At 43.7% G+C, this 72,089-nt stretch overlaps 2 protein-coding genes across 2 annotated transcripts in view; one reads left to right on the top strand and one right to left on the bottom strand.

Moving 5' to 3' along the window:
* Positions 1–19,822: 19,822 nt before the first annotated feature.
* On the top strand, positions 19,823–56,918 carry cpxm2 (carboxypeptidase X (M14 family), member 2; the record flags this gene model as incomplete). Its single annotated transcript, XM_080021262.1, has 14 exons — positions 19,823–20,099; positions 22,713–22,814; positions 29,701–29,810; positions 34,376–34,515; positions 40,447–40,531; positions 41,631–41,781; positions 42,262–42,350; positions 47,559–47,682; positions 48,295–48,491; positions 49,314–49,493; positions 51,188–51,485; positions 52,252–52,391; positions 53,121–53,220; positions 55,711–56,918. The coding sequence occupies 14 exons, from the start codon at positions 19,823–19,825 to the stop codon at positions 55,962–55,964; spliced, it is 2,247 nt and encodes a 748-aa protein (XP_079877388.1). The 3' UTR covers positions 55,965–56,918.
* Positions 56,919–68,205: 11,287 nt separating this feature from the next.
* Positions 68,206–72,089, bottom strand: part of LOC307245615 (G-protein coupled receptor 26-like) — a gene marked incomplete at both ends in the record, with an annotated part of 4,176 nt that continues 292 nt past the window's right edge. Inside the window, 3 exons of the mRNA XM_080021261.1 lie at positions 68,206–68,434; positions 70,625–70,738; positions 71,711–72,089. The exon at positions 71,711–72,089 is cut by the window's right edge and continues 292 nt beyond it. Coding sequence (XP_079877387.1) covers positions 68,206–68,434; positions 70,625–70,738; positions 71,711–72,089 — 722 coding nt within the window. The remainder of the gene's footprint in view (positions 68,435–70,624; positions 70,739–71,710) is intronic.

The following is a 72,089-nucleotide window of genomic DNA, read 5'->3' as shown; positions in this document are numbered from 1 at the left end:
GATAAAAAGATAATATTATTAGAAGATAGTAGCGTATGGGAAAGCTATTGAGAATGAATTCCTACAGTATTTATCAAGTCAATCAGATGCAGATTGCTTTATTTGTATATTTTTCTTTGAACGGGACACTTCCCTCATATTGTCATGAACAGTATACCTACAATCATCAATTCCACTATTATTCCACTCGAAATTACAATAAACTCAGGCCTCCTATCTTTTGAACATCTCAATTGCAGTTTGGTTTAATTTACAGAGGTTCAGTGATATGGAATGCTCTGCCATCTCATCTCTTAAACCTGGCACCTAAGAATGACGCTAAAGGTTTGTTTTTTTATCTCTGCACTGTTATCCTTATAATAAACTTTATTTTAATAGCACTTTTCATGCGGAGAATGCAGCTCAAAGTGCTTTTATATTTCAACACACAACAAAAATATAAATAATAAATTAACCACCCAATAATAAACAAGAATAAACCACACAATCCAAGGGGCATAAAACAGGGAAGATCATATAAGTAAAATAAAACAATTCAAAGAAAAATGATTAAAAGGAATGGGTAAAATAATTAAAAAAAAAAAAAAAATAGAGTGCCCACCTCTCGATACTTATTGGTACAGTGTTACACAATTTAGGTGCATAGTGGATGAAGGCAGCTTCCCTAATTTTATTTTGGGGGACTTGATTCAAAGACGTGCTATAGGGGAAATAAGGGCTCGTGAAGGGACATAAAACAGCGAATCAGTGATGTAAGAGGGTGTTAAACCGTTAAGAGCTTTGTATAGAAGTAGAAGGACTTTAAAATCAATTCTGAAAGATATAGTGGAGCCAGTTCCATGTAGCTAAAACAGGAGTACTATGCTCCCTTCTTTTTGATAAAAGTAGTAGCAGAGTTCTGAATTTTCTAGTTTCTCAATTTACTTTTTTGGGAGACCAGTGAAATTAATATTATAGTAGTCCAGTATACTTGAAATAAGAGCATGAGTGAGCTTCTCAGCATCCGGTTAACTTAAAAAACGGCGTACTTTGGCAATATTCCTTAGGTGGAAACTGCTGTGGTTTTAAAACTTAAATCAGAGTCTTGTATTAGACGGAGACGTGTTACTTCATTTTATCCTGATGACCCTAATTTCCTAACCGATAATGATGTAACTGCCTTATGCTCCCTGACTACCTGTCTAGTCAGGGAGCATAAGGCATTTATGTCTTTCGGCGGAACAGCAATGTATTATTGTGTGTCATCAGCATAGCTATGAAAATGAACATTGTTCTCTGATGATATTACCTTGCGGCAGCATATATAATGGGAACCGAAGAGCACCAAGGCAGCTTCCTTGTGCAACACAAAAAGATATGTCATATTTCTTTGACACCTGATTTCCAAGACTAACATAAAATTGTCTCTCTGTAATGTATGTTCGGAACCAGTTAAGAGCACATTCAGAGAGACAAACCCAATTTTCGAGACGATTGATTTTAATGCTGTGGTCAATTGTGTCCAATGTAGCCCTCAAATCTAAGAGAATAAGAACTGAGACATTGTTTGCAGCATTAACAGTCTAAGGTCATTGACTATTTTAGTTAGAGCCAAACCTGACTGTAACTTGTCTAGAATACTGTTTTCATTTAAAAAGTTGTTTTATTGGTTAAAAATGACCTTTTCAGTATTTTGCTCAAGAAGGGTAAGTTGGATATAGGCCTGTAATTACTTATCACACTATAGTCTAAATTTGGTTTCTTCAATAACATTGAAATAATAATATTTCACAACAACAATTTTAAATGTGTTGGGGAATATTCCACTCAAAGAGATATGTTAATTGTTTTTTAGAGCAGTTGTGGCGACACTATACATTTATTTATTTTTATTTAGTAGGGACAGGGTCAAGAAAGCAAGTTGAAGGTTTACTCTCTTACAATCTTACAGAGGTCTGCATCAGAGATGCAACTAAAGTTTCTCATCAGGGATGCTAATTAAAATTTATTTTCTGACCGATAGCTGACCGTCATTTAACCGTTATCAGACAAGATTAAAATGTACCATTTAGAACTGACAAATGTAAAAAATTCATATCACGATAATGGCAAAACGATCGCATGACTTAAAATAATATACACTGATCAGCCATAACATTAAAATCACTGACAGGTACCTGACATGACCTGAACTTCATATGAGCTCCATGTGGCTTGAGGAATCTCTCCTCTCTTGACTGCCTTTGTGCAGCATTCCATGGAACCATGGGGGTGCCAGTAGCACATGGCGTTACTGACCCAAAATGCAGGAACAATCTCGGTCTCCTTGTTGCGTTGCAAAAGAAGTCTACGCTAAGAAAAATTCTGTGTAAAATTTGGGGAAAGATATGTTAGCTCACTCACAAAGCACCTGCGAACGGTGAAATGCGCCTCTAACTGCGCTGCCATGCAAATAGTGTCTCAATTAGGCTGTGCTATTTGCACATATTTAAATGAGGTTAGATGCATACATTTTAGGGCTGCTCCCTGAAAGTCGCTGAGTCGAATCATCAGTTGGAAACCCGTCAGTCGACTGAGATTCTTCAAGTTGAGCTGGCCAGATAGCAACATCAGCCAAGGTAGCAATAGGACGGGGTGCCATTTTGCGCCACTTTGAACGTTACCTGACTTTGAGGCCATGTGCACGGGAACGTATTTACAGCAGGGGGGTGCTGCCCTGGATACGTGCATGCACATGACATTTTACATGCATGATTTTTTCTTCCTGCCTTCCGTCTCCTGTTTCAAACAGGAATTGGGAGGAAGGAGGAAAAAACACACAACTTTGAGGAATTTAAATCTAAATTGCTCTGGTTTAATTTCCCCTGTGCATCCAATATTGGCCATCATTAACATTTATTTTATTTTTCCCATGTCACATGAAAAATCACCTCAAGTGCCTCATCGTTTTGATTGCTCCAAAGGTTTTCAGTCATTGCGCTACTCCATTAGAGCCACTTACTGTATGAATAAAACAAGTTTAAGAGGCTGGCTGCATGACCACACAGGGGAAAGCAAATATAAAAAGAAAAAATGAAGAGGTGTGAGGGTGTGCAGAGCAAATCAAATGTGAACCTTGAAGATGGGGTTATTTAAAAATTTGGCACATTCCAGTGAAGTTCTTCAAATCCATAAGAACGTTGCCAAGTATCAATGTCAAGCAAATTATTATTTCACAGCAGTCACACCAGAACGGGCTTTCATCGACACTTAAAAAGTAATTGACGTCTCTCCACAGCCCATCTGAGGGCTGTGGAGAGACGCACCTACCACCAGAAAAGTCCTTCGCACAACAAGCATTATGAGAGAGATGCGCATCTGTCTGTTCGGTCCAGGGTGTTTCCAATATTATATTAAAAGAACGAACCCACCACAAGACAAAACCCCCCAAGCCCAAAACAAAAATATGACATTTCATCAGTCACTCATTCAGTCATTGATCACACGCACCTTCTTCCCAGCGCTATATCCTTACCCCAGAGACAAGCCTTATTATAATTTAAAAAAAAAAAAAAAAAAAAGGCGTTTTTGTTTTCCCAAAACCAACAGAAAACTGACATATGAATCAGTCTAGTCAACCAACCCATCAATTACTGTTAAATGGCAATGTAGGAAGGGAGATCCTGACTGGTTGTTGCATTGCATCGCTGGTTGGCACCACATTTCTATGAAGCCTGTCGCTTCATGGTGACGGATAAGAAGGCGGGAAGGACGGTATCGGCACATTGATATTAAACCAATTTCAGTGATCACATGCAGCACCTCTGCGGACGCAGAGAGCCAGACCAGAGAGCCAGACCGGGGTCAGAACTCAGACGCTGTCCATCATCCGGTCCAGACTCCCATCACCTCGGAGGTCCATCACGGTGTGGACGGTCTCAGTAACGCTACTCAGCATCTCGCTCTGCGTAAAGCATTGTTTCGGGTGGAAGGCGAACACACGCTCCAAACTCAACTGGTTTTAAACCCTCTGTGCACTACATCGCTGCATCTCTGCATCAATCGCAGCCTGTCGATGAACCAAGTCAGGGCGTTCGAGCTCTCTGGGACACTTCCTCACGTACTCTCACCCCCTGTTGACAGATTGCTTATAACGGCAAACTGTCTATAACCAGAGCAGGTTCCATATGGCTTTTCTTTTTTATTTTATGCACCTGCCCCTCTTAACGTCTGCACGGGCCTGAAACTGTGGAAGGAAAGTATTGTGTCCTCTAGTTGTATCTGTATTCTGATACATGGCAATACAACATGCTGGCTAACACAAAAACAATAACAGAAAATAGTCCCTTCAGCTGAGAATGCGGTCAACAACCATCGAAAAACAAAGCAATCAGTTGCACTATACAATTTGTTGACTTGGCCTCCAACTTCCCCAGATAGCAATCTGGTCGAACATCCACGGGATGTGCTGGAACAACAAGCCTGATCCATGGGGGCCCCACCCTCACAGCTTACAGGATTTAAAGGATCTGCCGCTGACGTCTTGGTGCCAGATACCACAGGACACCTTCAGAGGTCTTGTGGAGTCCATGGCTCCACGGGTCAGAGCTGATTTGGCAGCACGAGGGGAAGCTGCACAATATTAGGCAGGTGGTTTTAATGTTGTGGCTGATCGGTGTATTTGTAAATCTCCAGCTATTTGTGTGGGGTCTGTTTTGGACTGTTCTACCCTGCAAATCCACAAATGCAGGGAGCATGTCTCGTAAAAAATAAATTGTATCTGTATCTGTGCCTCTAATTTAGAAGTTGTATATCATTGTCTGTATGTCAACTTAGCATTTTTAAATGCATATGTATTTGTGAATCATTCCAGTACATAGTGGAAATGCAACATGTATGGATGCCAGGTGACCGCCATTAAACTAAACAGAAGAAGAAGAAGAAGAAGACGACGACGACGACGACGTGCCATCGCCTATGATCACAGATGATGAGATGGTCGAGAGGAGCGGACACTGGCCGTCAGTGAGGGTTGTACATGGATTATGTTGTACTTTTTCTAATAAATAGTGGCGCAGCCCATGTCTCAGACTGCAACAGTACATTTCTGCCCAGCACAGAATAAAATCAATAATTTACAAACAAAACAACGATTTTGTGTACAGATGGGTCTATATTCAATATATTAAATGTATGAAAAATCTATATCAAAAATAACTATCTGGGATTGTATTAGTAAAATATCTATATCCATAGAAAAAAGTACTTTTTAAGATGTAAATATAGGCATTGATATTTGTTCTAATAAATATTAGTCATTATAAAAAGTACATTATCAAAAAAAAGGACTGAGAGGATATATTCCTGCGATGCCTGGCCTTCATAAATGTTGCATTACCGATATCCATGGGAAAGCGTTGGGTCTTCCCTGCACTGGTGGATTTTTTGTGACAGACATGGTGCGGTAGAACAGTCTCCAAAGGAATTCCACGAATAGGTAGAGATTCACAAATACATTTCCATTTAAAAATTCTAAGTTGACACCCAAATGATGATATACGAGTTGTAAATTAGTGGCACAAATACAGTTTTCCAGATACAAATTGCTCTGCATTTATTTGTGCAATGTATTCTGCGAGTTACGTGACTTTGTGAATTCGTGAATTACGAGACATAGGCTATTATCCAATTGATTTTGAAACACGTGCCCACAAGTTTCACACATCCATGTGAGGTAGATATCATATGAATATTTTACTCTTCAGACCTCATCTCCCAGAAGTTACAATTTATGTACTATTATATAGTATTGATAGTTACGGCTCGATTTACGAATAATACATTCTGGCACCATCAGTCACGGCGGAATTGGTCCGAGCTCACTTCCCCGCATCCCAGCCGCAAACGATACTGGCGAGCACTGGCGAGCACGGCCTGGATTTGGCCCCCATCACGTCCACCGATGCCGCCTCTCAGCCGAGGGACGGAAGAGTCCTGTTTCCACTGTGTTAGCTGGGTCATTCTTACACAGCCCCTAATACGCCATCGAAACAGCGACCAACTCTCAGCGCGGCCGCTGTCCGTGAAGCTGAGCTCATTCCCGGGGACGCGGTGTGTGTGTGTGTGTGTGTGTGTGTGTGTGTGTGCGCGCGCACACAAAACATAGCTTTTTTTTGTCATGTGACTGAGAACACTCAAACGACATCTATACGTGTCTCGTACTTTATCTACATGTTGCACAGTCTTTTGATTTCAAAATTAGTTCAAATACTTTTATTTTCGAAATTTTTAAAATTTTAAAGTTCAGTAGTTTTTTTTTATTTGTATTTTTTTTGCAAGGGACTGAGAACACTCAGCGATCAGACGCTCTCCCCAACCTGCTCTGGCACTCGTCATCGATTGGTGTTCCCTCCCTTCACGTCCTCCTCCACTCTGCTAAGCAGCACCATGGGGGTGCGTTGCCGTGGGGGCACCTTGACAGTATTTATTAGAGTTGCTTTAGTTCCTACTTACTTTCGCTGGTCCCCCGAATTCAAATTGACCGTCTTGTGTGCACGAGCACGTGTACCCCAACCTCCAGATTAAGGCCACCTATCTCCTTACTACCTTCCTAGGGGTCGGAGAGGAGGAGAGGGGACGGCTCTGTTGCCTTGGTTACTGATCAGCACTCGTTCCTGGGGAGGAATCAACCATGGGATGGGGGCGGGGGAGGGGGCGGGCTGAGTCCCTGTGAAGTTGGGGGACGGGTCCACGATTAATGGAGCTGGAGTTCCAGCAGGACATTGGATGTGACCTGGTGGAGCTTGTGGAAAAGCTCTCCCCTCCCTGTTTGATTTCTCCCCTGGTGCTTTTGGGTAATGAGCTTTTCCTTCTCCCCACTCTGAATGTATATATATTTCTTTCTCTCCTTATGCTGTCTCAGAAATGAAATTCCACAGTGGGGATGGATTTCATTGTGTAAGGAACCACTTGGCATCCCATAGGCCTATAGAAGACATGTTAAGTGTAACTTGGCTCTGACGCTTAGTTCCCAACACGGGGTGCCTGATCCCCACAGGGGGTCGCCAGAGATCGTAGCTGGAGTTGCAAGGCCTGGGCGGATTTGAGGCATAATTTCTTAATAGTCAAATATTTGCTAAGTAATCCACAGGAGCGCGAGTTGAAATATAAATTGAAACAAAATCCATGACGATATGAGATCCAATCCAATGTCATGTGTGCCCGAAAAACGTAAATGTTAAAAAGACCACCACTCCAGTGGTGGTGGCGGTGGCAGTGGCGGTGGGGTTCTTTTTTTATCTTGAAAGAGAAAAAAGTCGTAAATCACTTCTCTCTGTCTCACAGTCTGCATCTGCTATTGAGAGTTTTCTTGAGATATCAAAAAAGAATGTGGATAAACACTTTTGCGCAACACACATTTGCAAGTCATCATGCTGATTGAGTCGTCTGATACACTGCCAGTGCTCAAAGGCCCTGTGTGCTTTCCCTGTGCCCACTGATGATGGATCAGGAAAAGAATGCTTCATGCACCAATAGCACCAAACATACCCTCATTACACTGCACACTCCACTGGATAACACTTTCTCTCTTTATTTAACTGGTTTAACGAAAGCTACAGTTATTTACTCGGTTGTACCACAGAATGGTGAATTTCACAGTATTGCATCTGTTCAGGCTGCATCACATTTCTGCAGCTTATAGGGGTTCTGGACAAGCCATCTGTTTGCAATATACGATGCTATGTGTTTTTGTTTTATCTCTTTTGGACAAATATTACAGAAACTCTCCCTGGCAGAAGTAAGGACTTCTGTCGAGTCTCACCCCGTCTCTTTCTTTGCCTTGTGGTGAAACGCTTATGGTGGCAGAAACACATTTCAAAGTGCAGTTGTTCGTATTCAGGGCACGGGCGAGGATCCTCATTCTCATACTGTTGTATCATTTTCATCCAGACAATCCAGAGGATTTGAGGAGGTTTGGCTGATGGTGAGCTGCACCTGGAAGGTCCCGGCAAAGAGAAACATCCTCAAATTAAACTCAACAACCTCAGGAGCCTCATGAATCAACTCATGAATTTGCATGTTACTTATTCCAGACGGGCGGTTTTGGGTTCACTGCTTGGCCGGCCCTCCGTCGATCGGATTTATCGATCCGACTATTTCCATCAGCGCCTTTCCGCGGGGAGAGGTGAACTTCTCATTCTCCTGCAGCCGTGTCCCTGTAAACGCGAGGTGCAATGCAACCGGGGTCATTGCTCTGCATTAGCTCTCACCTCAGACTCCAGCCAAGCATTTCACAAAAACAACTGTACGGAATCCTAATGCAGCTGCATCTGCAGCGGCCTGGTGAGCAACCCCTCACTCTCCGCCGCTGAACCAGATGTACTTCAGAGATCACTGTCGACCGCTGTGCATCGCCTGGTAGCGTAACATGATGTTGATAGGCCCGCATGCAGGGAGCTTGTGAGGAAACGGAGTAAAATAAAATAAAGCCTACATCCGAAATAACAACACACTGTTTTTTTGTTTGGAGGAACAGGACACGGGGACACGCAGCGGAGCGCAGATCGCGGCCGCCCCGTCGCTGGCGCGCAGATGGGATGGGCCCCTAGCGGCCACTGGGCCCGGTGCAGCTGCGCCGGTTGCACCGTCAGTACTTACGCCACTGACATCGCTGCTGTCCCAACTGGGTTTTGACAATTGTTTTCTTGTTTGATTAGTTCTAAAGAACCCAGAAGTACAAAGGGATCTTGCAAATAACTATTATTATAATAATAATAATTATTATTATGATACGGCTCAACGTAGAATACACTACTCTAATTTATCGATAGCGCCAATCAATTATTTCTGGATAATGACCGTTGTCATGGGCAACCACTTCTGCACCTGGTTCTACGTCCCTTCTATCACTCTGCCTTCATGCTAGTTCTAATACTAGCTAGTGGTGTCATCTTGTGAAGCTACATAGAAACTACAGTGGAAGACTCAAAGAGATGAATGCGGATTACGTCCAGTTTCCCATTAACAGTAAACAGGATAATCCTGTACGGCTATGGTGGTGCACAGTCTTTCTTAGCAGGAGCTCTAAAACTAAGCGTACTAGTCATAAAATCATTTCAAATCAATATTATGTCTCCATGTATTATTTTAATTAACTAGGCAGCCGAGTAATAAGCAGGATAATAGACCATTTTACATTGTATTCTAATGGTCTAATACTACAAAAAAAGAAATGTTCTATTTATATATAGTCTTGAAATTTTTATATAATGGATCGTTTCATAGAAGAAAAAGACAAAAGTAGACTTTTAAATAGAGTGTTTGGCATGTCAGCGTATATACAGTTGGGGCGTCGTCTCGCATCACATTTGATTGCGCTCGCGAGTCTGTCTGCTTCCGACTTTGGGGCTCACAGTTGGCGCTTTACAAGTACAGACGAGAAACCAAACGAGGAACGCAGGTGGCCAGGAAGGCGGCGTTTCGACGTGGATATGAGGAGGGGCCGCAGAGAATTGCTCGGGGATTAGGGGTCAGCTCCCCCGGGGAAAGGGAACCCTCTTACAAACACATCAAGAAACCCTTTTTGTCACCTCCGGCGCTCCGTAGCTTGAAAGGCCACCCTCGATATTGCACATCTAAGAGCGATACATCTTCCTTGAGTCTTTCGGGCGATGCCAGCGGTCGCGATAGATTTTTCCAGGAGACGGAGGTATAATGTAAGTGAGTGGAAATAGAAGTGTAGTGTGTTTGTCTGAAAACCATCTGTGTGATGCACCGTGACATGTTATTCTTTCGCTCACCAGTGGAAACATCTGCTTTTAAATTAACAAAGTCCTATTAGTGCCAATAATTGAGATGCTTTTACCAATAGCTATTCTGGGATGGGGGCAGTCGAGTGCTTTGGATAGCGGCCCAGTGTACAGTAGATAATTGCCTCCTTTTGTGAGATCATTATTATGCCTCTGAGTTCTCTCTAAACATCCCAATTCTTCAGTAGACACTACTTTCCCTCTTTTTACTTAATGCAGAGATGTTTTGTTATTTTAAGAGCTTATGAATTTTTTATCCTGCAAACCGTAATTCGATGTCTTCGGGATGAAAAAGAAAATAAAAGGTGGGGGAAAATTCTCCATTATCCATCATTACCAGCCGACAGAAATCTCTTATGAAAACAATGACGGCTTGGACTAGAATCTGTACCTTGGTTACAACTATGATCCGCATGCTCAGTGTAGCGACTAAACTTCATATCTGCCCGTGACATTTATCCGCGGATAAACCCGAAATTCACTTGAGCATTGCGACGGCATTAAACAAATACCAGCATCTGTTCCCTGGCACCAGTCCTCCAGCCGCCGCTCCTCCTCACGAGTGGCAAAGGCGCGGTAATGACTCTAATAAACCGGGACTAGCCCGACGGTACCACTAGATGCAGACATGATGGTGGGGCTGGTGTGGTGTTCTAGTCCTTGTCTTCCACAGCGGAGTGAGTTCCACGGCGCTGGGTCTCAGTTTGACGGCTTGGCTGACACCGCGGCTCGGGACTCTGGTGCGTTCCAAGGACGGCGGCCAAAAGCCGACTGACGCAGCTTCTGGGCAAACTGTCCAACATGTGCGCCTGCCTGTCCCATTTTTCTATTTTTCGGTATCTATGGACATGCTGCGAGTTTTTGGATTCCCCGCTTGATCACATTTGGCTCAGGGTCGTTTTTATTTTTTTTTGTTTTGTTTTTTGTTTTTTTTCATTTGCAAGTAATTTCTTTTTTTAATCCATATGGCTTTATGGTCCATGTGGCGTATATCTGTACATCCCATGCCATATGGACGGCGGGATAAATTTTGAAACAATATTCAGTTAAAACCATAAAGAGAGTGTTAAATGCAGAGCTACAGTGTTTACAAGGTTTGAGGAATAATAAAGCCAAATAATAAAATTTTAGGTAAACGACCCCCAAGTGACTCCCCGTAAAGCTATCCCTCACCTCTCCTCCTTATTTTCATGATTTGGTTAATGTTTGGTAATGTATGGCTTTTTTAAACTCCTAAAGTAGAACTTGGAGATAAAAACAGTGTTGCGTGTATCTTGAGGACTCTACATCGGTGGTTCCCAACACAGGGTGCTAGACCCCAATAGGGGGTTACAAGAGATTAAAGATACACATATTGGTTCAAAATACTTGTTCAAATATAATAATTGGTTCAATGTGTGAGTTCAAATATAAATCGTAACAAATATCAACGTAAAATTTCAAAATGTTATGTAATGCCAAAAAAAACCCTTTAAACCATTAAAATACAAAAAACAAAAATAAAGTATTTCATCTATTAGATTTAATCAGATTTGATTTAGGTTGTTTCTGAGGGCAAAACAAAAATAAACCATATTCTAGATATATTTATTATCTTAGATGATGTCATCTGGTAGATACTGTTCTCCAAAGTGACTTAGAATAAGTTGCAAGTCCGAAAACTACAAAGTAATGAGTACATTTGTTATTAATAGTCAGTATAGTGAAGCCTTCAATGTCTGTATGAGCAGCATTAGTATAGCCAGAGTATCATATTTTAAGGGTAGAAGGGCGTGACCGGCTCCTGACAGTATTGGGAGCTCGTCCCATCATTCCGTGCCAGGAATGAGAAGGGTCTCAGTCGGGAGGAAGAGCGAGTCCTCCTCTGAGTGCCTCTGGAGTTTGGACTCTGTTACCTGCGCTGCTTTTCAAACCCGTCACTGACACTAATGTCAAACATAAACGTGATATCTTTTCCCTTCTATTTCAGTGTAAAAAGCGCCTCCCTCGCAGATTCGGTTTCATCGCCGGGCAGATAGTTGAGACCAGGTCCATCCGTAATGAAATGCACATGTCGTCTGGAATCCCAAGGTGGTGATATGGAAAAGTGCCCGTTAGGAGTTCCATCAAAGTGTCAATCCGCTCTTTGTTGGAAACATAAATAACGAATTAAACAAGGTAGGGACGTCTCTTTGTCCTTTCTCCGCCCCTCATAGAGGAATTAATTTGACAGAAGGGCCGTCCATTGTCCAGGTCGTATTTGATGCATTATCATAAAAAGTCATTGTTTGTATGTGTTTGCTTTGTGTATTTATACGTACAGTACATGTGCTGAAGGCTGTGGCCTTGACACGTTTACTCAAGTTTGTCTTCTCGGGGAGTGTGGCGCGGACATTTTAACAGACGGACTAATATGTCTGCGGTCATTTCACAAACACTGACATATTTAATTTTAACTCGAAAGGAACCCGGCTGTACATAGGGCGTCATGCTGTAAGAGGGATACTGGGAGATCTCTGCAGACACTTCCTGATTTATCACACCGCACTAGACATTAAACCTTCCCACTGTGTTTTCCTTTCATGAACAGCTGAGGATGCGTGCACGGCTCGGGGGCAGAATACATATCGGGAGCATCTGGGCGGTGAGAAAAACACTTGCTTTATGCGTTTCCGGTGATTCCCTTAAGCGGCGTTCAGATTTGTCACTTTACTGGACTTGTCAACCTTTTCACATGTTCGCTGATTACTTTCAGTGCAGCCGGTACAAACAGGCCTACATAAATACAATATCTCGGAATATCCCAGAATTTTAAGGATATGTTCTCTTCTGAGATTTCTTCTACATGTAGATATGTGGCTCAGTTTGGAGCCCCTTTTTGGGATGCTATTAACTTTTGTTCTTTGTAAATATAAAACAACTGTTTCACTGGTTGAATGAAGATTCAGAACCAAAGTTTCAAAGAGCACATGCTGTTGGTCCAACATATTTTTAAACTGTAACAAATACTGACAAAATCTAAATGGAAAAAGTATATTACTTTCTCAATGCTATAGTAAAAGGAGCAACAATTTTTCCCAATATCTCGTCAGAGATATTCGCGGCGGCGCGACTGGTGTTCAACCAGCCAAAGAGGGCACATGTCACTCCGCTGCTCATCGAGCTCCACTGGTTACCTGTAGCCTCTCGCATCAAGTTCAAGTCTCTTATGCTGGCCTACAGAGTGATTGTTGGGAATGCTCCCACCTACTTAAATGCTCTTGTAAAAGCACATGTTACCCCCCGGATGCTGCGCTCATCAAATGAGCGTCGCCTGGCTCTGTCGGCCGTACAACCACGGCATTCCAGGTTATTCTCATTTGTAGTTCCGCGTTGGTGGAACGAGCTGCCAAAAATGACCAGAGCAGGGTAAAATAGTAAGCATGCTTCACACATTCAATTATCGTCTTTGTCTTTGTTCATGACACAAGTGGACAAGAGGAATTCTGCATAAACGGCCCAAGCGCTGCATAGTGTTAAAAAAAATTAAGTCTGTTTTAATGAATAACAACCACAATTGAAGACTCAAATGTCTTGATTTTAGTACATTGAATAAAACCTTAAAAGTTAACAAAGGGGAAAAAAAGCTGCATGGGGAGAGGGTCTAATTTGCATATTCACCAAACTGAATTTTCTATGATGGGAGAGGTGTAAACACATATTCAATGTATAACAGTATGTTTTTACTATTTGAAATACCGGTGGAGTGGCTCTTTAATCCAGGTTATATCTGTGACGGAGGACCAATCCCAATCCACTTCCTGCGGGGATCAAAGCCGCCTCGCTTTCCATTTTACCATGAGTTGGCAATGCAGGCACAGTGGGGGATTTTATTTAAGCACTAGCGAGGTTCTGACCTGTCACTTTCAGCTCTGACACCAATTAATGAGGATTCAGCCGGTGGGATTTTCTCCCGTGAAAGAGATTATTGAGAGAGGCAGAAACCATCACTCTGCCTTTTTAGTAGGGGAAAAAAAAAGAACAAAAAAAAAAACCAGCATACCTCACGCGGTCTCCCGCCGTTTGGCTCCTACGCCCTGATAAGCAGATGTTTGACGTGTCTGCTTGTATCTTCTTAATTCCAACTATCATGCTCGGGGTTGATTCATTTCATCCTCCACAGTGCAGCAAGTTTAGAAACGGACGCCTTTCCAGGAATAAATGAATTCTGCTGTGTAAAATGGAATCATCAAGCTATGGTCTACAGTCAAAAGCCATTAGTGATGGAAGCCACTCTCACCTCCACGATGATTGAATGGTTGTCCGTGCATCTACATTGCAGCCCCATTGATGTGACTGACATGTTTCTATAACATGCTCTATACGATTAGAATATTATGGATTATTTTAATACAATTGAAGGGGAATGCTCAATCCCATTTGTAGTCGGGACAGAACAGATTAGATAGAAGAAACCCAAACATACCCAAAGACAAACCGATTGATGTCCTCCTTAACTTGAGTGTACTATAGCTTGATGCTTTTTTGGAAAATTGTTTAATTGTAATGTATTGTAATTGCAATGTAATTGCGTTGCTGTGCACTGGAGGCGTTCTTATCATGTCATCCAGTGGGAAGCGCTTGACACGCTGGGGGGCTGGTGGGGGTTATTTTAAGGTGTACAGGGGTTGGAGGTGGTACGTCTTGTCTCAAAGCCTTTGTGTCAAGAGGCTCTTGACACCCACTCCCGTGCCTCCCTCTCCTGGCTTCCTCCTAGACCGTTTAGCTTGGGCGAGAGCGGTTCACGGCTGGAGGTCTAAATGAGGAGTGGGTGAGCAGTCACTGTCAGTGCCAGCAGAAAGCAGAGTAGTCCACCGGCCTCCAATTGTCCACCCACGACCCCCTTCAACTTCCTCTTCCTGTGTGTGTGTGTGTGTGTGTGTGTGTGTGTGTGTGTGTGTGTGTGTGTGTGTGTGTGTGTGTGTGTGTGTGTGTGTGTGTGTAAATTGTGCAATGGCTCTGTGGAATCCACTCTGTGGAATGCACTACCACCGCATAGTCCACTAATTACATTCAATGCAGATGAAATGTGTTATTATTCACCAACTACACATTTCACTCTCATTAACACTGTTAACAATTAAAAAAAACTGTTAATGACCCTTTACGAAACCGATAAAATACATTAAAAAAAAAAGCAATAATTCATCATATTTGTCTTTCTGAGTTGTAAGTCACCAGTATCCACACTCGAAGCACGTTATTTAGATTTAAATTTTATTTCAGGATTATTGTCTTTGTGGTCATTGTTTTCCTTTATAACGGTCAGTTACAGTTAGTCAGTTGATAATGATGTACAGCACAGAAGCAAATATTTGCTATATATATATATATATTTAAATATAAATACACTCACTGAGAACTTTATTAGGAACACTACACTAATACTGGGTAGGGCCTCCCTTTTCTCGCAAAACAGCCTCAATTCCTTTTGGCACGGATTCCACAAGATGTTCGAAAAATTCCTTTGAGATTTTTGGTCCATGTTGACATGATTGCATCACGCAATTCCTGCAGATTTGTCAGCTGCACATTCATGCTGCGAATCTCCCGCTCTATCAAATCCCAAAGGCGTTCTTTTGTATTCAGATCCGGTGACTGGGAAGGGAACTGAAGAACATTAAATTCATTCATGAAACCAGTTTGAGATGACTTTTGTTTTGGGACATGGTGCATTATCATGCTGGAAGTAGCCTTTAGAAGATCGGTCAATCGTGGCCATGAAGGGATGCATATGGTCAGCAACAATGCTCAAATACGCTGTGGCATTCAAGCGATGATTGATTGGTATTAACAGGCCCAAAGTGTGCCAAGAAATAATTCCCCAAACCATAACACCACCGCCACCAGCCTGGACTGTTGACTCAAGGCAGGTTGGGTCCATGGATTCATGCTGTTGGTGCCAAATTCTGACCCTACCATCTGTGTGCCTCAGCAGTAATCCAGATTCATCAGACCAGGTTCTGTTTATCCAGTCTTCAACTGTCCAGTTTTGATGAGCCTGTGCCCACTGCAGCCTCAGCTTTCTGTTCTGGGCTGACAGAATTGGAACCCAACGTGGTCTCCTGCTGTTGTAGTCCATCCGCCTCAAGGTTCCACGTGTTGTCCATTCTGCAATGTTTTTCGCCACAACTGTACGGAGTGGTTATCTGAGTTACCGTAGCTTTTCCCGTCAGCTTCAACCAGTCTGGCCATTCTCTGTTTACCTCTCTCATTAACCTCTCTCATTAAGGCGTTTCCCTCCGCAGAACTGCCACTCACTAGATGATTTTTGTTTTTTTCGCACCAGCCCGTCTGGCACCAACAATTATGCCACTGTCGAAACTACTGAGATCACATTTTTTCACCATTCTGATGGCTGTGAACATTAACTGAAGCTGCTGACCCCTATCTGCGTGATTGTATACATTAAACTGCTGCAACAGATTGGTTGATTAGATAATTGCATGAATAAGTAGGTGTTCCTCATAAAGTGCTCAGTGAGTGTATATCTGCTGTATATATTTGTATTATATATAGTACATAGAACCGGATCCACTAGGTCTGAAGACACGTATCCCAATGGCATCAAATGTCCCTCCCACTGTTCGAAGCCCGGTTCTTGATGTTGCGGGTGGTGCACCAAGGGCGAAACAGATCCACTCGATATGGGGTTATATTCTGGCACTCATGTTGGATTTGTCCCTGCTGGTTGTACCAGCTCTGCTCTAAGGGGGGTGACAATCAGCCCCCCGCGTCCACATCTGACCAGACAGGTTAGTGGTCCAGGTATATGTTGGTGATTCCCATTTCGCTGCCGTTTTGACTGTTCCCAGTGGGGATAGACCGGATGGAGGCCTGAGCCGTGTGCATAGCTGGCCACCTGTAGCAGCAAACCCGGTCTGAGTGACTGCAGCTGTGTGTACTGGCCCTCCCGCTGACATCTTGAGTGGGATCAGTATAGGGCAAAAGAGAATGGGGTAGAGTGGCCTGAGCCCTGGAGATGGGCTGAAAGCTACCGTGGCCTTCCTCACCCTTACAGTGTGTCATGCTCTGTGGTGTTGCCTCCATGGTTGGAGTGATTTGGCTTAAAGGACCAATTTTGATAATTACAGATATATAGATGTACTGTTACCACTCTATCCCCAGTGGATTCCGATAAAAGAGTTGACACGGACAGCTTGGAACAGTTTGTTTGAACACTCTCGACACTAAACCTTTTTTAGCGACAGGGTGGGTCTGGTGATCTTTGTACAGGAGCCTTGATTTTCCAAACCGGGCAACGTTGACCAATGGCTTTCTTTTCACTCGGCTGTCATGTGAAATGGAGGGCCTGGTCTGCTGTCAGCTGCTGAAGTTGGAGGTGTGTAGTCAAGTGTGTTTGAGTGAAAGAGAGATGAAAAAGAAATGAAAGAAAAATATAGGGGGTGTTGGAGGGGTGGCGTGGGGTGGGAGCTTTCAAGAGATCCATGAAAAGCAGACGGTGTTGATGTGATGGGCTGTGACACACAGGGCATTGCTCAATCTCCGTGTTGCAGCAAGCCCTGATGCTGTTCCGCTGCACTTATGCCACTTAATAATGTGTAAATTATGGCTCGGTCCGACAGGTTTGGGCATTGAACAAGAGAAACAAGAGCATGACTCACTGATGAATGAAGTGCGGGAAAAGGTAAGATAATCACTTTCGGGGAGTTTATCCATCACCTTGTCTTACTGAGATCTGCAGCTTACTGTCCAAATTAGAACAGGAATCAATGCAAAGATAGAATAGAATATCTCTTTATTGTCATTGTACAAGTAGGGACAATGGATTTGTCCTCTGTACTTGACCCATCCTATACCTAGGAGCAATGTGCAGCTGCAGTGCAGTGCCTGGGGACCAACCACCTCAGGTTTGGGGCACCAAAAGGAGTATTTACCCCTAACATACATGTCTTTTGATAGGTTTAGGTAACATAGGTAGCCTTTGAAAGTGCTTGGAAAGTAGGATGTAGAATGACTTGGTTTGCTGTGAAAGGTGAGCTGTTATGCTTCTTTTTTCACAAGTTAATAAAGGTCTCTGAGGTCCCCAGAACATGTCTTTAACATTTGTTGCTGAAAATACCACTCAGATTATGCATTCTAGCCGTTCTAACATGCCTTCAAACCTTCTTGTTTCAAAATGGGCTGTTTCTTCTGGAAGGAGCCACCCCCCCGAGGCCTTGAGTTCTGTGAGCCAATGGGGTTTGAGCATGGCTTCCGGGGTTTGTTATATTAACTCTGTAACTTTCACTGACATCATCTTATCAGTCCACCAAAATCAGTTTCTGAACAAATTCAAGGCGATAAATAAGCAATCCAGTTGCCCAGTCTTCACTCATAATATATCTACAGGGCCTCATTTAAAAGTTTGTTCTGACTGGTTGCCATTCTCCAAGCTTGTGGGAGACACGGACACCGCACCGCGACGCACTGGGGCTCTTGGACGCGGGGATTTTTTGTTTCATGTAAACATTTTTGTTTGGAGAAATGCACAGCGGATCGGATGGAGCCGATGACCGTATCCAGCCACAATCGGCTATGTGGCTGGGTGCTTGGAGCTAGCGGCCGGGTGGGGTGTCTGGCTTGTGGCGGTATGGTGGGTCTCGCCTTTACGTGGGTGGTTGGTAGACGTGGAGGCCCCGCCGGCTTGCCGGGCGGTTCAGGCGGGGTGTCAGTCTGTCGGCGCAATGGCTTTCGGCCTGTGGTCTGTGCCTGGCGTCCACGGCCCGGGTTCTGCACTTGCGGCCGCGTCTTGGGCCTGCACGGGGGGGTGGGTTGTATGTATGCTGCCATAACTATGACAGGAAGAGGGGTTGTCTGGTTCTACGTTCATTTGTCTCACTCGTGGTGATTCTCCCCCTCTTGGAGTAGTAATGTACATTTCACTGTAGTTATTACAGTAGTAGTTATTACATTTCACTGCATATATGTATGAAAGTATGTATATGTAAGTGACGAATGAAAATCTTGAATCTAATGATGATTGGTTGTTTAAAGACCAAAATATGGGAAGATCGTTCTCCGAAGAGGGGGATTGGTGGCGGTTCTGTGAAACAAAAAACTGTGCTATTATTATCCCACAGGTCGTCCACAGGACAGAGTTGTTGCACCAGTTCTTGATGATTAAAGAATGAATAAAAAGTGGCATTGCAGGTTGAGAAGTTGAACTCCACTTCTCCACAAAAAGGAAACAGAAGAAACCGAGCGCTCAGAGCGGTCAGAAGCCTGAGCGCTTTGTTCACAGCGATTACTTTGTCATTAGTTTACCTCATTATTTGGCACTTGGCCATGTATAATATGAAAGTCCAACTTTGGAACATTATATATATATGACGGAAAATAAGTAATAGCAAGCCTTTAAGTTAGTAAGGCTAGTTTCGCTTTAGGGAAGATCAAGCCTTCCTTAGATAATGTGAGCCCTGGACGGAGTGGGAGGGGATGTGGAGGGAAAAGGGTCCCGCAATGCCAGGTCAACGTCAACATGCGGTGTGTTTTCCCACAGGGCTCCTTAAGCACACCACGCTTCTTTACCCTCACCGCCGAATTCTCCGTCTTGAGCCCGCAGTCCTGGGACGCTAACACAAACAATACCAAAAACCTTTATGAGCTGGAGCCACCTGCCAACATCTCCAAAAAAGAAGAAAGAGAAAAATCTCATCTCAATTCTCAATCCCCTTCCATTGCTCTCTCTCTCTCTCTCTCTCTCTCTCTCTCTCTCTCTCTCTCTCTCTCTCTCTCTCTCTCTCGCTCTCTCGCTCTCTCTCTCCCTCGCTGCATTTTTTCCCAGGCTGAGGCTGAGGCGCTGTCTATGGACCCTCTGGCTCCGCTGCTTTCGTCAGTCACTTGGAGCGCGCTGAAAAGTTTTGTGAACTCCCCAGTGTCGGAGTGGGAAGGGAAGAGGGAAAAGGGGGGTGGGTGGGTGGGTGGTGGGGGTGGGTGATGGGACGCGGCCCGGCGGCGCAAGCAGGCTGCTCCAGAGACGAGCGATCCAGATTGTCCCCGTCTGATCTGGAGCGGAGAGGATGATTCGTGGGGTCATGACCGGACGGAGCCTCTGCCCCCTGGCCCTCCTGGGACTCCTGCTGGGACTCCTGCCGGGACTCGCGGTGGAGCCGGGCCGTGGCTTCAGCATCGGGGACGAGGATTTCTACATGCAGGAGCTGCTGACCAAGGAGCAGCACAACAGGGTCCGGGGGACGAGCGAGGAGTCCCAGGCCTCGATATCCGACAAGAAGGAGCTGAGAGAGGAGGAGGAGGAGGAGGAGGAGGACAAGAGGAGGCACTTGGAAAAAACTACTGCTGAAGGCAAATCAGGTAAAAAATGTAATAACGGCCCTGTCCCAACAACTTGACAATTTTGGGGGAAAAAAAGAAACGTCCTGGAATTGGCACTCAATCTCAATGCTCAATGGCACTGCTAGAACTCTTTTCAAAAATATTTGAATTGACAGGGTTTAAAAACATGCATGACATTTTCATGGAGTGCCCAATGAACTTGCGGGAGCTTAAATCCAAACTATTTTTCATTGCTTTATTTGATCATGCAGTCTCAGTATGTAGTGAGGTTTATAGTGCCAGAAACCAATGTTGCCCAATTCAACCCTAGGAAGACTTTTAGGGTTGAGTGCTGTGACTTGGTGTCATGGTCTTTAGATTTGCACTCATTTACAGATGTTAGACATCTAGGTTTGGGACTTGATATACTGTAGATAGATACATCTAGGTATGACTAAAGTGAAGTCCATTAAGTTATAGTGGATTGTATAATTTCATTTTTTTTTCAAACTTTGAAGGAGAAATATGCTGAATTGTGGTACAAAAATCTAATTTTTATTTACAGGGTATTTTAAATTGCTGCTGAATGGGTAATCCATATCGGCTTTTGAAAGCACGTTTGGATAAAAGTTGTCAATCAAACAACAGTAATTGCTGTGTGAGAATAAAAGCTTCGGTTAAATTCTCTTCTGTATTGCTGTGGAATAAGTGTGTTTTGAAATTAGATTCTAGACGTATTAAAAATTAATTTCTGCCATTTTATCCTTTGAGCGGGCAGCTTTATCTTTTGTTTTTGCAAAACAGGCACATCTGTGGGACTTTTTGCACAATGCCGTTTATTGTTGCTGCAGCGCACAAAAAAGAAGGCATTCATTTTTCTTCAAAGTCCACTAATGCGCTCCAGACACTCTTTCTGCCGCTTGATAAATTAAAACGGAGAACCTCGCGGAGGAGAAGAAAACTCATTGTGTCCTCTGCTCGGATGGGTGACAGATGAAATCAATTTACTTTTTCGAAGGACACGCGAAAGGTAAACAAACGACATCGACAACACGGTGACAACAATCCCCCTCATTACGTATGCCAGTGGGAGGTTCCCCAAACCCCACGTCCCCTGTCCCCCCCCCTCACTGTTCCCCAAAGTGCTTGTCTGTGTGAAACGTGTCTGATCAGGCCCGCGGCACATGCGGTAGCAGGTTTTCTGTGTGTGGGAAACACTGCCGGCTGATTGGAGGACGCTAACAGGCGTGATGCTGGGGCCGGTCAGCAGTGCTGCTGGGTAATGCGGAGCAGCTGTGTTGACTTAATGGCTCAGGCATCCTCCCGCACGTGTCCCAGCAGAGATACCTGCTGCAGGTGGGCCCCGCCGAGGGGACTCAGTAGTGATTTGTTATTAGAGCCCCGAGATCAGAGGTTCAACCTTTTTTTTATGTCATATATCAAGGAGGATGCTCAATTTGATACACAGTAGCCCACAGGCCTCCCCTTTTGACAAGATTTTACTCTCAGGGACCCCCAATCCGAGAAGATCTTTCTTAGTGTAGCTATGCTATAGTTACAGCATAACAGGGAAACTATGATCAAAAGTCATTATTGTACACTCTCTATCGCTTAAATAATGATGATGCAATTAATGATGCAAATAATGGTGAATTTTAAAGTGGCAACATTTCACGCGAACATTTCAGTTTTGTTTTTTTTGGCGTCACCTATGGGGAAAAGCAGTAATTGTAGGTGTGTTTTTTGGACCCCACTTCCCAGAGATCCAATTTGCGTTGCGTGTCTGACATCGGTCAGTTGGTAGTTACAGTAGTACTGTAGCACCTGGGCCACACCTCCATAACAATTAGCCAGTACACATGAATGCATGAATTTGAATGCATGCCGGAAAAGTCGCCACAGACACCCTGTTCTAAATACTCAGAATACTGCAAATGCAAGTGTTTCGGTGGGCCATAAGCTCAAACACCTCATTTGGCGATAGATGGTGACTTAACAGACTTTTTTTTTTTTAATCTTCGAGATTGGCACTTTAACTATTAAATCATCTTTCCTGGGGATCCCCTCTAACCTCAAAAAGGAACCCTGGGAGGTCCCCGGACCTCACTTTGAGAACCACTGTCCCCCCAGATCACTCACTCACTCACTCACCAGACACGTTGTGAGATCATGTGCTGCACCGTATAGGGCTGATTAGGGCTTCAAACAAATAAATGATTTGCAGGAAGGAATCTCGGCTTGCTGTTGCGCAAGCGGAAATCCACGCAGCTCTCAGGGCTTTCAGATGTGAGAGATTATTATCACATGGGGCCTATCCTGGCCTGACACTCTCAGTCAAATTAAACACGCGTTGTTCTTGGGTTCTCGTTCTCTCGGAATGCGAGCCCTCGCCATGCTCCCGTGCAGGATATTTCCACGATGGCATCGAAACTTGAGGCTGTCAACTGCACAAGTGCTTTGACTGTACAGCAGCTTAATAGCATCACTGACAGCTATGGTTGTATGTGCAAAGGGAAAATTAATTGATTGACCTGAGCTTTGCTTCTGTGCATATCACCATTGTCATTTCTGGGAGGTGAAGTGGCGCAAACGTTTTGACGAAACGTACATATACATAAGTGTTGTTGTTGTTGTTGTTGTTTGTTTTTCCAGTGAAAACAGCAGGAAAGAAGCCAGAGAAGACCAAGAAGAACGCCCTGAAGAACCCCAACAGCGTCTCAGAAGGGGAGGTACAGTTCAACCCGGTTAAAGAGGGTGAGTGCAGGAGGGGGAGTCCACCGTGTCGGAGAGTAATCGGTCACTAAATCCGTTCCCCTTCGAGATGTGCAGAGGTCGTTGCAGTGCCTTCCATGGGGCTGTTAGGGCACGGCGGAAAAAGCAAACAAAAAGAACACACACACACACACACACACACACACACACACACACACACACACACACACAGAGGCATACACACACATCTGATGAATGTTTTGGAATGAAACATTAGAAAAGAAAACAAACAGCAAAAAATATGTTTCCCTGAGAGGAAAAATCCTGCAATGCAGATGACGCGCTGTGCGGCTGTGTTGGGTCGCAGGACACCACTGTCCACTTCGCTGATGAAGCATCGCAAAGTCTCGCAATGGATCACAGGATGCCGGATTTGCCAAACTGATGCCAGGAGGCTCCTGTGGCCTTCCTGTAGGAACGCCTGCTGCCTGAGTTTTATATCACCATCTTCTCTTCCAAGATTTGATTTGGGGCACGGTGCCTGAATCTCCGCCTCAAACTTTCCAAAGCCCATGGCTGACGCGATACATTTCCCTTATTTACACAGCGTCAGATTTTTTAGCATTAAAAGAGAGACATGTTTATGAACGTGGGCTTGTATAAAAATTATTTTTCTCTAAACGGCCAAATTGTGTATTTATGTTGATGCCATCGCTAAGAGAGGTAGCGAGACAGAGCAGAAAGCTGCCATTTATATTCAGTGTTGGGAAGTCTACGGGGATTGTTAGCAGAAAGTTGGATTGCAGGAGTCATCTAACATGTTGGAAAATGGGAACGTGGCGCTAGATGCTTGGCGTGGTGTTGGAGTTATGCAGGAGGGCAGCGCACAGACAAACACTGGAAGGCCCAAGCTCCAAGATTATGTTTTATGACTGAAATCCTGTCTGAGCGATCCGACCTGCCTTCTGATTTATTTGACTCCGGTTCCATCTCTGTCCCTTGCGAATGTTTTATTTGGACCACACTCGGGTAAAAAAAGGAAATTATGCATAAAATGGCGGCTAATCGTCCAAAGTCAAAGCTGGCTAATTGTTAGAGGTAAAAAAGAAATCGGAAGAGTTCATTTCAGGGATTCAAAATCTCTACGCCACAGTATTTTCCTTATTGGCTTCATGTTGTTGGAGCTCAAGCTTTGACTTGCAGTTCATATTCAAATGAATGCCACTGACATTGTGGTCAACATCATACCTGCAATTCTGTGTACTTTTAAGGCATTCTTGACCATATAAGAGAGTCAACACGGGCCGAGACGGAGTCAAGTCAAGCCACTGCCAAGTTTTACAAGCTCCAGACTGGACTCAAGGCCGAGTACAGACTCAAGTGCTTCTTCCCAGAGAATGAATGACAAAATGCTCTTAAGCTTTTGTTTTTTATTTGTGGAGCGGAACGTGATTCAGACTGGATTCCTTGTCATTTATTCTTCTACACGGACATCGCAGTTTGCCCTCTGTGTCCTTAGTTTGGACAGATTGGTGCTGCTTGACGCCGCCCCCTCCCCAGGATTTCCAATGTGCCAGAAGAAAGAAAGAAAGAAGAAGAAGATGTGCCTGTGTGAGATTGAATAAAATACTTGCCGAACGCGGACTAACACAGAACCTACGGTTTGATTGTTGGATCTTGTTTGTTGCTCGCTCAAAGCCATATCGGGCAAGTGTCCCATTTCGGTATATTTTCGACCCTGACCGTCCATTGTTCCTTGTTGTCAAAGTAAAGTTCTGTTCCTCTCTGGGACCTGCACAGATGCTATGTGCAGATGGAGATTATGAGTTATGCTCTAAAAAATGACATGGAGATAATGATTAAGTGTTGTTTTCTGTTTCTGTTGCTCCGTGGGCCTTGTTTCAGGCCCAGGTTGACGCTTAATAGTTGCGTTGCCTTCGGGCCAGGCATCTCTGAGTCCCGGTCGCTTTGAGAATTAGACATTGTCAGAAGAGACATTATTTTGGCTTTAAACGGCCTGGTGTTAATGCACAAAATAACCTAACACCTAAATGATACAGTTTCAGCTTCCATGACACCTGAGCTTTGTACCTGATAGAAAAGAAAAATTCCACAAAGGTGGGGTCTGAATTCTGTTTTACCCTTTTCCCACTGCACCAAAAACCTGGTAACGGCCACCAAGAGTCGGCATTTGCCACCACCGGGAAAGGAAAAACTCGGGTCTCAGTCATGGTCAAATGACCCAGCAATAGACCTAGGTTTTAATCTGCTCCACCCACCAATTTTGGCCCCTTTACCTGCGCGGCGCGATGCGACACGCGTTGAAGTTCCGGACACTGGCGCATAAAGTATCCAGCATGGAGTATCCAGCATAAAGTATCCAGCATAAAGTATCCAGCATGGAGTATCCAGCATAAAGTATCCAGCATGGAGTATCCAGCATAAAGTATCCAGCATAAAGTATCCAGCATAAAGTATCCAGCATGGAGTATCCAGCATGGAGTATCCAGCATGGAGTATCTATGTGCGGGTGCGGCGGGGCTCCATGTTGCTTCCATTGTAGTGTGTCGTTCATGACTGATCCGATTCTTTTGAACGGCTCAAAATACTTTTTTTTTTAAGTTTTGCAGTTTTATATCATTGTTTGTTTAAGTTGCTCCTCTACTCCTTAAGTAGTCTCCCCTACTGCTTTGTTCCCAGTCACACTGGAACCACGACACGGCCCTTTTTCCGGCGTGTTCGTGACTTCGAATGTGACTCACCGGAAAAAAACGGCATTTCTCCTGCCAATAGGAGAGGTGTCATTCGCCTATTTTGGTTTGAAAATTTACGTGGTCTAATATGTGTTTTTTTGTATTTGCATTCAGTACAACCAGGCCAGTCTCTATTGACAGATACATGTGAGGGCCATGAACCAACACAGATGAATGAACTCAGAATCAACCTCATTTTGTCTTGCTGTATCCAGCCCCGTGGCCCCGTGCCAGTGACATGTGCAGCACATGTTGCCTGCCTTCAAAAATAGTTGCTCGTAATAGTTCAAATTCCACTGCATTAGGCAGAGTTGTAGTTGAAACCATCTAAAGCAAGACTGATACCGGGCAGGGACTTGAAGATGAATATCAGTATATTCATTTGGAGTCAAAGCTACATCATAGGATGACATTTCTTAATGTACTAAAGCAAATGGTTTCACACACAATGTTTTAATAGGGCCTGGGTTGAAAAAAACAACAAACAAAAAAAACAAACCTCCCGCATGATGTCTTTTTTTCCGGGACCAATTAAGACGAGAGCTTGCCTAATTGGGTCTGAGGGGGAGAGGAGGCCTGGATCAGGGCATGCTGCCACCGAGAGAGTCTGAGAGGACTCCAATCCGGGGAAGTCTGCTACTGTAATGGTTTGAATCTCCGCCCAGAGTTGTTGTGAACAGCTGAAATTCCACCTGTCAATCCACATCGGTCCATCTGATCCCAAACCGATAGCGAAAGGGAATGGCCTTGCGGTCTCTCTATAATAACATAAAGATGTGGATTCACTTTAATAAAAACGAATATACCCTCTGGCGCATAATGAAAACATTCCTCGGTGATGTTCTGCTTTCTATAAATTCAACGCCGCCTGTACTGATAAAAAAAATTTTTCCCCCTGTGAAAGCGGAAACTCGCCGCCAAATCTCCGGCGCTGCCCGGCGGCATGCGGCTGGATATCCAGCGCAGTCAGGCGGGCGGTTAGCGGACGATCATTAGCATCGACCCCGATAAAAGCAGCAGGGGGACTGGTTGTGACCCGGCGTGAGCTCGCCCCCGGGTCGGGGCGGGGGGAGCAAAACAGGCATCTCTGTGTGACCGAGCACGGATCCATACAGCTCGCCGTCGGCACAGGAACAAGGACGCTGTCCAGCAGCGATGTAGACTTTAGTAGCTGACCCGAGGCAGCGCCCCTTTCCAGCTCGCCACTTAGTAGGGTGCCCACAGTATGGGCAATACACACACACACACACACACACACCACCACCTGTGCAAAATAAACGTGCAATATTCGGTAATAACACTGTGATGAGTAAGTGTAACCTATCCATTATTAGCCGTGTCCATATTGTTGTATACATATTATTATTATTATTATTATTATTATTATTATTATTATTAATAATAATAATAATTATTTATATTTATTTGATGTATTTATTTTTCATCATGTACAAAATTATACAGCTATACTTCTAACTAACTTCATATTCATATTCATATTATTCATACACAGTCAATACTTGCATCCTTACTGCCACTTAGCCCCTGCCAAAGCCTTCTATGTAATGTATCTTTATCTGGTACATAGAACACATTTTCTATATTGTGTGTATATTATATTTTGGGTTATATATTTTTTTGACTGGTTAGCATATTTTTTTCCACCAATTATGAACATACCTGGACACAAATAATCTTTTCTAAAAAATCTGTATTTTTGGGAGAGTAGTTTTCAAGGCCTTGAGGGATGGAGTTCATCAGATTTTTACGATATTATACTTAATATACAACGTAGTTTGGCCGCTTGTTGCCACGCGGCTCTGAGTGAGTTGTCATTGCCTTTTGGCAACTTGACAGTGACACCATTATGTATTTGGTCCTTGTATACTATTAAATTGGATTCTTAAGTTTATAAGGAGTCTCTGCTTTGTATTTACAGTCCTTGCTTGCGGACCCACATTATAAATTGTAGCCTGAATTATAATCTTGTGATTCATAATACTGTCTGGAGTTATTGTCGTGTTTTTCAGTTTTCATCCCTTAAAGGCTCCTCGTTCTATTCCATAGTTGATTGTTGATTGTTACTGTGGTTTACAAAAATGCGTAAACAACAAAAAACAACAAGTTTTGTTTTATCGTACTCCCACATATTGCGTTTGTACTTCTCAACTTAATTAGTGTGGTACATCTCCTCCCCCCTTCGCTGCGGAGGTTTTGACCCTGACACCGTGCTTGGCGCTGTGCTGAAGGGCGCGGATCAGAGGGAAGCCGAGGACATCGTTTTAATGGGCTGCGTGTTTGTGCCGCGAGAGCCCAATGTGCTCGATGCGGCGCTTGGGCGGGTTATGGACCCGATGATTGTCGTCGCTGAAAGCTCCCGGAGCTGGACGCGGTCGTCGGAGCTTCCATGGTCGGCCACGCCCCGATGGCGATTCCCGGAAAGGAGTTTGATAGGAATCGGCGATGAAATGTTCGACTCTTGTTTTCTTTTCTTTTTTTTGAGACTCGATGTTTGACGAGGCACTCAGTCAAAGGTGCGGTTCAGTTTGATTCAGTTGGTAATAATGCATGGCTGAGCGAAACACTTGCCGTAAACGATGAACGGGAGTCAGAGAAAGAGTCGGTGGTTCAGAGTCGGGTTCTGAATTCTGTCTAAATTATTTATTTTGGGGCAAAGTGTAAATCAGTCACATTCTATATGAATTATGCCAAATGCCCTCGCCTTTTCTCCACATTAAGTGAATCCTCAGTCATTATTTGCACTTTGCGACTCAAGATGAATTTACTCACTTGCTCACTCTCTCTCTTGCTCGCCCGCTCACTGAATGAAAACGTAAGCAACTCGCTGGGCTCGTAGCTGTGCTGCCTGAGGGGCTCGCAGCTCTCGTCTTTTCTTCTCGTTTGGGAATCCAGAGTCGAGACTCGGTGAATGCCGTTACGTCCAACTGCGCTTGCAGCCACGCACGACCAGACGGACGGACAAACAAACAAATGAATGAACGGAGCGGGAGATAAAAGGAACGGCTCCTTTACTGCTTACTGAAGTGACTCCCGAGTCACTCCAATGATTCGTTCGATATGACCTAATAGTTTGCGAGTCTTGCATCAGTGATAGAAATCCGAAATACGTTTTTGTTTTTTTTGGTTTTGTTTTTTTAATGGCATATCAGCTATATAGCTCCTATAAATACTGATGTAAATATGACGTAGGCCGGTTACACACACACGAGTCTCTCGCTTTCAGATTGCTCTTAATTAACTGTCAAATTGTTTACAGTGTGAGAGTTGTGGCAGGCGTACGTTTCAAAATTGCACAACGGTTGCGCGCCTCACGCAAAGATTCATAAATCACACCTTGGGCTTGACACATTTTAAAAATGCATGACCGGGAATCCTGTTCTGACGGAATTAATTTTTTTTCCCCTGTTCTTTCCAAGTCGCCTCTCAGGTAGTTGCCTTTTGTTTTCGAGAGAAGTAATTGTTTATCCGTTGAGATGGCGATAAAGAGGTGGCAGGGGAAACCGATTCTACGTCGTTCACCTTTTTTCTCCAGTTCTTGGTTTCTTATAATGGCAGAACATTTGGTGACGGCTTTATTTTATAACCATGGAAAAATCGAGTTCTCCGGAAATTTTCACTTGTACTCAATACAGTTCACTGTAGAACAATAATAATACTAATTCAGAACGTCACTTTAAGTCCGTTGATTTAAAGTGGCGATCCTTAAGATTTTATCTGTTGGGGGAATACACTACAAGTCCCAGAATTCCATTCAAAACTGCAAACATTTTGCAACAGCTGTAAAACAAAATATAGATTATTACAATCTGACAGATTAACACCAAATACATTCCTCTTATTATTATTATTATTATTATTATTATTATTATTTTATTTTTATTTTATTTTATTTTATTTTTTATTAAATTATGAGTCACAAATTAACAATATTAAGACAGCGGGTATTGCCTCAACAATAGCTTCATTTACTGACAAATGCACAGAAATAAATGTCTTCATTCTGTCAAAAATGAATTTGTAGTTTCCTCCGCTCCCATGAAAAGTTCTTATTGATAAAGCAATTGTTTCCTAGGGTTTTGAAAACACTCACACACGTGACACACTTACCTTTGTCTGAGTATCGGCGGGCAATTTGTCATCCTGACTCCCCGCAGAATGCCCGCCGCTGGGACTTGAGACGCTGAAGATTGATGACTTCCAGCTCCACGCCTCCACCATGAAGCGCTACGGCCTGGGAGCGCACAGAGGTCGTCTCAACATCCAGGTAGTCCGCTCTCTCGGCAGTGTTTTGGATGAAAGCCAACCAAGTCTATCTATCATTACTATTATTATTATTATTATTATTATGATTCCACCAGTGCAATCTCACATTTCTTTTAAAATTGTCCACAGTCCAGATGGATCACACTAGTTTTAATTTCCTTTCCGCGAATATGAAATTGATAGAAAAGTCACAGTAATTAAAAGATCCTTATCTTTGGAATGGAACTTCAGATCAATATTTTTGAAATAACCACACACGCCATGTGTGTTTGCTAACTCTAACGTCGCGAAATTATGAGTCGTGATAAAATGCCTTTGGCCGGAGACGGTGGGATGTGGGCTGGGATATAATCCCCAAAACTTATCGAGGGCTGAAAAGGAGGTATTTCCTTCTGCTTTGAGGTTATAATAATTCTCAGGGGCGGATTCATGAAAGGATTGCGTGAGGGCTTTTGCAGCCTCTAAACTAGCGCAAATTACAGAAAACGCAAGTTGTTTATTTATTCACAAAGCACCCGCAAACAGTGAAATGCACCGTATTATTTTAATTGAAATATATTATTCATATATTGGGCACAAACTTGTCCCCTTTCTTTACAAATGAGCCTTGTTGCAATACGCGTCATTCACAAACACAGGCGCAATTAGTCACTCGCATTGAAAGTGTAAATTATTACCGTCTGCCGAGAGCCGGTGGTAATTGCGTTGAGACCAAAAAAAAAAAAGTAATAACTGCAGCGGTGCACGATCGTCTTCAGAGAGCTGGTGCAGTTGAAGCGCATGCCCAGACTTTCCAGCGATCTGTAAATAATATTTTGCCATTATTTTTATTGGTCACGGCATCCTATAGCGATGCCTTGAATGGGTAGCTGTCTGCAGTTTTCAAAATGCACTCCAAAAGCGACTTGTTAAAATTTTCAATCATTTATTGTCCAAAGAAGGCATTACAAACACTGACATAACAAAACCTAACTGAAAAGATATAGATAAATCTAAGCTAAAAGGTATAGGAAATAGCGATAAAGTGGTCAAAACTGGCCTTGAACCACAGATGGCATCGAACCTGCAGGACCATGGACAGTGCCACAGGTGCAGCGACCCAACTTGGTGGAGCAAAATATATGAAATTATCTACATTGTTATATTAAGATAAGTTGAGAACTAGAATCCCTCAAGTAAAATTTAAAATATGTACACATTTAATTCCATTAATAAATGAACTGTGTGGCAAAAGTATGTTTTATTATAGATGTACTCATATTATTTAAATGTTTTATAGTCACTGCACATAAACCTCAAAACACTTACAGTAGTACAACCGAGGCTTTGGCAGAGCACTGGTGCAGGCCCTCCAAGGATTTCCTTAATTTTACATTTTTATTTAGCACAAACTCACTACTGTCTGACAATTGTTTTAAGTTTTATATTCATTTAAGATTGATAATTCATAAAATGGGCAAGTGTAGAGCAGTGGCGTGAATGCGTAATGACTCATCAATGGAGACCCCACTCACGGCTGATGCACAAATGATTTCCTTTGCCGCATGGATCATTGCGATCAGACGCAAAACAAGGGCAAATGGAACGCGGCGGCAAAACTTTACGGGCGTGTTTGCAGCGTCGTATCGTCAGCGCAACATCTTTTGTGAATCGGACGCTCAGAGGGTGCAGACAACGGGCGCGATTGATTCGCACTAATGGCGCTGTCGGCGGCCGCAACTCATTCCTTGTGAATTCCCCCCCTTCGGTATGTAACGGTCTGCAGAGCGCGTCTCATCCTTCCCTGCCGCTACAAGTTTCCCCAAAAACTCTGGTCTCACAGTGGAGGAAACACATGTGTCTAATTCGCTCAAGAAGCAACCAGCAAAACAAAGCCTGTGTTGTTGGGTGTTTACCTCCCTCTGCGTTGGTTGTGTGTGTAATACTGTGTGAGGGGGGGTTGGATCGGGATAATGCGTCCAAATTGTGGGGAATTATGTGTAGATCTAGAGAAATACAGAGAGAGAGAGAGAGCAGATGCCGTCTATTAAATCGGGCTGGCGTCCAATCACCTTTATTTCAGCGCCAGTGGCTGATGTGTCGAGGCTTCGGATGTCCATCTGTACTGTGATAATTAGGAGTGGGTAAAATAATACAACCCGCGTTTCACACATTCTCACTTTGGCTTGCTGGCGGGAGCCTATGGAGACGTTGTAAACAACCGGCGAATCACCGTCAAAGGAGAGGAAGGAGATTTTGAGGCTTTTTTACTGTCTAGTTAAGGTAATGTAGGGGATGTATTTATGCTGAGTCAGCAGAGCGCTTTCAGCAGCGATGAGCTTTTTGAGAGTAAACAGCAAGATCTTTTTTTTTACTTGGTTTCTAGCTTTAAATTGTACCCAAAGGACCAATTTCCCCATGAGGAAAAGTTTTATTTGAACATAATATCCATCGAGGTTTCAATGTTCCTTTCTAACGCCACACAGATGCTTTTGGTGTTCAAGCTGATCCAGCCGTACCCCCCCCCCCCCGCCCCCACCCCTCCAAAAAAAGGAGTTCACTTTGATGTGCCTCTAAAGTGTGCACTCCAGTCATCTTCACTCAGGTCTTTAACTGATTAGGGGCCCGATATAGAGGCGGCGGGGGCGGCGTGTAATTCATTGTGACTTGACAGCGTTGATTAAGATGCGATGATGTCCTACACTCGGAGCAACATGCTGTCACAACGTAAATTTGGAGGGAGAGCATCTACGATGTCACCTGTCAGCGTATTACTATTTTTATTATTATTACTATTCTGAGTGAGCGTGAGTTCCAAGCCAGCAGTCACATTTAATCACAGAAATGTGCTTACTTGTTTAATTCAGTTTTACTATAATTTGTCCGTACACTAGCAGTTTTAAGACAATATAGTTGAGGTAACCGCTTTTTTTTTTAGCTTTTGTAAGCAACGCCGAATAAGCAGAAAAAAACAGCAGGAAACAGAAATGCAGCCAAAACTCTGGTCCAGATCAGCCAATGTACAGTGTATGGGCATTTTATCCCACAGTGCACACTGTACATTGGCTGATGTGGACCAGAGTTTTGGCTGCAGCAGGTATTGTACTATAACTCTCTGTGGCAGTCCCGCCTGCCACACGCCACCTGAGTGGCATTTTCAGGGGCCTCCGACACAGACACAGGCAGAGATGTAGCAAACACACCAGTTTATTGTAGAGAGTGGGCAAGGTGGAACAAGCCAGGGGCAGAAGGACACATGTCATGACAGAGGCGCGTGTGTGTGGGGATGAGGGTTTTACCTGTTGCTCGTTGATTGCTCTGACAAACAACAGGCATACCGCCACCTCCGAGCCGGGCCCAATTACCTAGACCCAAGATAGGTGTGGGTGCTTAAACCACACCACCCCCTCACCACACCCGTGTGGCTTAATTCCCTTTAATAACCGTTCTGTTTTAACCAACCTCCGCACCCCAGGCTTTACTTGCAATGTCAACACATGCAACCTGATTTCATGGGAGTGTGGAGATTGAATGTTGTGGGGAGCTTGTCTTGGTTATAAGATACATGTCTTAAAGGAATGGTTCATTTGCAGGTTGCAACCTTTTCTCCATACAGGACGGGTGCCTTACGCCCTCCCATCAGGAGGTCAATGCAAATAATGGGGGACAAATCCACACTCGTGGAGTGTTCAGTGCAAAATCTCACTCCGCCTCTCAGATGATGCCACAGCAGTCTGAATTAATCATTATTTTGACATTTGTTTTTATAGCTAAGCTGCCTATTTGCAGGTGCTATTTTCATTACTTTTCTGCAGTCTTAACGGTGTCACCAAAGTGGCTGACCTACATAATTGTGTGACGCTGATGATGAACAGTTTTGAGAACATCCCTGCATTTAGAGGAATACAACCAAAGAGAAGCAAATGATTATTTAGAGGTTCCCCACTTTTCTGTCATATTTGTATCAAAGCATTGTATTGAGATATGTGCAAGTTTATTTTACAGAAACTAGCAGATATGGCAAAATAGTTGTGGCCTTATACATCATCAACTACTTTTTTTTTAAATTATTTTAAATTTCCTTTAATTTTATTGTGGCGAGCTGCCGTCTTCTCATCTTTGTGAATAAAAATCTTTTCAGACGCGTGGTAAATAAACAACACAATTTGGTAGTAGCACCAGCAAACAGGGAATTTAACAACAAAACCAAACATCATTTTTTTTTTTTAAATAAAGATAAAGTCAGTCTGCTGTGGCATCGTGTTATCTCTTCCTGAAACATTGAGTGAGTTTTTGCATTGAACGCAGAGTGATTTGTCCCCCATCACTTTGTATTGAACTGCCGGTGTAAAAGTAACGTGATGAGCCCAATCCCCTTTTTATCCCCTATTTAAAGATCACATTAGCTTCATTATTGATAAAAACAAAAAATACGTTTTGCTGTCTTTGCTATTGTTACATATGTTCATACTGTACCTCCGTCTGAAATAGAGCTGGGTTTTAATTGACTCCCTGTTGTGCTACGCCACCCCCTCACCCTTTGACCCTCCATCCCCTCGGTCACCCCCCCGGAACCCGTCCCGTTAGGCCGGCATTTATGAGGACGACCTCTACGACGGGGGCTGGTGCGCCGGGAGGGACGACCCCCTGCAGTGGTTTGAGGTGGACGGGAGGAGGCTGACCAAGTTCACCGGGGTCATCACGCAAGGACGGAGCTCCCTCTGGTCGTGAGTAGGAAGCAGACAGAATCCAGATCAATTATGTGTGATTTTTGTAAATAAGGTTTTTTCATTATTACCACATAATTTAATAAATTTGTAACCCAAGGAGTACCAAAATAGAGCGGTAGGATGCAGATGAGTTAAACTAAATTAAGGTGCTGATTTATTTACAGTCAAGAATAAAATAAATACATTAGTTTACTCAGAATATAAAAATAATAAGGTCATTTACAAAACTGAGCAGTAAACAACTCAGAAATCTGCTGAAGAACGTCCCCCTTCCATGTCCAAATCCTCGTTTCTGCACACAATGAAACTGATGTGGACTTTTTTTTTTCCTCTTTATGTACAAACTCTTTACAGTACAACATGGGGAGCTTATAACTTTAATATCATAAGGACATTTCAATATATTCTATTAACAAATCAGCAAACATCTGACTGTGGGTTTAATTCACTCAGTTTTTTTTCCCTGAATTCCAAGAGTATGAGACAACTTTTCCATTATTTATACATTTTATTTCATTTTATAGATATTATTTATTTTATTAGCACGTGATTGACGAGTCGCTGGGGTTTTAAATATTCAAACCCAGTCATTAAGATTTAAAATAAGGATTTTGAATGACTACAGGGACATAAATCAATATGAAACAATAATGGAAATTGGCTCATAGAAGAGAAAGTGCTTAAAAAACGGGCAGAGAGTTTCTTCTGAAATCATGTTTTTTTGGGTGAACCATGCCTTTATGGACTGTACAATGTATTTATATGTCTCCTTGTGCACCCCCACCCCACCACCACGGGATGGTGATTTACGGTTCAGTCCGATGTGTAGGGACTTGCTCCCTGTAGACTTTCACATTTGCTGATGGTGTACATTGGACTCAGGGAACAAAAAATCAAACACCTTCACCTTGAATTATTACACACACACACACACACACACACACACACCTTTAAAAAGATGCATGAAGAAAGCAACATTTTCAAGTATCTGTGCTCATTACAGTAAGTAAAGTATCAGTTTTGGAGACCTTTGACTTTTACTTCCTAACACAGCCACATCACTGACTTAGTTTGAATGGAAACAGAACCTTATTCTCAGTAATAAAAAAGGAAATTTGCTTTGTGTTATATTCAAAATGGTTTTATTCACGTACGATTTAAAAAAAATCTTGATCTTTCAAACTGCTGATTTGCGATTATTCACAAATATTCATTAGGTTCATAGCATTAAATTACTATGACACCAACTATAGTATTTCATTTATGTTATCAGGATATGCAAGATCATCATCTCCAGATATCTCTTTATATCGTATTAAAGGCTCTGTTATATCAGGACGCCGGATGTGACGAGTACTTTTACCTTTAATACTTTAAGTACATTTGAGAGTACTTTTAAGTACTGATGTACTTAAAGTACAAATGTCAATGTGGTGCTTTTACTTCTACTAAACTAACTTTGTTTCCGGGTATTTGCACTTTTGCTTCTGTGGCCTTAATCATCACAACCGCTTAAACCCTCCTCTTACTGGATGTCTCCTTAAATCCAATTAACAACGGAGGATAACCGTAAAACAGTCATGAAAAACAAAAAAAACAGAACACATTTCGGAACAACTGGGCGGGGGGCGGGGGGGCAGCAGCTTCACTTTTTGCTGATGATTCCACTTTTTTCCCGCTAGAATCTCCACAAGCACAGTCTGAGTCATCTCTGTAATAATATTTGACGTCCTCTGGCCTTTGCCCCCCCCCCCCCCCCTTCCTTCTTAATTGGAAAGGCTGCGTACGATGTGTGGAAAGTGCTGTGTAGCTGCAGAGATGCGAGGTTTGTAATTTCCCTTCCAGTCCGGCAGTGCTGGGCGGCGGGGAGGGCGGATGAGACAGAGTTTCCCCAGCAATTAGCGGGGAGGTCGGGGGCCGGTATCTGTCTGCGCTGTCGGCTTTGGGGCATCGGGTTCTGATCATAACAGTCCTTTAATTAGCAGGCCTGGGAATAGGCCGGGACCAGGCTCACCCTCCCGCTCCGACTGGAACTGCTCGGCCTCGGCCTCGGCTCCGGCTCCGGCTTCGGCTTCGGCGCCGATGTCGCCGTCCTCCGTCCTGCGGTGTAGGGATCCGGGAAAACCCCAAACCCATAAATCAGGCGTAGCCTCGCGTCTTCCATGAGAGATGGAAAAAAAATAAATCCCCGCGTTTGCGAGACGTACCAAGAAAGGCGACGTTCCCCAAAGGTGATGTTCTGTTTGGCTGCCTCGCATCCCCCAGCATCACCGCGCGCTACGTGGGTTCTGGCCACGCTAAGTCAAGCGTGGCCCAAAAAGGAGACCCCTGGTTCTGATAATTCAACGCTGCAAGAGCAGGCACACATGATGAGAAACTCACTTTTTCAGCGCTTGTGCGCATAAATTTGGATCTCTGACAGGCCTACTAACGCTGCGAAAATAAGACAAACCCAGTCGGTTTTTTGTCCGCTGTCCGTTTCAGAAAACATGTGGTGAGACCAGCCCTTCAGCTCTGCAGCCCTGATCTACGTCATCCAGGGCCTCGGTAGAATTAGAACCGGCCCCCCATCTGAGTAACTCCACCCCGTGGAGACAAAAAAAAGTATGCGGCCGATAGACTGTAGGCTGTGGCGTGAGATCCGCATCGTGTGTTTTCATTGTATATGTATTTATTTTATTTTATATTATTTTCTGACATTTACACGAAACAAAAAAACCCAAGTGCGGTGTCCCGCCTCAAATCTGTTCAGAAACAGATTTTGGCGGACCGATAAGATGAAATCACAGACACACAAACAGCCCGTTTTGGAGCAGGATGCTATAGAAGCAGGTTAGGATGGCTCTAATGCATAATCTGAATCGCATTTTCAGCAAAAAACATGAAAACATGTTTTGGGGACCTCAAAGACCTATATTCACTTGCGTAAGAAGGAGCATGATAGGTCCCCTTTAACTTGAGATCAGAGGTGGAGCGAAGACTTGAAGTCCTTACTGGGAGTATGAGTGTTTCTGCTGCCACAGAGATCATGTACTGGGGTGAAAGTAGAAGTGGTGAGGAAAATGACTTGAGCGAAGCCAGATTCGCAGCAAACACTACCAACGCCAAGAACAAAGCGGAAGCCCCTTCATTCCCGCGGACAGCCGGATTCCGCACGCGCAGAGCGGTGACGCGCTGCAGAGCGGAATTTCCGTTCTGTTCTGGGAGTCGACTTGGACTACAGCCCGTTATAAATAGCATCGACAAACGCGGTTAATACGTCTACACTTTATTGTCGGATGGAGTCTGACATATTTCTTGCGTCAAAGCGGCTACATTTGCAACATCACGGAAAAGACCAAAATTAAGACAAGGAACAAAGATTCGTAGATTCAACTTAACATTACAATCACAGCAGACATTATTCAAGGCCCTTCAACGTATATTTACATTTATCTTGAATTAGGCTCCGTATTTAATTTTAGGATTGACTGATGTACGAAAGAGAGCGATGGTGGAACCCGATATCTCTGGTTTGATGGCAACAATTTGTATTCACTGTTCAGGATATGGTTGGGGTCAGAGGAAATGTTGTTGACCAGCCTTAATATGTTATTATGGGATGCTGAGCAGTTGTCCTACAATCTTTGAGCCGATTTTTATTCGGTGGATATTTTGACTTTAAAGTCGTGGACAAACCATGTACCATGTAAAACGGCAAAACTGTAGAACACTCATAATCACAGAAGTAAAAAGCAAAATAATTTGTCTAGTCGCCCCAAAATACGTAAGGCGGCGGAGAGAATGAATTCTTTGTTTTGTCAATTCTTTTAATTGTTTGTTTTTGTAGACTATTTCTTTGCGGTCTTTGCAGGATAACAGATGGTCTATCATTACTCCCGAGTATTTATTCGAAAATACCTTCTTGATTGTTGGTCATCATCATCATATCATCATCATCATCAGAACACTATAGAATGTATTGATTTGGTGTATCTATACGGCAACCGTCGGTGTAGAAAGTGAAAAGCACAGCTGAGCTCACGCAACCCTGGGGACCCCGGCCTCGGTCGCGATGGCGGATGAAAGGGGCTTGTTGGCCTTCACCCTCGGCACTCTGTTAGTGAGAAAAAGAGGCGTACCATTGAATCAGATAGGGATTCAATTCTTGCTGGGCCATTTTTGACAGCAAAATATCTGCTGGTATTGATTAAAAATCTATAAAAGAGGGCTCTTGCATAGGTGTTGGGTTTGTCTAAATGTTTAGAAATGATATGAGCCAGAGCAGCAACAGCGTCTTCTGTACCACACCCCTGTTTATAAGCAAAGTGGTATGGCTCAAGTTCGTCTTTTGTTGTACTGACAAGATATTGGAGCAGAATTCTTTCTCGAGATTTCATAAGCGCCGGGGTAAGGGCTACTGGTCTAAAATCCTTATGTTCTTTTGGACGTGGAATTTTTGGGTAATGGTTTTATACGCAAAGTTTTCCATGACGGAAGCTTGAAAGATCGGTTGCCACCCTGGCACACGCAGCTCAGTCGCTAAGTTCTTCAAAAGAAAAGCTTTGCACTCATCCGGCCAAGCAGCTTTCTTGGTATTTGTACACTGAAATGGTTTTCCATCTCCGACAGCGAGTCTGACTCAGGTAGCTGGTATAATAGTTTTAAATATTTCGGTGCACTTAACAAAATTACCTAGTTATTTCACATCTGGTAAAGAAAGTGTTTAGGTCATCGGTAAAACAAAATGTATCACAATACAATACATCACAATAGGTTCACTTGGGGATGACATTCCTGTCACAGTTTTCATGGAATCCCACACCTTTTTTGGAGTTATTGGCTTTAAAGGCATCTTCCAGACGCTGTCTGTGTGCCAATTTTGCTTCCCTCAATCTGATTTTCATCTTTTTTTCCTGTCAGTCTAAGTGCTCCAGAATCCTTGTTTTTGAAAGCCACTTTCCTTGTATTTATTACCCTTTTCATGTCCCTAGTCACATATGATTTATTAGTTGGATATCTTTTAATCTCCTTTTTAAGGACAACCAGCTGTACACAAAAATGTGTGTAATCATTTGTATCTAACGTCATTTAATCTAGTGAACCCTGCTGAACGATTTCCAAGTTTCTCCACTCAAAACAGGCTTTCAGTTGTTCCCTACTTTCATTTGTCCATGTCCTTATCACTTTCTTTCCTGATTTACTTGAGTTGGCTCTTATACCCTGGGATCATGTGCACAACGTTATGATCAGAATTTAATATGGGTGGCTGACACTTAGACACATAAGCACCTTTAACATTTACGAAACACTTGTCTAGGATATTGTCTTTTCGGGTCTGGTCCTTAACATACTGTTCGAACCCCAGGTAACGCAGTTTCCAGGTGATACTGGCTCAAATCTCAGAGCACTAATGCCGGTGCATCGGGGTTGGGGAGTTGTGGCTCGTGAAGCCGAAATGTCCAATAAGCAATTTTTTTGTATGGTTCTTAATGTTCCTGGGATTCCTTGAAATTCGTTTACACTCTATAGAGATTAAAGTCACTCCTCTTAAGTTCCAAATAATATACAATACCTTGTTACAAAAGTACTCAAGTAAAAGTACTGAATTTTAATTCTACCCACAAAGGTACCATCACAGGTGAAAATGTACTCGAGTACTGGAAAGTGGAGTAGATGTAATTAGTCACCTCTCGCTTGAGATATATGCAGATTTCAGATTTACACTTTTAAAACCACTGCTTGGCCCAGTTTTTGTTGCCGCTCCCCGCTATAAATAGCCTCTGAACCGTCATTCTGACTGCCATTTATAAATCGACATGCTCCTAGTGGGAATTGCACTCGCGCCTCGGCTCTTGGCAGTCGCCACGGCCTTTTCAACACCCAACGCTGAGAGAGATAATTTGTCTCCTTCTCGTTCCACTTTCCGCTCGCTCGTGCGGACCCCAGGAGCGACTGGGTGACCTCCTATAAGGTCCTGGTGAGCAACGACAGCCACACCTGGGTCACGCTGAAGAACGGCTCCCGGGAACTGGTGAGTAAAAAAAAGGAACATTTGGATTTACTAGAAAGCACCTTCATCTCTGGCCCCAAAGACCAAAGAACCCCCTTCGTGCTTCCCTCCAACACCAGCACACCGGTAGAACTTTATTTCCGCAAACATGTTGATTGTAGTGATGCAAGGCTCGCAAGCGTTGCGTTTGTAGTGAACAAATCTTTTAAGTGATTCGGGGAGACGTCAATCATTTTTGACAAAAGAGCCATTCGTTGGCGACTCTGTAACTGCGGCAATCTTCTACTCGCAAACAGAAAATAATTACTGAGGATTTGAACAAAGGATAAAGGCATTTGGCAAAATTATTTTTGACTGTGACTGATTTACACTTTGCATTGTTCCTGAATTAATCATTTTGACACAATAAAATGATTCTTGTGAGAACTCCGTTCCAAACACAGGGCCAAAATCACTCTTCCTACTCCTTAGAGCGACTGAATCAAATGAAAGAGATGAAAATTGAGCAAATCCTTTGACTGAGTCACTCATAGAAGACCTGAATCTCCAAAAACAACCAAACTTTTCATCAGCTAGTTGATCGGTAGCTATTAAGCGCAAGGCAATTACAGGGGAGGGTTTATTTTTTTTGGACCGGCGTATTCGCAAGCCTAATGAACTGAGCAGCGATAGTAAATAGTGATGATCCTCAAACAGATGGGAGTCTCGCAGAGGAGGATCATTTGGGGAGTACCGACTTCTCTGGCTCTCAGCTTTGTTTTCATACGATGAATAAAAACCTGACGCCAAAAAGAGTAACGACTCAGCACCGACAACCTTTTCAGCTCCAAAGTCAAATATTCTCTGTTCAGCTACTGTTCAGCTCCAACACAACACCCTGCATGTTTGATCTGCTTGATATTTCAAATGTTGTATTTCTCTTTCTTATTCATTATTCTCCGCTATCTGGTTGCGTGTCACATGTTAAATAGACATAGTTGTATTGGATGATCTTTCCAAATGACAAAGGTGGAACTAGGGAAAACGGTGTCGTGCAATCTGAGCTGCTGAGTAAACTGTACTGAAATTTCATGTGAAGTTCATCGACACCTTGGGAAATCATGTTTGTCTGCCTCAGTAGATCTTCGTTGGCAACAGGGAGAAGGAGATCCCGGTGCGGAACATCCTTCCGGCGCCGGTGGTGGCCCGCTACATCCGGGTCAACCCTCGCTCCTGGTTCCAGAGCGGCAGCATCTGCATGAGGGTGGAGATCCTTGGCTGTCCCATGCCAGGTGACGGGTTTGTATGGGCTCCCAACCAAAGACATACAACATGGCGGTGCTTATTGGCTACATCCAGGCTCCATTCTATTAAGAGTGGTATACTGTATATATTAATTCAAAGTGTTTTTGAGTTAATCTAAAAAGGCACTTATAAATCAAAGTTATAATAATAATAAGAAGAAGAAGAAGAAGAAGAAATTATAATTGTATTATTATTATTATTATTATTGTTATTGTTAATATGAATTTATTTATTTTTGTTAGTTTTTGTTATTATTTTTAGTAGAAGTAGTACTGACTATTATTATTCTTCTTCTTCTTATTATTATTATTATTATTATCATATAATAATTAGATACAAATGTGACTGTATACAGCATGGTTCAATATTTTGGAAATAAGGAAAAGACAGGAAAAATAGTTGTATTCCCCTCGTTGAACCTTGGATTATCAGTTATTCCATATTTTTGTTTCCTGGTTTCTCCACAGATCCCAATAATTACTACCACAGACGGAATGAAGTGACAACGACAGACAACCTGGACTTCCGGCATCATAGCTACAAGGAGATGAGGCAGGTGGGTAGTAAATCCAGTAAGAGGGCATCTTATATTTCATCTTTACAACAACAAACCAAGACAACAAACAACACGCTGGGCTTTTTAAAAGGCCATGAAAATGTATAACGCGTCTTACAAGCCCATTATTTATTGATGTTTCGTGTCATGAACAGGGGTCTGTTCGCACCGAGGGGGGAGACAGATGGATCTGTCAGTGTTATCCATAATCCCCTGTAATACTGCCATTCCCCTTTGCTGTGGGTGTCCCAAACTCCTGTCACAACCCAAAATAACATCCTTACAAGACACTCCAACGGTATTGAAATAACCGCAAATGACAAACTATAGAAGTGTTGGCATTTTGAGGGATTTTTTGGAAAAAAACAACAACAATATTACTTACTCAGCCATATCTTGAAGCCACTTTGGGAGGTGGTTCTCCACAGGTCTTAACTGAGAAAGAGGGAACTACATATTTTTTTAAAAGTGAGTAAAAGCCGTTTGCCCTTGACATTTCTTTACTTTGTGCAGCTACTTGGTACCTTATCACACCCTTATTATGCAAACTTTTTTATTTTTTTTTATTTTATACACTGATATTTCCATGTAGTCAACCGGTTGCTATCGTTAAGTATGTGGCAAATGACTGGAACAAGATGAATCCCGTTTTTCAGCGACAAAATTATATAATCACATCCAGCAGCAGGTATGCCATTAGAGCCGTAAAATAAATTCCATTTCCTGAAGAGCAGCCATCGTCTGAAGCCATGGTTAGGTTAAGAGCAGTGACAGTCTGGGATCAAAAAACCGGCCCTGGCATTTGCAACAGAGAGGCCCTATTTTTAAACCCGGCATCAACCCCACCCAAATGTTACTGTAAAAAGCCTCCGATAGCGATTTACCAGAAAAAACTGCGAAGGTCGAGCCCCAGCTATCCTGAGGGAAATTTCAGAGGGAACCAGCTACTACATGGTTGGATTGGTATTTTGCCCCTATGCCCAGGTCGGACGACTGATTTGCGCATCAACAGCGGTGTAGGTTTTGTTTGAACTTTGGGAGGGACGCATTAAGCGTCAAACATTTCATTTCCTGCATTCTGGTGAATTTTGTGCACTAATTGGTGCCTTTTCTGCATCAATTTATATTGGAAATGTCCATTTGTTTTAAGGAAAGCTTCTTTCAAATAACTCTACAATACGTGCACAGCACAAATTCCGCGCAACAGCACGCACAGCACGACAGGTTGTGATGGCCGTCACAGCGATCATGTAATTTTGGAACCCGCTCTGACCAATGAGCACCAGAGGCAGGTAGGCTACCTACTGTAAATTATCAATAGCTAGAATGATTAGAAAAATTGCCATGGCACCCATCAGTTCATCAAGTACTCACCACTATTTGAAGGGCAATCTTTGCACGGTCATTTTCAATTGATAACATGGCCAATCCACTAATCCATATCCTGTCCCATCGTGCTCCTCAGATAGTTTTTTGATTAATTTTAGTTTGGAGAATGAGCGCTCGGCAGTTGCAATGGTGACGGGAAGAGTCAGAAACTTTTGACAAGTGATTAATGATGACATATAGAGTTTTTTGGCAGTTGTTGATGACGCAGCATGTATTACCCAGAAGTCATTCGGAGGCAATCAACACGTACTTCTGTGTGTTGTAATGTTAAGCGTGCAAATAAAACAACTACTCATGCACCTCAGCATTTCAAAATAGCACTGATGAAGGTATGGTAATGCTTTAAAGGTGACATCTCATCAGCGCGCAAACCAATTGTGTCCCACAGCAGCAAAACCCGCTATGTCTTGCATTTCTAAAATCGCCATGAGCAGCCAAATAAGTTTAAAAAAATTTCTAAGGAATTTTTAAGGAAAATTTCTTTTGTGTTGTTTTTTTTTATCTCTCAACGTATTTTCAAAACCCAGTTTGATTTATAAATAGTAGAAAAATGTTAAACCGTTAAATATTCCTATTAGATTACATGGGGAAATACTGTTCACTTACCGAGACGCAGAACAGCACCGAACAACGCCGATCGATGGTTCCCTTTAAAGCAACCATCCAGGTGAAGATCATTCATCCATATTACATGTAATGTGAAGTCACAATGTGGAACCGTTTTGATAGAGTTCAACCTTTAAATCGTACTGCTTTAACACACACACACAGACATCATTGTGGAGGGGGCGTGTACCAATGTGTACCATCGAAGAAGAAATGCTTGTGAAGAAATGCTCCTTCGGTTTCACTTGTCTGTGAAAACGTTTATCTCCGTGTTTTTATGGATTACGAGAAGCGGCGGGAGGAAGATCTAAATTAATCGCGGACCTTAATCTGACCAGTGCTATAGATCCAAGTCAGTGTGAGCAGCACATACTGGACTGAATTTTCCGCGATGATAGTCAGTTCTCCGACAGCGACGCTTAATCTGATATTATCCTGGACTCAGAGCACATCTCAAACAGCGGATTTCAACCAAAATGTGACGACGAAACTGAATATTTTCAAGAACCACTGGAGGAGAGCGACGATACACCCGTTGTTACAACGGAAGAAGTTGATGACGTGATGAAGTCCGTCGAGGTTGGTGATTGACAGATTATGAACAAGTAGTAATGCACAAGATTTTCAAGTTTACCTGCAAATGAAAAGAAAATGAAAAGAGGCCCCAACAAGGCTCTGAGTGTAACTGAGGTAGGGTTGGGGTTAGCCAACATAATAACTCCAAGAACTTAGAAGATATTTGGCATACACACATTTATATATAAATTGATACACCGAGGATGATTTTCAGAGACTCATATTATTGAAAGACTCAACATTTTGTTGTGTTGTCCGCACTTTTGAACTCCTAAATAATTCCACTTTTATAAAACATGTATTTTCTTACTGTTAAATAAAAGCTTTTTTTTAAAGCAAAAGATGTTGAGTGTCAATGACACTGTTCAACATTCCCTCAAAACACAAGAACAAAGCAGACATTGCCCCATTCAGCAAGGTGTCAAGTCCCCATTCATCAGGGTGTTAAGTAGCCATCTGACAACTAGCGAGGCTCTGTTGGTCCTCCAACTATGTGCATTGTGCTGTGGCTGAATGCAGCCAAGTGTGTGGAAAACTTTGAAGGTGATTATCTCAGAATCACAGTTTGCCACACCCTTGTCATTAACAAGTCATAGCTTTAAAAATGTTTGCTTGATTTGCACAAGTGACATCTTGTTTGGAAGCTCTGATTCTTCACTTTCAAATGATGCGGGGAAAAAAGAGTCAAACGCCACCAAATGACCCTAAAGTACGCGGTGGGTCACAATTATTATGTTAATACATTTTATGGGCCCGCCCGACATGCCAAGGGGCCGGGCAGCCCATAGAAGGGCGGATCTTCTGGCAGTTGCCCAATTACCAGATGGCCAATCCATCACTCGTTATTAGGCTGTTACCTGCGAAAGGCTGTCTTAGAATTAGGTCTCAGGATTGTAATCGCTGTGAGTAAGAATAGCCAAGGGGTCGGTGCTCTTTATTCCCTTTGAAGAACAACCATTTCTCCTCTGTCTCAGGCTGTACTGTTTTGTTGGAAAAATCTGATTTTTGATTAATGAAACAAAAACAATAAATAAATATTTATTTGTGTGTGTGTGTGTGTGTGTGTGTGTGTGTGTGTGTGTGTGTGTGTGTGTGTGTGTGTGTGTGTGTGTGTGTGTGTGTGTGTGTGTGTGTGTGTGTGTGTGTGTGTGTGTGTGTGTGTGTGTGCGTGCGCGCGAGTGCGTGCGCATGTGTGTGGAGATATATATTTACCCTCGGCACGTAAACACAACCTAGATTTTTTACAAAATTAATCTTTCAACATCTTTTTCCTGCCACTCTTCCACTTATGCTGCATTCACATGGAAGACGGGAGACGGCAAACCAGAAGTCACGTTAGGGGACGATAACACCGGCAACAGTACAAGACATTTACCGTAAAAGTTTAAATATTTTAACTTTTTGCCGCCCTCCGTGACAAAATTACAGCCGGATGTTACGTAAGTGAGGAGCCCACTAGACTACTGCGCATGTCTGCTGCAGCTGCCGGAGTTTTGCGCTGCAGTGACGGAGTGTGTAAATGCAGCTTTCTCTTGTATATTGCACTTAAATGGCTTAAATAAAAACCCTGGATTGATATAAAAGTTGTTTTTTCTATTTATTAATTGCATGGAGGCTGTTTGGTGCTTGTAACAAGGAAGCAGGTGGATGATTTGGGCGTGGTGGTCTCGCGTGATGCGGTTGGTTCGTTGATGAGGTTGCAGATCCAGGTTATCACTTGTATGATAATATAATTAAATATGAATAATTCATAATAAAATAAGGGCTTCTATTACCAGCGGAAATCTCCACTCTCTCATCATTGATCACTACCAGGAAACAGATCTTTATAGATGTGCCCTCTCTCGAGGCCGCATAACAATATCCATAAATTTGTCCATAATTCAAAATAATCCATTATTAAACCTGCTTGGAGATGAATATGATGCTTTATAGTCAGCTTGTGTAAAGTGAACCAACTACGAATGACAATCAGTTTAGGAGGGAATTTAACATTCATTTAAGTTTGCAATAAAATATTAATAGTAAGCTGCATTTTATAGCTACACGCCTTACTAAAATTCTGATCTATAATAACAGAGACAAAAGAATTGAGTTTAATACATTTTCAGTCTTTGTACATCACCATAGCAACAAAGCTTGTTTTGTTTTGCTCTCGTACCTCAGCTGGTCATTATCGCAAAATAACCCGCTTTAGAGTAATACAAGTCCCGATCACCTGATTATTTCACGATAATTAACGGCTGTCTGGAAGTTATTCCTTATTTGAAACCATGTTGTTTGTTTGAAGCAAAACAGTAGCATATACAGTAATTATGGAACATTATTGGTGCCAGCAAATAATACTGTTCGACATCTAGACAAAAAGTGCACTTGTGTGATTGTTTTATATACGTTATTCACATTGTACACATACTGTATGCACATGTATTCACAAATTCACATTCACAAATAAAAGGTTGTTTTTTTGTGCCTGATAAAAATCCTAATCTATCGAAACCTCTGAAACGCTACCGCGTTCAGCTCCACCGATGCCGCTCCACACATCAAGAGGTAATGTGGAATGGGTGTTTGTCACAAAGTGCCTTCCCTTTTCCATCTGTTTTTAAAGCAGATGTTGTTGCTCCTCTGCCACAGCTCATGAAGGTGGTGAATGAAATGTGTCCCAATATCACACGGATCTACAACATCGGAAAGAGCCACAACGGCCTCAAGTTGTACGCCATCGAGATCTCCGACAACCCGGGAGAGCACGAAGTCGGTGAGAAACAAAATTTTATATGAAACTAAAAATAGGTTTTCCCGGGGACGATTTGATTCTGTTGCATCTACACCGGAGAAAATAGGGCTGTCACGTGTTGACTAAAATGAATATTACTGTTGATTAACGCCTTGATATGGATAATTTGACGATATATTTTTTCGGGGGGGGGGGACTATTGCCTTTGTAAGATAGTTAAACACAAGAAATATTGTACATTTCGTATTCTATCTTTGAGTTAATCCTTGGCTTTACCGTATTGCCAATTTTTCGGGTTCTCAGGTTTATTACATATTGCCATTTTCTTTTCTCTATTTGTTTTCTTATTTTGTTATTGTTATTATTGCCTATTTTGCTCTATCTATCTAGAACAGTCTACGAAGTTCAGCAAGTTGCATTACTAACCTGTAATGCAACCTTTAAGGCATCATTAAGCGATATCGCGATAACCAAAATCCCAGAGGATATCTAGTCTCATGTCGCAATATCGATATTACAATGATATATCGCCCACGTCTACTGGTTCCTGTTATCCATTAGGGCTGATCTCTGTGCTGTCGAATTCATTAACTTAATTTCCCATAATCGTCGGCTTTCCATGCTCCGAACCAGGTGAACCTGAGTTCCGCTACACGGCCGGTTCCCATGGCAACGAGGTGCTGGGCCGCGAGCTGCTGCTGCTGTTGATGCAGTTCATGTGTCTGGAGTATCGCTCCGGCAACCCGCGGATACGTCACCTGGTGGACGAGACCAGGATCCACCTGCTGCCGTCTGTCAACCCCGATGGGTACGAGAAAGCCTTTCAAGTGGTAGGTCTGCAAGACTGCCATTAGTGACCCATAATAATCACACACACGGACCCCACCTACTGCGGCTGTCAGGTGTGTCCCTGCAGGTGGCTGGGCATAAAGAAAATAGGTTGCAGCTCTTATCCGTGGAGTGTAATGGATGGTGTATTAGGCTTCTGACTGCGGTGCCCATGAAATGTTCTTTCTTTAGACACGTTCCAAAAACAACAGTCTCAACTCCCACATGCAAAGTGTGGTATTAATAAAAAAAACCACAAGTAGACAATGTGGTAATTAATAAGGAACAAATGCATGTGTGATACTTGGACACGCTGTAGCATATGACTCCTGCCAACAAACACGCGCGTGCGTGCACGCGTGCGTGTGTTTGAGTGAGACTGTATTGCACAAAATCCGCCTCTCTTTGTCTCCCTATCCCCAGTGAAAAGAAAAAAGTATACTTGAGTGTATTATCTGAAAGTATACTTACAGTAGTACACTTTTTATGTGTTCACAAGTAAGTTGTGTTAAATTCAAACCATTTAACTTGTACTTTGTGTGTTAGAAGTTGCACTTAAGATGTGCTTAAATATGATGTGTATTGTATGTTTCTTTGGCTACTTAAGTTTTGACCACCAAAATGGCACATTTGATCAAGTATCAAGTGCAGCTTAAGTTAGGCTAATATTTCATTTTCACAAGTGTACTTACACTACCTTTGAAGCATATTTATGACTATAGTATGATAAAGTACAAATGGGAAGGATTATATTTTGAACTTACTTTATATACTACAGTATAAATTTACATTTCTTTCACTTTGGGCGTCATGTTGTCATATAGGGTTCAGAGCTCAGCGGCTGGTCTCTGGGCCGATGGAGCCAGGACGGCATCGATGTCCACCACAACTTCCCAGACCTGAACTCCATCCTGTGGGAGGCCGAGGCCAGGAAGTGGGTTCCCCGAAAGATGTTCAACCACCACATCCCCATCCCAGAGTGGTACCAAGCTAAAAACGCCACGGTCAGTCCCCTCTCCGCCCCTCCAGGGATGTGGACTACTTCTGTCCGGTTTGGTTTGGGAGTCGCTCCACATTCACTGACCTTCCATGTCCAATTGAAAGGTTACTGAAGGTTACTGCTCTTTTTTTATTTTCATTCTTTCATCAAATGCAGATGCAAGGCTTGTGTCAAATCTGTTTGTTCAAATCCAAAGACTTTACCTGACCAAGAATTACATTTCGCATCTCAGAAATGTATGTTTTTGAACAAAGTACAAATTTGATTTTCACAAGTTTCAATTAATCTCACAACTTTCTAAAATGTTGTTCTAAAATAATTTTGACCTTATTCCAAAATAGCTAACAATATCAAATATAAGATGTATAATTTCAAATATTATTAATGTTATTATTATTGAGCAAAGGCATTACACAATTATTATTATTATTGGTATTATTATCAGATGATAATGATGATTATTATAGTATAGTATTGTAATGCTGTAGTAATAATAGTTATCATATTATTATTATTATCATTATTCAGTTCTATTTTCATATTCCTGTCTCTTATTATAGCCCAGTGACGTCGCTCTCTCTCTCAGGAAAAGCAGCATCAGCCTCGTGAGCCCGAAAAAATGCCGTCTATATTTGGAAGTGGGGGGTGCAGGGTGTTGGATGCGGGCTGGGAGAGTGTGTATTTGTGAGGAAGTGGCTGTGAGCTAATTTAAAACCAGGCAATCTATTATAAGCGCTATCGCACCGGTGCTTTGACGTTCCCGGGAGCCACGGGTGAGTCAGACGCAGCCTCAGGACGGGAGCTGTGGAGGGCCGTCCTCCTCGCTGACCAGCCAGTGGTTTTTCCAGAGATCAGAGATATCTTGAGAACACTACGGGGCCCACGCAGCCTCCCTTCCCCTCATTATCAGCGGCATATTAATGTGCTGTTGTGGCTGAGCAGCTCTTCAAAGCTTGTTTGTTCGCTCACCGGAATAGAAACACTACATTAGTTCTTTTAACGCCACTCTGTGTTTGTATTGGATAATGGAACCAGTTGGTAAACGCCGCTGTTTGATGTGCCCGATGGGATTTGTCTCTCGGTGCTTTTCGCTCAGAGTTCCCATTTGAGAGTACACCGTGGAGAGACTGTTTCTTATTATGGATCTATGGTTGATGGATAGATAGACCAAGGAATTATCTGGAAAAAATGGCAATATACAGCTTCTATAAAAATAAACAATAAACTTAAAAATAAACGATGGTGATAGAAAATTGGCAATATACAAGAATCCAATGATAAACAATAAATAGAAACCCAAAACAGAAGAAGAAAAAAAACTGCCAATATACAACAAATCTAAAGATTAACTACAAAAAAAATTTTTCCAATACACAATAAACCTAACAATAAACAATAAAAGAAACGGAACAATTAGCCAGAAAATGAAGCTTGCAAATAAACGATGAACAATAAAAATTGGTTATATACAATGAGCCTAATTCAAATAAATACACCTAAAAATGAACAATAAAAACGAAACCAAAATAAACAATAAACAAGAAAAATTTGGCACTTGCATGCAAATTATGGCAAAGTTCATTCATATTGCCGTTGTTCGTTTGAGTTCAAGTTCAAGAGATTATTTGTCACTTTATATACATACGGTCATACATATATGCAGTGAAATTGAATGACACCCGGTTGATTACGCACAAGGTTGCCGTGGAGACGCGAGCGCTGGTGGCGTGGATGGAGAAGCTTCCCTTCGTGCTGGGCGGGAACCTCCAGGGAGGGGAGCTGGTGGTGACCTTCCCCTACGACCGCACACGCACCCAGGGCGTGGCCAAGCAGCAGAGCCCCACCCCCGACGACCACGTCTTCCGCTGGCTGGCCTTCTCCTACGCCTCCACTCACCGCCTGATGACCACCGCCGGCCGCCGCGTCTGCCACACCGAGGACTTCGCCAAGGAGGACGGCACCATCAACGGCGCCTCGTGGCACACGGCGGCGGGAAGTCAGTATCTGTGGAACCCGGCTGGCCCCAAACCGTCTCCATTTACTCTCATCCCCAATCTTCTCCATAGGCATAGGGCATGTTTTACAATTTGCATTTTTCTCCAAACCTTAAAAGGCATTTTTACATTGAATTGAATAGGAAGCAGCTGCAAGGTGCTAGGTTAGTGCAGCTCTTTGTATTATTTATTTATTTATTCATTTATCTATTTATCTATTTATTTATTTATGTATTTATTCATTCATTCATTTATTTATTCTAATTGTTTTTTTTATAAAAAAACAATTTGTATGTATGTATTATTATGATCATTTCCAACTATAGTCCAGCGTATATTAGTATGTGAGATTGATGACTTTTCGGACATACTAAGTCATCATATATCCGTGCCACTGCCCTCCGCCATTGTCCATTGTTTTTAGTTTTGATCTATTGTCGCCATGCATTGTGGGATATAATTGCCAGAATAGTGTGCCATGTTTGCATACTATGATATTTCACCGGATGTAGTCATCCAGGCACCATTCACACACTACCTGCGGCGTGCTATGTTTCAGACATACTAAAAACAAATTTTCTATTTTTCGAGTTTGAATGGATTACAATGAAATGGTGTGAGAATCCAAAAAGCATTTCACCTTCAGTCCGTTCTCATGTTTACTTTCAACCACAGAATTTCTAGAAAGTTAACAATACAGGATGCCTTACATACAGAAACCTGATGAGGTTTTTTTGTTTTTTTTTGTCTGTTTGTTTTTGTCGCCAGGTATGAATGATTTCAGCTATTTGCACACCAACTGTTTTGAGTTGTCTATGTACGTGGGCTGTGACAAATTCCCTCACGAGAGCGAGCTGCCAGAGGAGTGGGAGAACAATCGTGAGTCACTGCTCGTCTTCATGGAGCAGGTACAGAGGAAGAGCAGCCCCCGCAACTCACACAAACACACACGCAAACAAGCCATAGGAACACCGACGGCGCTTTTCTTTGCTATTTTTAGAGCCATTTCAGGGAGTTTTTTATTTTATTGTTTTTTTTTTTTCTTTTCAAGATGAGTTGCTCAGTCAACCCACTTCCACAATACAGCACCAACCTGCAGACAACATTTGTTGAAATTTCAACTTAAAGGATCGGTTCGCTATGCATCTTGGGGGGAAATGAAACGGCACAACTTCCTGTTTGTAGTCTCTTACGTTAGCGTGCATGTAGCCAAATTAACTCTTAAAAAGTGCAAAACAGTCCTGATAAAGTGCAGTTTCCAAACATCTTTGCTTTGATCTATGTAATATATTTATAAAACATATACAAATATTATATAAATATCGTATAAAAAAAATATTGTGATTTTACCATTTTTTAAGGCTTTTAATGTTTGCCCCATTGGACTGCATAGGCTCTGTGAGAAGCTGCAGCAGATTGGTGCCTTTCTGTCAACAGCAAAGCGTTCGGGGGGATTACGCTATGTACAGTTAGGAACAGATTATCAGAACCAACATTTGAATGAGGCCTGGTGCGAATAATGGCCAAACTATCTTTTGATACTGATTGAACGCCTTGTTGTATCTTACCAGCAACTGGTAACTGTCCCTTTTTCTCAAGGAAGGCAAATAAGCAATAACAATTTCTACCCTTTTCAGGTGCATCGTGGGATCAAGGGAGTGGTGAAGGACCGGCAGGGTCACAGCATCGCCAACGCTATCATCTCTGTGGAGGGCATCGGCCACGACATACGCACAGGTAATTTCACGTTATACTATATGTTGATTAGACAAACAAGTGTTGAGTTGATACGCTGATGCAGTAAGTAATCAATAAATGCATAAACCATTACCCATTAGTCATCTTTAAAAAGGGAACGCAACGGGACTCTCAAACGAATACTCATTCGTAAATCAGTATCGGCGACCTCCACGAACATATGATTTCATAGAAATAAGTAATTTCAACAGAAAGAAGGGCCCCTGCCCTCTAGACACGAGCACTTTTTCCGGATAGCCCAATATATATTTGCATTTGTGGATTCCAAATAGTAAATGAAGAAGCGTGTATTTTTGAAATGTAACGCACTAAATGAGTGTCTATCGGATTTTGAAGGGTCTTTTGCAGAGTTCAGATCTGGGAGTCGGCATGAAAATAAGTTTACAATCATCTGGTGTCCAGGATTCCCCAAGGCTTTATTCATTGAATTTGGCTACCAAATATGCATCGTGTTGTTACCTAAAAAAAAAAAAAAAAACTCAAATGGGTTTGTACTTAGGATGAAATCCAATGTCCACTGGTACATTAGTCATTATTATTCTTTGTGCAATTTTGTGCATATGGCTGGTTCCCTCGTTCATCTTTGTCCAGCTCAATCAGGGAGCATTCATGGCTGATTTCTCTTTATTAACAACTGGTGAATTTCCATGGGAATACCTTAAAACGGCCTCCCGCTCCCCGAAAATAGAAAAGGGAAAAAAAAAAAAAAAAAAAAATAGACATGAGACACAGTTGAAGTATTTCCCCGAGGAACGACGGAACATTAGCGTTTTATATGAATCCCTTTCCAGAACCAGAGAGAAAAAGAAAAAAAAAAAAAAAAAAAGGAACCAAGCCCGGTTCTCTCCCGTCATTTTTAAAAAGCGAGCGATGGGACGGCGGCTGTTTTGTTGTGTTTCGCGTCAGAGTTCTGAGATTCGTTCGGCCGCCGTCATATTTCACCGAGCCGAGCGCGGGCGTGGGCGGCGGGCGTGCGGATGATGGGGAGGCAAGTAAAGCTGTCAGCTCCGTGAGTGAATCAAAGACTCGGCGCGCGCGCACACACACACACACACACACACACACACACACACACACACACACACACACACACACACACACACACACACACACACACACACACACACACACACACACACACACGCGCGCGCGCGGACGTCGAGTTCCCTCACATCCCCCCAGCTCACACGGAGCGACGTTTCACAGAGGGAGGCGACCGAGGCAGGTATATTCGACATGACAAAGCAGAGCTATTTTTAAATACGGCCCCCGAAAGAAACTGGGAATGCGGAGTGCCTCCCTCCTCTTGGGGGGGGGGGGGTAGGACAGCGTGAAGCCTTCTCCGGCTCCCCGTTTCCTCTCCAGTATATTCCTTCAGTGAAGTTGGCATTCCTGCCGCTGCTAAAGTCATATGCATCCTTTCTTTTTCTTGTTAAGGATGGATTTTTTTTTATTTTTTTTTCAGATTCACATTCAGATTCAGACGGGAAGGTCGATACCAATTTCGTCCCAGCGTGTCCGGTACAGAGATTTGGACCGGCCGCATGCTAACCGTGTTAGCTCAATGAATGGCTGCAGATGGGATCAGCTAGCCTAGCTTTGGTGACATTAGGGAGATCCACCTTCCCCACATCTCAACGGCGGAGTCATTTAAGCGATAAGTCTCACGTCCTCAATACCAAGTGAAGGAGTGAAAAATAAAAATAAAAATAAAAGCGAGATCTTAGTCGTTTTGTATGCAGCTAGATTTGGAACCATTTTTGACGATTAACCATTCATCTATCACCTGGGATGCTATCACCTGGTTTTAGAGGATAAGCAGTTATAAACAGTAAATATATATACTATATAAATATCTAACCATACCTACATAGGTAAATATGTCCACAATGTTTCCACGAATGCGTTGTGGCAGAGGTCTTATATATTTCAATCAGGAGAGACCATATGGAAAAAAATGATTTGGCAATGGAGGTCACTGGAGAGATCTCCCCCACCCTCCCCATGGAGTCCTGATGCTGGTGGTGATGGAGACTACGCCCTTCCTGGGGAATCCGGCGAGGCAGCTACCGGGCGGAGACGGGCTTGGCTGGTTGGTTGGTTGGTTGGTTGGTTGGTTGGTTGCGGGCACTTGAGCGTGGCATCTGAAACGACACAGAGGGAGAGAAGCGAGCGAGGGGCCGTGCAAACACCGGCGGGGAGCCCAGGGATTGGCTCGGTTGTGGCCGGCACGGATTTGGACGGCTGCATGCCGGAGCCGATGAAGGCTGACAATTTGGTAGTCTTCCTGACTGAGCTTACGATAAATCTCCACAACATTCATTTCATGCACCGAGATCTCGATTTAAGGAGTTCGACCTTCCATCCAAGCTATGCGGAAAAAGCGGAAAGCGGAAAAAAAAATAAATGTGTGTGTGCCTTTCTACCGGTGTATCTGTGTTTTTATTCGGGGGTTTTTTTTTTCTTCAGCTGCCGACGGCGACTACTGGCGTCTGCTGAACCCGGGCGAGTACCGAGTGACGGCGCGGGCGGAGGGCTACAGCCTGACCAGCAAGATGTGCGAGGTGGGCTACGAGATGGGGGCCACGCGCTGCGACTTCACCGTGGGACGCACCAACCTGTCGCGCATCAAGGAGATCATGGAGAAGTTCAACAAGCAGCCCATCAGATTACCCGTCAGGCAGCTCCACGCCCGCAGGCCCCGCCAGCCCCACGGGAGATGAGGGAGGAAGGAGGACGAGGAGGACGCGTCTCCTCTGATCTCTCTCGCTCGCTCTCGCGCTCTCTCTCTCTCTCTCTCTCTCTCTCTCTCTCTCTCTCTCTCTCTCCCTGCTTCTATGATCCGATCGGGGGCTTCGATCGGGGGTCGCCGCCCGGTGTTTGCGAACTCCGTCGTCAGCTCCATTTTCCGAGGGTGGGCGGTCGGTTCACTGGTTTCGGAGGCAACATATTGAAGCGGCTCGTTGCATGTATGTAGTATTTTTTTTATTTTTTTTAGCAAATTATAAGCTCTATCCCAATAATCAGAGGTCATCTCATTTTTTTTTATATCAGCTGTAAAATATGGTGGTTATTTTATTTTTCCTTACATAAGCATTACATTTATCACACCCCAGGTCAATTTAAGAGGAAAGTCAAGAGACTTAAATCCTTTAAAAAAAATAAAAAATATATCATATGAATACTGATCTAAGGCTCGTTCCAACTTTTTTTTTTTTTGCCCGGATAGAATTGGGTTGAGATGTAAATAACCATTGTGTTATTTGTATAAATTGTATTCCAACACGAGCTGCAAAACAATCTTCCTCGGCAGCACTTCTGTAGGCGTTCCTTAAAGTGCTCCAAAAAATCGTGTGCCTATGGACTGAATGTGGACTCTTTGTTTGTCATTGACACGTAGTATTTCAACTTGACTTATTGGAATATTATTTAATAAAAGAGTGTGTCTGAAAGAATTCATCCATATTTTCTGTCGCCGTTATCTCGGAAATGTGCTTGTGGGTCGGTGTTTAAAATAATCCCTCCGTTTGGTGAAACGTAATTAGCTACGCCCACATCAGAATAATACATACTGTATATACCACATGAGACGTAGTGCTTGTTTATTATCTCTGTTTATCTCTCATAAGGTACTTTAAAGTGGCATTAATAAGATGCTGTTAGATTGATATTGAATCAAATGAGACATCAGGATATAACACATTTTCCAAACAGGTTATTTATGGTTTATGGTTACAGTAAGTCACAGTATTTGCAAAATAAAGATGATTTTCCAGGATTTGGGATCGGTATAATTGATTTCCTTAATGATCTTTCTCCCCCCCCCGATTCAACACATCCGAGAGATTTGTAAACTCCCGATTTCCCCGGCAATTACATTTAATTGAATGTTTGCCATTTAAAACAAAGCGACTCCATTTACATTGCATCACTTAGGTTTAATCATCATTGTGGTTAATTTTAAGCGCCATTCTATTTGAGGCCTCCAGGAATGGGATCTGCAGAGTGTCAGGGTGCTGTGCCTCTAATTGCCGGGGCTCTGCTGGAGCTCGCAGCTCTCTGGCAAAACTTTCCTCTTGACAACGGCAGCTTTTTTCCCCGCGTACCCAACCTGCAATTACCGGAAGGCCTCCACCTCTTACCTCCTCCTCGTATTGAACAGAGGCTTTCACAAGTCGTTATTTCAAAGCAGCAGAGCCCGTGAGATACAGCAGAGCAGCCACTGTATATCACCAATTACTCTGCGTCTGTTGCGCCGGCTTCCTGCGGCAGGGAGTGATAGGTGCTAGTCTAGCGTGGATGGAAAGCAATTTGCTAGCTTTTCTTATAATTAAGAATACCAAATCTAAATCGAAATAAATAAATCTAAATATAATACAAACTCAACATTTGCATCCAGGAGTTGGCAGGATTGATAAGATAACAGTGAGTTATATGGTAGTGGTCATGAGTAATGTTTATTAAATAGGGAAAGTTGTTGTGAGGTTAGTGATAGATATACTGTATATGCTGAGTGTATGGGTACTTGTGATCGTTTAAACATTTTTAATGTGTTAAGCCTCATACCAAAAGTCCCAGAAACGTATATTTCCTTATTTGGAGTTTCTTATTTGGCTGTGGCTTATACAGTATGCTCCTTTTTGGAGTTACACCATCCCATTCACTTGTTTGGACCACATAACAACTCATGGGGTGTAGTTTTCACCTTCTTAATGCTGAAAATGGGTGGTGTTCCCCTTTGACTCCTCCTGTGTTCGCTGCTTTACTGTTAAATATATGTTTGCTGGACTTTTGGCATGAGGCATAATAAGTCCAAAAATGTGTAAACCATCATACGCACCTAATAAACTCATAGAGTATATCTCTACCACTTACCTGACAACAACTTTCCATTTTTGATAAACTACTCTTTACATACTCTTCTCCCACTTCTATGTACAGTTATATAGTTGCGGTTGTTTTAATGCTGAAAATGTGCGGTATTCCCTATTTAAATGAAACATCTTTCCCGGGACACATCACGAAAGCGCCTGTGTAGAACCAGACTCAGAGCTTTATCGGGGCAACAGGACGATGGCTGATATACCCGGTTTACCCAGGTCCGATCAGAAGGCCCCGAGCGACGCCCTTTTCTTTTGCGGACGTAGGATTGAGCCCTGGAAACCTCCTCGCGCAGGGAGTGTGTCCTGGCGGGGAAGGGGAGGCGGTGGGGATCCTGCGTCTGGCAGATGTGTGGGAAAACGCAGGCCTGGTGTGAAGCGGGCCAGCAGTTCAAAGGCCGGTTCCCTCAGAAGTCGGTCCAGCCTTTGATGTGGGAGCGTGTCTGCGCCGATGTCGCAGGAGCAGGAGCGAGCGGCCCCGGGGCGAGCGGCAAAACCGGCTCTTAACCTCTCCCTCCACCGCCGCGGGAAAGCAGATTAGGCTCCCGGGCAGGATTGAGCCTCGAAACCCTGGCTAACATCAAAGAGCACGGCCACATCCCTAAACGCCGGGATGGAGTGTGGACGCATCGATGGGTTAATTGCAGGACCGTGCAGAGACCTTGAGAGGGAAAGGTGCTCAAAGTTAAAAATGGGCAGACGGAACGAGATTTTAAAATGCTATTTCCAGCATCGCCCGTTGAATTTGAGCAACCCCTATACGGACTGTATGTAATGTATTTTAATTCAATGTCCGGATTATTTATGCCTTTGATGAGATTTAGTCTTTGGGATCCAGTGAAATCATTTCAACTAGCAATCATTTTGCTGGCGACCCCTGGAACCTCTTCCCAGGGGTCCCCAAAATATTCCTCGGAGCGCCTGCCTCTACATGTAGCTCGCCATAGCCTTTTGTTATGGAAGCCTATAGGGAACCATATCAAAATAAAAATGTAATTCCACAATAGCATTTTGAGTTTCCACATATGAAAATGAAAATGCAATAATCCAATTTGCATTTCCTTGTCACATGCTCATTTGGACGTTCTGTGGCCATATTAAAATGGAAATGGAAAAGCTGTTTGACATTAAATTTTTAAAGTCGTTCCCGGCTATACAGTGGACAATATTAAAAAGTTAATTCAAATTCGAAAATGCAATACAAACAACGTAGCATTGGTTTCCATTTATGCAAGCACTATTTAAGTCACAATTAAAATGAAAATGCAATTTTCTAGCAAATGAAAATGAGAGCGGCGTGGGACGCGTGCAGAAACTCAACCGGATTACACGAAAGACCCCCGAGGCCAGCGCGCGCTTCAGCTCAGCGCGTCGAGCTGATGCACCGCCAGGCGCCGGGCCGCGGGTTCGAATCCGGACACAGCCGAGCGAGCGTCTCCTTGTTGTGAGAGAGAGAGAGTAGCTCCTGTTTGGGGTCGGAAGGTTACTGGGTCGTGCGATCCGGATGAGCAGAGCGGCAGCCTGCAGACCAACGCTGAAATGGTCACCCTCATGTCGAGAGACACCGGTGAAGATCATCTCGGAGGGTTTGGAACCCGGCGGCGACGGCCCAACAGGCCCAGTAGGGTTCGGCTGCCGTCCACGTCCTACGGGACGTTTTCAGAATAATGAGCCGTCGGAACAATGGCGCGGCGCTGGTGTGACGGCTTCCCAGTTTTGCCGTCCAAGTCGCTGCGGAGCTTCCGTCAGATGACCAGGGGGGGACGACAGCTCTCGTTAAGACTCCGCGGCGTCAAGTGTTAAGCCGCCGGATGAAAGCTGCCGGTTTTGCGGCCTTTGAGGGTTCGATTCCGAGTAATGCGTTTAAAGCTGGCGGGCCCCCGGGGGCCTGTTTAACAGGGCCGAGTGTGTGGGCGACCTGGTGGCACGACGGCGTCAGGCGCTGCCGTCTCAGATTCAAGTCCCGATTTTTCCCATCCCAATCACTGCGGAGGTTCCATCACATCCTGTTGGAGAAGTTGGTTGTCATACAGTCTGTCACTTACAAGAAAGCAAAACTTTTTTTTTTTTCCCCCATCAAAACATCAGAAACATAAACAAGTTTGATTATAGATGGCGAAAATCAAAATCATTTGAGATCTTGTATGAAACATTTGTTTTCAGAGCAAAAGATTTAAACCAGGGTTTTTTGTTTTTTTAATACGCTGTAAAACGCTTCTTTGCCGCTCACTTTCCCGTGGGCGATCGACATAGACAGAGACATAGAGAGAGAGAGAGAAAAAGAGACTTCTGACTATGAACAGAAACGTTTTACAGTGGAGGCTCCAAAAATCTTCTTGTTAGAATTCTCCCTTTTCTCTCTCTTTCTCTATGTCTCTGTCTATGTCGACAGAAAGTGAGCGGCAAAAAACTTTTTACAATGTATTGAAAAAAATAAATAAATAATCCTAAAACTTGTCTTGGACTTAAAAAACAACTATTGGTAGCAAGCTTGATTGGTAATATACAGTATTGGTAATATATTTATTGTGTTCACACACAATGGATATTTGAGAAACAATCATTATTGATGGAAATGATAGATATTTCAAATATTTTATATTTTAAATTTTAAATATTATTCAGATTGAGTCATTCATAATTCAACAGTTTATGAAGTTCATAGAACTTCTTTACTCCATGCAGACTTAAAGACAACATTTACCTATGTATAAATTATATTTAACTATATATATAAATATATTGCCAATCAAGCATTAATATAAACCATAAACTATTTCAAATGTTCAATAAAATCAAAACAGAAAAATCAAAAACTATTTTCAATATAAATAGTGAAATGAATGATTTGAGGTCATGTGTGTCATGTTTAGATTGAGTAGAAAACCTTTTGGCCTTGGCCACTCACTTTCCTGTGCGTGATGGACAGAGACAGAGACATAGAGAAAGAGAGAGAAAAAGAGGCTTCTGACAATGAACCAGAGACAAACTTTTTTGGAGGAATTGTTTGGCCATTACGCAGATTTTGTCACGCAGACCTGGCAACCGTGGTGGAGTATCCAAAATCCTCTTGTCAGAAGTCTCTTTATCTCTCCCTCTATGTCTCTGTCTATGTCGTAAGTGAGGGGTAAAAAACCTTTTACAGTGTATTATTGTACATTGTACGGTGTAATTATTACAGTGTAAAAAAAAAAAAAAGTTTTCTACTTAATCCAAACGTGACATACATGTCAAATCATCAATTTTCACTATTTATGATTTCAATTAATGTTTGTTTCAGCAATATATTCATATAGGCCCATTGTCTGGGATTTTATCATGATATGGAGATACATTTAAATGCTGTCTTTAAGTCTGCATCGGAGAAAATAAATTACATTTTATGAACTTCATAAACTGTTTTAATGAATGCTTCAACCCTCTATAATATTTCAAATTTCAAATCTTCAATATTCAAAATATGTGTAATTTCCACCTTACTAATGATTGCCTCTTAAATATTAAGAGATATTACTTTCCTGTTAAAAAGACATGAAAATAAAAACACTTCTCAACTAACGCTGCTTGTTCCTAGAGACGTGTGTCTCTAGGAAATTCATAGTGACTGCAGGTGACACAGTTGGTTTGGTACTGTGACAAAATGCACTTATTGTAAGCTGCTTTGGACAAAAGTGCCTGCTCAACAGACATAATGTAATGTAAAGTTATGTAAAATAGCCTCAAATTGCCAGCCGGCCATGTGGGCCCCCTGCCCCGGGTGGGCCCACTGCTGGCTGGGTTCCAGTCCCGGCGGCTTGCACCTGGTGGTTTCTGTCGGCCTTTGCTCCCTCTGCGCGGCATCTCTGCGGCAGGTGCCCCGGGGGTGGTGGAGGGCCCATATATCTAGCGGCCTGCTGCCTTTGGCGGGGCGGGCGGCGTGTCGGTCTGTCGGCACGGGACCTGGCTCTGGGCTTCTCTTGGGGCCGGGGGGGTCTTCTGTGGCTGCAGGGCGGGGTGCTCGGGGCTTTCCTGCGGCCGTGGGGTGTCTGTACGGCTGCGGGACCCAGGGGTGGCCTCGGGGCCTTTTCCGCTGCTTGGAGGCGCTACCATATAATACTGACTTTATACACCAGAACTGATTGGGACAAGTCCTGTACACTCACCGGTGGACACATCACACACACACACACACACACACACACACACACACACACACACACACACACACATCACATGCACATACAGGCATTGTCATCACGGGCGCACACACACACACCACCAGCACCTGCTTTGAAGGCACCACAACACTCTTCTGGTTACATCCCTCTCCTTTCCATCCCTCATTTACTACCAAAACTATGACAGGAAGAAGCCACGTGAACCAGTTGCTGTTCCAGTTTTTCTGGACTTAATTAACTCTGTTTTTTCGATACATGTTGTCGTCCGATGTTTCTATGTTTATGTTTGTCCGTGCTCATGTTGTTGTTTGGTTCTATTTTTATTTATCTCACCCGTGGTGATCGTCCTCCTCTTGGAGTAGTGATTAGTTGCTTAAAAGACCCAAACATGGTAGAATAGTTCCCCAAAGAGGGGGATTGGTGGAGGTTCTGTGGAACAAAAAACTGCTCATGTCATGCTACAGCTCGTACCACAGGACAGAGTTATTGCAGCAGTTGTTGATGATTTGAAAATGAATAAAGAGTTGCATTGCAGGTTGAGAAGTTGAACTCCACTTGCAGACTAACTCTGTCCTCGATGCAACGGAACAAATACTCTGTGTTGTTTGCCCAGCATGCTGACAGCACAGGTTAAAATAGAAATAAATAAATAAAATAGCCTCACATTATCAATATTGAGGTTTTTGACCCTTTTGTGCCCACATTGCAGCTCCTCATGATGCCAAGAAAAATCAACTGCATCTTGAATATCTGTTGTATAAATATACTGTAAGTCATTTCATTTTGTATTGTAGAGTTATTTTTCTAGAGAAAAAAGTAAAAAAAAAAAAAAAAAATCCATAGCCTATGCATTTTTACATGTTCAGATATTATTTTATTATATTTCATCTATTATAGTATTATATATTTTCTTCTTCTTCTTCTTCTTCTTCTTCTTCTTCTTCTTCTTCTTCTTCTTCTTCTTCTTCTCATTATTATTATTATTATTATTTATAATAATATAATATAATAATACATATAATAATAATGATTACTGTGAATGAATACTATGAGATAAAATAGCACTTTATTAATCCCTTGGGGAAATTCTGGATATCTAATAATAACAATAATTATAATTATAATAATACAATAATAATAATAATTATTATTATTTATTTATTTTTATTATGTTTTGTTTATTCACTTCTTATCAGCAAGAAGTGCTTACTGATGTGTTTACATAGTCTGTTGCGTAACAAATACCTTTCAGATTCCTCCGAAATTTAAATGGATTCCAGCTACCGTAAGATGAATTGTCGTTCCTTCCATTTGCGATCTGCAGCGTCCTGTAAACGTGAAAGGGAAGAAGCCTGTGAGCGCAGCGTGGCGGGCGTTTTCCAATGCAAAGCAGACGACTCAAGGCTAAAAAAAGTGTGAAATTCATGATGGTACCACCTCGCTGGCCGAGGTCAAGGTCCACACAGCGTGAGCACCAGACAATCACGCTGATTGCCCCGCACAGCAACACGGCGCAGCGGGACCGGGCTGGTGTTGAGTTGGTGTCGAAAAATATGTCAAAGCAACTCACGGGGGAAATAAGTATGATTTTTTTTTATGATGATAAAAAAAAAAAGATAATTTGCCTAATTATGGATTTCAGAGAAAAGTATTAAGAGATGAAAGAAGGCCATTCGATATTTAGGGTTTACCAGCCATTCCATTTCACTGTGGGAGGTATTTTATTGTGTTACGAGTATTTTAAGCTTTTTTAAATTTATTTTAAGCTTTTTGGGCTTTTTAATGTTTACAATGCAGTGTCTGTGCTGCTTATCACTTCTTTATTACGCACCTTTACTGGGTCAAGGTTTGTATTTTTATTTCGGGGGATAGTTATAGACAAAGAAGCGATCCATTGAGAGAGACCGATTTTTGGGGGGAAATAGGCTTTTTACTGTTTTGGGTTTACCCAAAACAACAGCGGTGGCGCTTTGAGAGCTGTGATCGGGCCCCGGCGCCACCCCAAGGTAATCTCTGGCACCTGGGGCGCGGGAGGGAGGGGCGCAGAATTCGGAAATTGCAGTCATTTTCGGGGTGAGGGCCGCCTCGGTCGGTCATCGATGCTGTTTCATTACCACCTGCGTGGCGGCGTGAAGAGCGGGGAAGAGGGAGAGGGAATAAGAACGCCCCCGTCGCTCCCCCCCCCCTCGCCACGGAAGGCCGGAAGACAATCTGAACCCTAATGGAAACAGAACACCGAGCCCTCGCCCCCGCCCCCCTCCCGTCATCATCACCGCTCCTCTCAATTTTAATCATTTTGCATTTTGCCCTTTCGTGGGATTGGTTCCTTCCATTCCGATGAAAAAAGCCTGATCGACATAATCAGTGCCGGTTGGATCAATCACCGATGAATGACACCGGAGAGGCGGCGACGTAGGGAAATGAAAATGAACCCGTTTCCATTGAATGCTCTCGGTGATTTTTCGGCCGCCGTGCTTCTAGAGCTCGCCGGGGCGGCGGGGGGGCGGGACGACAATGGAAATCCGCTTTCGTGTTGCAAGATCAAAATTGCAAGGCCGCCCTTATCCGTCGAATTCATCGGATGAGCGGCTCCGCGTTCGTCAGTTAATCGGGAACGGGTTCAACTCTGAAAGCGGAGACCGCTGTCGTGGCGATGAACGGTTCGACTCCCTTTTCCTGAGATTGGGCTCTTGGCGCGTAAAACGAGCTCATTTGGTTCGGTTTGTTTAAATGCGCGGTGAGCGAGGGAGGACGTCCTTGACGATGAACGAGAGTTACTTATTTTCAGTCCCTGAATTGAAGAGGCGCTCCCTCCGCCCACTCTTTTGCCGGAGCGGCTCCCGGCTTAGAAAAAAAAAGGGAAAAAAAGGCTGCGGCGGAAAAGAGGTCGGAATCACAACTCTAGCCGATGAATCACCGGAGGCACCGGAGCCGCCTGCTTTGCGGATTTCGGTTGTCATGCGCCGACACTTTTCCAAGTCAGACGACTTTATTCACCACCGCCCGCTCATTCGGGATCATCATCATCATCATCATCATCATCATCGTAGTCATCGTCCTCAGCAGCGTTCCGACCTGTTACATGAACAAGTCGGGAACGAGAAACAGAACAGAACATCCTTGCGTGGAAACGGGTCCCTTGTCCATCGCGAAGAAGCGGCGTCGTCACGCTTGCAGCAGTTCATTGTCAACTATCAACTATCAACTATATAACTTTCCCACCGGCGCAACCTCCTCGACGCTCCCACAAACACGAGCGTCGTCGTAAACGGCGCGTAGCGTATATCAAAAGACACAAAAAGACACGGGACACGACACTTTTCTTTATTTTATTTTTCTTTTTTTTTTCTCAAGCACTTCAAAGTGATCGGTTAATCGATCACTCGATCAGAGATATCTTCTTTTTTTTTTTTTTGTTTGTTTTCAACGATTTCGCTCGCTACGCCCACCCGCTAGTCAGACGTTAATTATCCGTAAATATATATCGCTTGTGAGAATATAACTCTAACTAAATTAAACATCGAAGCGCCAGGGCGCCGGCAAGATATCACCATGGCAATCAGGCTGGGTGGGGGGGTGGAACAGAGGCAGATCGTGTTGGTTATGAGTAAACAGTAAGAAGTCAATTATGAGGGTTTTTTTATGGGATTTTTCAGGATTCTATGAGACTTTCAACCTAGAACTGGGATCCCATGCGAAATGGACAAAAGGTTGAGCGCTATGTCACAGAATGTAAGGCATCCTTTATCCGGGGGAGTGTCGTACGAGGCGCTCCGCCGTCCATAACACGTGGAAAACGTATAAATACTGCCGCACGCGTTTTCGACATGGCGACCATAGCTTCTTCTCATTATCGAGCCACATAAGGATCACTTGTAAACACCAACTTGTACCGTCAACCTAAAGCGATGGCGTCGAATCCCATTCTATTTTATATTCGCTGAGAAAAGAAGTAGTTGCAGCTCGTTATATACTGTATGGCTGACTGGGCGTTAAAATCTTTACATGAATTACTTTGGCACTGTGGCTTAGCTACGGTCCAGGTCTTCCTGTTTTATGTCGGGATGCATTTCATATCCAGAGCGTAAACGCCGCATTCCCACTGAGTTCTAAATGAAACGGTGTCAGTTGAAAACCCGGCTGAAACACCGGCCGTCAAAAAGGAGAAAAATCCCCCCCCCCCCCCCCCCCCCAAAAAAATCCAAAAAGAGACACGCTGCGTCGGGAATGGCGCGCTGGTTCCTGCGGACGACGCTCGAAAAATAACATTAACAAGTTTCCGTGCGTGTCCCTGACCTGTTCACCGTTCTACTGGGTGATCCTGTGAGAGCTGAGTATTCCACGGGTCCAAGTAATAACGTCCTAAAGCCGCCCCGCTTCCTCTCAGCACATTGCGGCTCGCACTAAATAGTAGTATGCTGTTCCGGACCTCTTCCTTCTGACAGAAAACAAAGTGGTGATGATGAACCCCCCGCCCATAGGGGGAAATTTGCACCTTGTCAATCAACGCGCACGTCACTACGCCCGTCTCCCTGGGACTCTCCAAAAGAGGAACGGAGCTCCTCGAACGGATCATGTATCCGAGACAATTTGATTAAACCAAATTAAAAGATGCACGGCGAGATGATTACCCGTCGCCTAATTATCCTCCTAATTAAACATCGCCGCGATACCGGCACGCATGCTCGCGGCATCGCAGTTTTTTAAGGTTGCGAGGGTCCGTGAAGGATGAGGGAGGAGAAGGAAACCGCCGGCCAGCCGCACCCACGGCTAAGTCGCCGGAGCGAGGCCGGTGAAAAAACGCGCCCCTGCGCCTCTCCGTAGAGTCCGCGGAGGCCGAAGCGGCGGAAAAAGGGAGAGAGAGAGAGAGAGAGAGAGAGAGAGAGAGAGAGCGAGCGAGACATGTTCCTGATGATTTAACCTCTCTCCGCGCTGTCAGTCACGCTCCGCTTGACCAAACGGCCGGAGGGGCACGCCTCAGTCACGGCAGCGCGGGGCCCTCCGACACGCAACACTCCGCTCGGCGAGTCGGCCTCGCCCTTCAGCCGCACCGCCAAAGCACCACAGAGATTTTATATATATATATATATATATATAAATATATATATATGTGATGTGTATATACTATAGGAGAGCAGCCGCGCTTCCTCTTATACACCAAACAAGCGCTCCGGAGGGTTCAGGGACGGGCTCCATCTGCTTTACAAACGTTCTCCTCTCTCATGCTCTCTTGCTACAAAGGGTTCTATTTCTACATAATCATTAAAAAAACATGTTGATCATATTCATCCTGTGATATTCAAAAGGCCTTGGCCGAGCTGCGTTTCCCCATCCGTCCGTACATAGAAATACAGTAACAAGTGAATACAATAATATAGAATATCTTTTTTTTTTTCACGTCAGATTCGTATCACGCTACTTTTCACCACTTGAAACATTATCTTACGTGTGCGCCAACACAGTGCAAAAGATTAGAAACAAAAGCTACGACCGTGTGCCCCAGATGTGGTAACACACACACACACACACACACACACACACACACACACACACACCACGGTGAAATCTGAAAACAAACAGAGTCGGCACAGAGGCGACTGTTGTTAGGATAATGAGCTTGTGAGCTGGCTGTTCTTCTATGATGAGCAGGTTGGTCTCTCTGGGTGGAGGTGAAGGAGGGAGGATCCCTCCAAAACCCAAACTAGTTCGCTCGTACCACTCGGTTGGTCTTGGGGGGGGGGGGGGGGGGGGGGGTAAAAACAAGCCGTAGTTTCCCCGGCCAATTTGTCCGAGCGCAAAAGTCTTGAAAATCGAACCGCTCGCCCCCCAACGATATACTGTATAAGCCGCGTGTCCCCGCCGCAGGGAAAGGGGTCGAGGGGGTCTCTCCGAAATCGGGAGCGATCACCGCTTCCCTCCCCGCCTCGTCACTCGGCGCCCGGCGTGCAGTCGGCCGGGGTCTCGCGGCCGAGCCCGGAGGCGTTGACGGAGCTCCTCTTCAGGAGCCGGTTGACGATGTCGCTGCAGGTCTTCCTGTACTGGTGGCGCAGCAGCGAGTACACGAAGGGGTCGCAGGCCGCCTTGCTGTACGCCAAGCACTTGGAGATGATTCCCCAGTGGGGGTTAATAGGCACCGCCGGAAACAACTCCACAATCCTGCGAGAGAGAGAGAGAGAGAGTGTGTAAGGGTCTCCAAAAGTCTCGTATGTCCTAAGCTTCCCACTGTGTATATTCCCACAAACTATAGCACTGTGGACTTTGCTTTTCTATGACCCACTACACTTACTTTTATGGTACTTATAACATATACAGCATGGGTTCTATGTTGTGTATGTGCTTATATGTATATAGATGATTTACATATTTTGTTCTGTATTTATGTATTTATGTTTGTGTATCTTTCTGTATAATTGGCAATTTTTATTTATTTTTTGTTTATTTTTATTCACATTTTTTTTTTTTTTCAACGACAAATCATTGTATTTGCAAATACAAATATTGATAATTAATAATTAATAATTCGGATTCTTATTCTGATATTTTACAATATATACATTTCAAGTCAGCAGTGAGTGTCCCAGCAAGCAGGCTTTGTATCTATGGTTGCTGTTTTTATTCAAGCAAAAAATATGTTAAAAACTATGAAAAAAATATATGCAGTACATATGTGACACCGCTCTCCTGCAAAATAATTGTCTCGTACCATAATGACCAAAGAGAAAAGCTCACTGGATACAATGTGGGCGGCTGTCAAAAGCACTCATGTGGCTGTGGGGAAATATCTTTTTAGTTATAATTGGAATTTCTCTTCCGACGCCGAGATGCCGAATTCTTCAGTCGGTCCGGTTTCAAACCCAACGGGATAATTCAGTGAACTTAAATAAAGGCCAGCGATAAGAAACGGGACAATCAGCTTGGATTATTATTATCATTACAGAAAACACAAAGCGTCTCATTTAAGGATTAGTAGAAATGCTCGGAAACGGCAGATAAGTGCGCAGTTAGGCAGGTTGCTCTGGCGACCTACCAAAGACGACCAAGGTGGCGGCTCTCGGCTTGTTTTTGCTTAAAAAAAAAAAAGAAAAAATATTTTTCTGAATCCATCACGTTCATCATCAGCAGACATTACCCAGCGTTGCGTAACTTGAAATGAACGCCGATCTCATTCCCGTTTCGCGGGGCGGGAGTTTTCCAAAAAAGAAAAAAATGTCTTCGACGTCGATGAAAAGGGATCTCCGAAATGCGCCGTCCCCCTCGTGATCCTGATACGGTGCCGCTAAACGGAGCCAGAGCCCGGGCTTACGGTGAACACATCGACGCGCTACGCTCTGCACTCTGCGTGATTACAGCACTGATAATCAAGCCGCGTCGATGTATATTATTGGGCCGGCGGCCATCTTCCGTGATTTGCCCGCACGCACGCACGCACGCACGCACGCACGCATGCAAGCACACACACACACATCTGAGGTCAGCGAGAGGTCAAGGAAGTGAATGAAACCAATCGAACGTCGGTTCCGGGGGGGGGTGGCGTTAAGTGCACCCGGTTTCAACCGCTTATTGGTTAATCTGGACATTTTACAGGAAAGCGGGCGTGGCACGGTTACGATACGAGTCTACTACTGAGTCGCCGTCACCGCTCGATCGACGAGGAGGAGACGAGAACCACGCACAAAGTGTCCGAGCTCTTCTTCGCCAAATTCCGAAAGTAACCATGCGGACATGGCCCCGGGGGGACATCGGCTGGTGCAGGGCGGGGCTGGAGCAAGAACACGGAAACAGGACTTTTTACTTTCTGCACCCGGATTTATTTTCCCATGTCTGCTCGTATCTGAGCCGTCCAGCCCGTGTGACTGAAGAGGGTTCTGTTTTTCTTGTTGTTCTTTTTTTTGTTTGTTTTTTTTACCCACTGACATACTCGGTTGCATCTAACAAACTACGGGGGGTTTACAAAAAAGTGATAAGGCAGGAGTGAGAGCAGAGCTGAGGCATATTATTTAGCACAAGGTCAGCCAATCTCATCTTTCAACCCTGGGTCGAGTGGAGTTGGCAAAGTAGAGACAGAGAAGAGGAGCAGGAGGAGGAGGAGGAGGAGGAGGGCAGTGGGGCGGGGGCGGGGGTTTGGGTGGGGGTGGGGGTGGGGGTTGGGGATGACGGCGAAAGGGGGTTTGGGGATACCAGGAGCTAACTAGGCTGCGCATGCCGCAGTGAGCCGGAGTGGGTCTCTCCTCTCTTCTCTTCCTCTCTCTCTCTCTCTCTCTCTCTCTCTCTGTCTCTCTCCCCCTCCCACTCTCTTTTGTTTCAGCCCCCCCCCCCCCCGCCCCCCACCCTCTTCCCCAAACCCACCTTGTGATCACGTAGGGAGCAAAGCAGAGCATGAAGGTGCCGATGAAGGTGCTGATCTTCCTTGACGCTCTCTGCCGTCTCCTCTTCTGCTCCTCCAGGCAGCGCTGACGGACGCTGACGGAGGGAAGAACACACTGATAAACAGAGTGTGTGTGGGCGTGCGTGTGTGCGTGCGTGTGTGTGTGTGTGTGTGTGTGCAAGGGGGTTGAATTGGGAGGGGGGCATCCACAGCCAAAGAGTTTTCACCCACTTTAAAGGCTTGTGGGGATGTTGTGTTGTTACAGGAACACTTTGAAAATGCTATTTTGGACAAAAGCGGACAGAATACATATTTCAACATATTCCAATACCTTTGCCCTTCTTGTACCATCAACCGGCATTGATGTCCTATGTTAAACAAAAACTATAATAGGCCTTTACCACAATGACACATTCCATCTATTCTGGGCTGAAATGCACTGTGCGTGCTCGAGGAGATCAGTGTGTATTTGCTGGAGATGGAAAGAAAAATAGTGTCAGCAACAGGATCGGATTTTGCGATCGCTCCAGGACATGCTCGACAAATGCCAGTGGGAGGACGCTCCCGTCCGAAAAACAATGACGGTGCGGGGGGAAACCTGGCTTTACATTCCCTCTGAAAAGCCCAGGCAGGAGCGTCCAATGAACTAAATGGCTTTGGATCGGTGCCCGCATGGATATCCAGCCTATTGATCTGCTCTTCAGGGGTTTGCTTGAAATATGTGCATGTTCCCTTTAATTGGTTTGTTAAATAATAGATTGGACTTGATGCTACAATGATGGAAAAATTGTGGGGAATAATTGTATTTCATTCATTGGTATTTTGTTACCCATATGGTTCATACAGGATTATAATGAGACAGTGTTCAATTAAGGCACCTCTATTTATTGATTGATTGATTGATTGATTGATTGATTGATTGATTGATTGATTGATCCATTTAGTTATTTGATCACTTTTTTGACTTGCACTGTACTGACAACTCGGGCTCCCACTTTCACAATCAAAAAAGTTCTCTTATCTTACAGACAGACGGACAGACAGACAGTCGGGCAGATGGAACTCACCTGGGGTGGATGTCCACCAGCAACACCAAAGTTTGCATGGTGATCACATCGATCCTCTTGCAGTGGAATCGCGCCACTTTGAGCACTTTGAGGTAAGTGACGCACAGCACGACGAAGGAGAGCAGGAAGGTGAAGGAGTGGAAGAACACGGTGAACACCACGAACTGGGTCCGGCTGCCGGCCGCCCCCGGCTCGGACAGGGTGCATGAGGCGTACAGCCGGTGGTAGCCCACCCAGGACAGCCCGGCGGCCACCGCGGAGAAGCACACCGAGTGGACCCACGTGTAGCCCAGCACCAGAGCCGCGTCCCGCCGCCGCATCCGCGAGTGGTACCTCAGGGGGAACACCACGGCCACCCAGCGGTCCGTGCTCAGCGCCG

This window comes from Zeus faber (genome assembly GCF_960531495.2).
Source record: "Zeus faber genome assembly, chromosome: 20".
In the NCBI taxonomy this organism is placed as follows: Eukaryota; Metazoa; Chordata; class Actinopteri; order Zeiformes; family Zeidae; genus Zeus; species Zeus faber.
Note: the sequence above shows the minus strand (reverse complement) of the source record. Positions and strands in the feature narration are given on the sequence as shown.